The 70,366-nt window shown below is 42.7% G+C and overlaps 2 protein-coding genes, 1 long non-coding RNA gene and 1 pseudogene across 24 annotated transcripts; 3 read left to right on the top strand and 1 right to left on the bottom strand.

The window, feature by feature from the left end:
* Window positions 1–24,454: 24,454 nt before the first annotated feature.
* On the top strand, window positions 24,455–24,933 carry LOC123002026 (60S ribosomal protein L37a-like; annotated as a pseudogene).
* A 5,210-nt stretch (window positions 24,934–30,143) lies between these two features.
* LOC130544699 (uncharacterized) lies at window positions 30,144–34,358 on the bottom strand. Of its 3 annotated transcripts, none has more exons than XR_008961181.1 (2): window positions 33,685–34,358; window positions 30,144–32,881 (listed from the first exon to the last, which is right to left on the bottom strand). It is a non-coding gene; the product is annotated as an uncharacterized LOC130544699 (long non-coding RNA). The 3 variants fall into 3 exon arrangements; XR_008961182.1 differs by having other exon boundaries at window positions 33,600–33,701; XR_008961183.1 differs by lacking the exon at window positions 33,685–34,358 and adding an exon at window positions 33,580–33,673 and having other exon boundaries at window positions 31,691–32,881.
* On the top strand, window positions 33,905–52,721 carry SRSF1 (serine and arginine rich splicing factor 1). Of its 14 annotated transcripts, none has more exons than XM_048223822.2 (9): window positions 33,905–34,098; window positions 34,506–34,690; window positions 35,062–35,234; window positions 35,434–36,114; window positions 37,054–37,413; window positions 39,187–39,242; window positions 48,306–48,449; window positions 51,976–52,122; window positions 52,449–52,721. In XM_048223822.2, exons 1-4 carry the CDS (start codon window positions 33,905–33,907, stop codon window positions 35,626–35,628), a joined length of 747 nt encoding a protein of 248 aa, XP_048079779.1. In that variant the 3' UTR covers window positions 35,629–36,114; window positions 37,054–37,413; window positions 39,187–39,242; window positions 48,306–48,449; window positions 51,976–52,122; window positions 52,449–52,721. The 14 variants fall into 14 exon arrangements, with proteins under 14 accessions (XP_048079779.1, XP_048079776.1, XP_048079781.1 ...); XM_048223819.2 differs by having other exon boundaries at window positions 48,245–48,449; XM_048223824.2 differs by lacking the exon at window positions 48,306–48,449.
* A 704-nt stretch (window positions 52,722–53,425) lies between these two features.
* VEZF1 (vascular endothelial zinc finger 1) lies at window positions 53,426–68,926 on the top strand. Of its 7 annotated transcripts, none has more exons than XM_026517424.4 (6): window positions 53,426–53,713; window positions 58,408–59,102; window positions 59,879–59,942; window positions 61,023–61,206; window positions 62,479–62,622; window positions 65,546–68,926. In XM_026517424.4, exons 1-6 carry the CDS (start codon window positions 53,681–53,683, stop codon window positions 65,971–65,973), a joined length of 1,548 nt encoding a protein of 515 aa, XP_026373209.1. In that variant the 5' UTR covers window positions 53,426–53,680; the 3' UTR covers window positions 65,974–68,926. The 7 variants fall into 7 exon arrangements, with proteins under 7 accessions (XP_026373209.1, XP_026373206.1, XP_026373207.1 ...); XM_026517421.4 differs by having other exon boundaries at window positions 53,440–53,713; window positions 61,005–61,206; window positions 62,476–62,622; XM_026517422.4 differs by having other exon boundaries at window positions 53,444–53,713; window positions 61,005–61,206.
* The last annotated feature ends 1,440 nt before the right edge of the window (window positions 68,927–70,366 follow it).

Below are 70,366 nucleotides of genomic sequence, written 5' to 3'. Positions count from 1 at the left end.
ATGACCTAGACTTAGGTCACATTGCATTTCTTTTGCCACATTCTATTACTTAGAAGCAAGTCACCAAGTCCAGTCCATGTTCAAGGGGAGGGGAATTAGACTCCCCCTTTGAAGTCGGGGGTATTGTAATGGATTGAATGTTTGTGTCTCCCCAAGCTTTCGGAAATGAAGTCTCTAAGGAAGTTTTTAAGGTTATATGAGGTCATGGAAGTGGGGCCCTGATCTGATACGATTAGTGGTGTCTGTATAAGAGGAAACACAGAGAGGTCACTTGCTTGCTTGTGCACACGAGGAAAGACTATGTGAGGACATAGCAAGAAGGCGACCGTCTGCAAGTCAAAAAGAGAGCCTCTGCCAGAAACTGAACTGGTCAGAACTTTGACCGGAGACTTCTAGTCTCCAAAATGTCAAGAAAACAAATTTCTTTTGTAGAAGCAACCCAGTTTATGATATTTCGTTATGGCAGCCCCAGAAGACTAAACAATCATCAGAGAACTTGCAGACATATTTTAATATCATTACAAAGGACAAGGATATATGAAAGTGTGTTTATTGTGATGGACCATGGATTTTAAGCTGAGAAGGGAGGGAGGTGGTGGTCTAGAGGGATGAATGAATAGACTGGAGATCACCAAATGGAAGAAGTCCCTGAGTGGGTGGAGGAATATAGGAGTGGGAAGCAAATCGAACAGATATGTGGCCAGAGAGAACGACTCAAAATGGGGATTTTTTGGACATGGCACAATTGATGCTGGTGACAAGATCTCGGATGTGGGAGGAGGTGACTGAGATGGGAATGGAGGGAAAGATCATTGGTGGCAAGGAGATTAATTGACAGGCAGAGTGTTGGCAAAATCACTTAAGAGACATCGAAGGGACCAGGATGATGTTGAATACAGGGACGGAGAGAAAACAGGGAGCAAGGCATAAGGTCTTCAGTGAATGGGGACCGATGGGGAAGAGAGTAGTAGCAGGGGGCAGAGCTTGACAGCAGGTGGGACTCAAGGGTACATTCCAGCTTCTAGTCCGCGTCTGGGGGAAGGAAGCAGTGTTACTTCTGAAGTGGCCGTTAAGGAGCCGAGTGCGCAGCCAGGTTAGGAGGAAATCAAGGTTCTGAGAAAGCTTGATAGAAATGGAGAAGCAGAGGATTTGAGCACACACAAACACACACTCAGACACACAACCAGATAATAGTACGCATCTCAGAGGGTTGATAAAAGGACTAACTGAGCTAACACTTCATGCTTGGACAACGCCTGACAGTGTTTCCTGACACAAACCATTCTCTGACGGCAACTGGGTGTCCAACAACTCAATTCTGACACTATCTACACATAGTTAGCGTCAGGGCCCAGTCCCACAAGACTCCCCCTGCTTCAAATGCCAGCCATGAATGAGGTGCCCAGACTTCCTATATTTCTGCCCAGAAGACTACAAACTGGGGGGTTCCTACAACCCTCACTCAGAGTCAGGAGTTTGCTAGAATGACTCACAGAACTCAGGATAACACTTCACTTATATTTGTGGGTTCATTATAAAGAACACGAATGAACAGTCACATGAAGAGGTACATAGAGTGGGTCCAGAAGGGTCCCAATGCAGGTGCCTCCGTTCCTGTGGAGTTGGGGTGCACCACCCTTCCTGTACGTGATGTATTCACCAACCCAGAAGCTCTTCAAATCTTGCTGTTCAAGAGTTTTTATCTTGAGCAATCTTCAGCCCTCCTCCCCCTCTGGAGGTTGAGGGGTGAGGCTGAAAGTTCATACCTATTAGTCTTTCTGGTGGCCAGCCTCTATCCTGAAGCGATCGGGGGCCCCACCCTGAGTCATCTCATTAGCATAAACTCAGATGTGCTCCGAAAGGGCTCAGGAGTAACTTTAAGACCCTCCTATCAGGAAATCCCATGGTTTTTAGGAGCTCTGTGCCTGGACCAGGCAATCGCTTATTCTACCACAGCCTGCCGCATAGTAAATGCTGACAGGTGTCAGCATCCCTGGTTACAGTTGAAGCCACTGAGGAACAGACAGGCTAACCAACCTTACAGACAAAGGGCCAATAAGGGCCAGAGTTAGGGGCTCAAACTCAGAATTGTGTTAAGTGAGAGAAAGAGCCAGCTTACTGAGAGTGCAGCCCATCCAGAGGGTTTTAGGCGAACCCTCCTGCTACCATTCTTTCTCCTTCACCTCCTCCTCCTTCTCCTTCTTCTTTTTCTTCTTTTTGAGATAGTCTGAGTTGGTTTCTGTTATTTACAACCAAAACTTCTCTGACCAGAGTAACTACACTAAGGGGCAGAATAGCCTAGGTGAGTGGTACACGCTGTTAAGTGGCCGAAAAAAAAAAAGTATTGTACAGGCCAATGGCAAAATTCCTCTCAAAGAAAAAATGGTCTGAGTCTAAAATATGGGCTTTCAGGGGCGCCCAGGTGGCACAGCGGTTAAGCGTCTGCCTTCAGCTCAGGGCGTGATCCCGGCGTTATGGGATCAAGCCCCACATCAGGCTCCTCCACTAAGAGCCTGCTTCTTCCTCTCCCGCTCCCCCTGCTTGTGTTCCCTCTCTCGCTGGCTGTCTCTATCTCTGTCGAATAAATAAATAAAATCTTTTAAAAAATAATAATAAAATAAAATAAAATAAAATATGGGCTTTCAGACATGAACTGGAAGTTGAGGAAAGAACAAAAGGAGAGTTGAATTGCTTTGCTTAAAAATCAAGGGGATTTTTTTTTTTAATTTGGCTTCCTAAGAAGAAATTTTAGGTTGTCTCCACTTGACTTTATTATGAAGCCGTCATGAATAAATAAGCATCCTTGTACCCCAAACTTTGATCATATCTCTATTTCCTTCAGCCCGGATTTTAAGAAGTGGAATTATTTGGTCAAAGGGCATGGATCTCTCAAAGACATTCTTTTACCTCGTACCAAATTATCCTCCCCAAAGACCCAAACAGTTTAGGGGCGCCTGGCTGGCTCAGCCAGGGAAACACGTGACTCTTGATCTCGGGGTCGTGAGTTCAAGTGCTACACCGGATGTAGAGCTTACTTAAAAATCAAATCTAAAAAAAAAAATCAAAACAGTTTATACTTTGCCAATGATGAATGAGACACCCAGTTTCCCAATGTGTTCGTGTATTTTTAAATCTTTGAAAACAGGTGAAAATTGCTTTCGTTTGTATTTTGATATTACCGGTGAGACTGAACTTTATTTTAATGTGTTTATTGGCCTCATCTATTTCTTCTTTTAAGAATTGCCTTCCCACAGGCCTCTGTTTGGTGCTTCCCATCTTTCTGATGAACAAAATCAGCCAACTCCTGCTGCCTGCCTACTCTGTCCATATTGGCTTACTTATCACTTGTCACAGGGTGACCAATTTGTTGGGTTTTTTTTAAGATTTTATTTATTTATTTTCTTAGAGAGAGAGAGTGAGTACACGTGTAGGGGGAGGAACAGAGGGAGAGGGACAAGCAGACTCCCCACTGAGGGCAGAGCCCGATGTGGGGCTCGATCCCACGACCCCAAGATCATGACCTGAGCCGAATTTAAGAGTCGGACACCTAACCGACTGAGCCACCCAGGTGCCCCAACTTGTTGGGTTTTAAAAGTGAAAATCCCAGGTACACCAAGACAGTTGGTCACCCAGCTCTGGGCCTTAGGTCTTCACCTGGAAAATGAGGACCAGAGGTCCTCTCATGTCCCTCCAGATGTTCCTTCATTCACCCCGCAAATATATACCATGCTCCATTGCTCTGGGCAGGCATTCTGCCAGGGAGGCATTAGAGAGTCCTCAGGGAATGGGACCCAAGTGTCCCTAACGTCCATGATGGTTCCCCGGAGGGATAATATCTTGATGACTTTTCAGTTAAGACCTATGTGATTGGTTGACAGCCGACAAGGAAGCCCTAATGTGGGAGCAGGAACAGCGGTCCCCGGAGCACACTGGAGGGAAGTTAGATGCCAGGAAAGGTAAGAGGAGGATGAAGGGGCAAAGGAAAATATACTTTGAAGTTTGCCCAAGGATCCATCTGTCCACAATTCAGCCCAGGAAGGGTTAACAGCATAAATTTCCCCCAAACCAGAGGGAGCTGCTCCACCATCTGAGGCTGTCTATTCCCTCACACCCTTCCCAAAGTCCTGGACCCTCAAAATAGGCATTTGAGGAACTCCTCTGGGTTCCAAGGCCTCTAAGGACTTATTGACCCCGGTTTACACTTGCCGAAATTCTGAGAGTCCCTCTGCCTCGGACGTCCTGTAGAAACGAGCACCACTAGAGATCCTTTATACAGAACAAGCACTTTTGTGCTCCACATTATCGAACGGCAGAAAATAAATTTTCGCAGCGCCCAAGCAAGATAAAAGTAGCCAAGGACACAAAACTGACCCAAACCTTTCTCCTCTCTGCCAGGCTCACATGGGGGGATTGTTGATTCCAATCAAGAGACTGCTGGGGGGACAGTGAGCTCACTGAAGGCAAGGGCAAAATCCTGCCTCTGGTAGCCCTGCAGCACGGAGCACTGCCCTACACCCTGGCTGAATTGGGAGCCCAGGCTAGGAGGAGTGGAAGGAAGGGGCTGGAGCCCAGAGCTCTGCCACCGCCTTCAGGCGGCAGGGAAGTGCTAATGAAAAGCCTGCCAGACCTCTAACGAGAGCTAAACCGCCAGTGGGCTGTGATTGCTCATTGTTTGGTTATAATTAGCCGCGATTTCTGCGGTGGCAAAGCTGCAGCCTGCCGCCAGCGGGAGCCCGGCTGGGGGAGGGTTCTGCCACCCTCGCAGCCACCAGCCCCTGGCCCCGGGCTCCCAAGCCTGGGCTCCTTCACTCCCTGGCCCTGCCTGTCCTGCGCCCACAGGCAAGGCCCCTGGCTGGCCGAACTGGATCTCTGCTTCTGGTCAATACCAGACGCTCTCCTCAGGCCGGAGCTGCCTACTCTGATTGCATGAGCGCATGGGCTGAAAAATCGGGCACGCCTGGGTGTGAGACCCAGTTTTGTCTGCCAGGCACAAACTGTGTGTCCTCAGGCAATTTATTCAACCTCCTAGGCCGCAGTTTCCTCATCTCTAAAATGGGAGTGGTAGGGGCACGTGGCTGGCCCAGTCCGTAGAGCATGCGACTCTTGATGGCGGGGTCATGAGTTCGAGCCCCATGGTGGGTACAGAGATTACTTAAAAGAATTTAAAACAGAAAGAATAAATAAAGTGGGACGGTAAGGACAGTACTCATCTCCCTTGCGGGATGTGGTGAGACTCGAAAAGGTTAGCTCACCTACAGCACATGGGAGAGCGCCCGGGCGCTGTCGGGGCTCAGGGCATCCCGGGCGCTGTCGGGGCTCAGGGTATCCCGGGCGCTGTCGGGGCTCAGGGTATCCCGGGCGCTGTCGGGGCTCAGGGCATCCCGGCTGCTGTCGGGGCTCAGGGCATCCCGGGCGCTGTCGGGGCTCAGGGCATCCCGGGCGCTGTCGGGGCTCAGGGCATCCCAGCTGCTGTCGGAGCTCAGGGCATCCCGGGCGCTGTTGTGGAGTCACAGGGAGTGGGTTCGGCTCGGAACCCTCCCTTTCCTCTCTCCTTCCTGCATTCTGTCCTCCCGCCCTTGGCCAGGCTCCTCCCGCACCGCGCTACTCTTTCCCCCTTCCCAGGGGAACCAGCTCCCAGGGAATGGTCGGCCTCAGCAGATTCAGTCTCGAGGTGACCTCTCCTAGGAGAGTAGTTTCCACCATTTTTTATAAAGATTTTATGTATTTATTTGAGAGAGCAAGAGTGAGAGCATGGGCGGGGGCAGAGGGAGAGTGGGAAGCAGACTCCCCGCGGAGCAGGGGCTCAATCCAGGACCCATGAGATCATGGGTCAAAGGCAAATGCTTAACCGATTGAGCCACCCAGGCATCCCTCCAACTTTTTTACTGTGACCCGTGGGGGAAAAATACATTTTACGTAGTGACTTTCGTATAAGACACATACATACAGATAAAACAGAAACAAACGTTTCATGAAGCAGTACTTATCTGAATCCAGTATGATGTATATTCTCTCTTCTATTATGTGTCCATATCTATATGTATACCTACATCTATATCCATGTTTATATAGAGTTTTGAAGTTTTGCCAAAAGTCAGGACCCACTAAATTGATTTCATGACCCAACAGTGGGTTGAGAACTTCAGTGTGAAAAACAGTGCAAAACAGAAGGAAGAGGCCAGTTAACTCTCATCTCTCATTCTAGAGGAAGGAGCTCTTTTTTCTATTAAAGGGACTTTTATCGGGGAGCCAGGAGGAGAGAGAATTCTGAAAAGCTGAAAGCCACATAACCCCATCTGAGGCTTACAGGTGAAAACAAGTCTGAATCTTTGTCCATAATGAGGGAGTTTTTGCATACATTTTGGGGGTTTTGGAATCAAGCTTCAAAAAACAGGAGATCACCTGTCCTCTGCTCCTACACCAACCTGCAAGCTAACTTTTTCTTAGCTGGGATTCCAGCAAATCTTCCAAATGCCACTATGTCTAGGTGCCAGGGAAGGGCAAGATTTATGTAGCCTCAGCTGGACAGGAAATGCTCTGAGCTAGGACTGTACTTACAGTTTTTTTCCATAACAAAATCAGGGCATGTGGCCTCACAGGTACTTATGAGGACAATAGGGTACAATATTTTAAAACTAGAACTGTCCTGGAAAGCCCCCAGCTTGCGATTGCAAGGTTACCATGAGATTTGGAGAATTTGATGCCAAGAGTCAGAAGGAAGGAGAAGTCCTCTTTCCCATGCACCCCAGGTCTTGCCTTCTGATTTGAGGAAAGGAGCCCTGGACTTCCAGAACCTTCTGGAACACCAGAAACTTCTAATACCCTTGAGGATGTTCAGTTATTAAACACATTAGTGGATTTGTGGGAGGACTGGATCCTAAGTGGTCAGAGAAGACGTGGAGGAAAGGGAACTGGGAGGCCTCCGAGGTATTTCATAATATTGCTCACAGCTGCTTGGGCTCCCAGCTTCTTGCTCACCTTGCCTGGCTCCAGCCACCCATCCCCCTGCCCTCTGCCGTAGCCCTGCTGTGCCCTCAGCCAACTGCCGTTAACAACTTGACTTTGGGCAAAGGTGACTGCTGTTATTGAAGGATGAAGAGGGATTGGGCTGCGCTGAACTTGCACACTTGGTTCTTTTCTTCGTGGACCAATCCATGTTGAAGTGTGATATAATAGTTTCCTTGTCATTTGGGGACTCAGATTCTGGGGTTCCTCCTTTCTACAATGCAGTCCAGGTCCCTGAGGCTTGAGTAGGACAACAGTCCTATGGAAAGGTCTAAGGACACCCTCCTCAAATCTCCTCTGCCTCGCAATGCCCCCACTTCCAACCCTGGTTGCGTCCACCGCCCACATCCACACATCCGGAGGATGCGTAGCCAATGTGAATGGTATCTCCATGCCTCTGTGAGCCCCTCCAAAAGGAGGCTGATTTCAACAGATATTCAAGAGCTTGCTTTGGGCCCCAAGGAAAACCCTCTCTGAGGGTCCTCTCTGAGCACTTCCTCCCACAGATTCTAAGGAGAGAAGGTAAAGGGGACATGGGGTCACCTCTGAAGACCTCTTTCAATCCTTATTGCTATTAAACAAGCCCAGCCAGGCCCTGCCCATGAGATCAATGCTCAGCAGACTCCAACCCCAATACCAGGAAGTAAAACGCAAAGTTCCTTTCATCCTTTGCCCAGTTCCCTCAATCCGAGCTCTCCAACCTCCCTCTTCTTTGGCCCTGTTCCTTCTGAAAACAGTGTGTTTGATTAGAACCCCCGAATGCTGTTGCTTTCTGCTATCTGCCTCCTTTGCCCACTTGTTTCCTATGTCTATGTTTCTAGGAGTCTAATTGTGATTAAATTACAGGGTAATACTAATAGGGGGGTGAGAACCAGCTAATGGCTCACTGCTGCACGAGGCAACAATTGTAGTAATCACCAAACTAAAGGCTCCCGTGCATTATGGAGGCTGCTGGGTTTCCCGGCCTACGCTTCCTCCACACCCCTGTCGAGCGCATGAATACAGTTCACAGAGCACACTAAACACCGGGACGCAAGGGAAGATAAAAAGAACATTATTGAAAGAATAAGGTGGAAAGGAACAGAAGTCGCAACAGAAGTAGAAGCAAAGAGAACTGAGTTCGACATTTCAAAAAATATCTTGGAAAATGAAACAAAGTCATCAGATCAATCATTAAAGGGGCTTTGGCTTGGGTTTTCTGGGATGTGATGAAGTTAGGGTAGTACTGGTCCTTCACTCTCTTTCTGCAGGTTCGATGTACGGAGAGCGCGTGTGAAATAAACACGTGGCTCTGGAGAGCAAATCCATACCACGAGAATTCCCGATGGGCCAACAGCACCACAATTCCATCCAAGAAATTGCGCTCACATTGGGATAGAAGAAAAATAAACATGACATGGGTCCCGACCTCAAGGTCCACACAGTCTGAGATGGGAGACTAAGTAGAGTCTAAGTGTAGGTACCTCTTCTGGACACTTGTGACCCACTGCTCAATTTAGTATGCACTTCATAGGCTCTTGGCTATCAGGAACGTAGGGATTCTTATTCTCGTTCCACAGATATGGAAACCAAGGCTCAGAGAAGTAACACGCTCAAGGTCATGTATGCCCTAAGTTTCTGAATTCTGTTGGCTCTTTCCTCTTCCTGCAGGGTTCCTCTTCCTGCAATGTCTCAGTCTGCCGTTGAAGACATCTATGTTGGCCACTGCTGCACCGCCTCACACCACATCCCTGAGACACTAGAAATCTGAGGGGAGAGCAACTCTCCTCCAGAGTTAGAGGACCATCCAGGTGCCCCGAGGCCTTACAGAGTTCGATTGAAATGCTGCCTCTCAATCTTTCTCTTTTTTGCTGCCTCTCTCTCTCTCTTTTAAATTAGAGCCCCCCTTTCTCACTAGAGTCCAGATTTGGGTCTGTAAGATCCCAAGGGAGGGGCCTGGGACTTCAATCCAAATGGTAAACAGTATCCTATGCTTGAAAAATAGAAGTAAATGCATGAGCAAAGGTAAAAAGAGAGAGAGAGAGACCAAGAAACAGACTCTTAGTTATAGAGAACAAACCAATGGTGGCCAGAGGGGAGGTGGGTGGGGGCTGGGGGAAATAGGTGATAGGGACTAAAGAGTACACTTATCATGATGAAAAAAAATTTTTTAAGATTTATTTTATTTATTTGAGAGAGAGAGAGTGTGTGGGCCGAGGGGGAGAGGGAGAGAGAGAACCTCAAGCAGACTCCCTGCTGAGCACGAAGCCCTATGCAGGGCTTGATCTCATGACCCTGCGATCATGACCTGAGCCGAAATCAGCAGTCGGATGCTCAGCCTACTGAGCCACCCAGGAACCCCCCCAAATTTTTTTTTAAATGGAAGTAAATGTCATATTCATGCTCAGGAGTCAGAGAATAGAAGCATTTTGGTTCAAGATATGTCCTAAATGAAATGAAATCCAATGTTAAAACAGAAGCTTTAGCTGAATCACAATAGATACCAAATCCCAAAGTGAAGTTGCTGGACCAGGATTTGCAGACTACGTGGCAAAGAGTATTTAAGGTCCAAGCGAATTGAGAGTAAGACTGGAGATGAGCGTTTCTTTGGGGAAAGCTGTGCTATGAGTTCCATTCCATCCCGTCTTGAAGATGTCAAGCCTGAAAACCAAAATGTCAAGAGGCACAGTGGGGGTTACACTTGGCAAGTAGCTATGCTCACAGTTGTTGGGGCAGAGGGAGAGCTGTGAGGGAGAGCAAGGGTTGGCCTGGGATAGTCAAAGATGCCGTACAAGAGGGCAGCCCAGAGGGGCGAAGCGATTTCAGGGAGAACCTGGAGGTATGGCTGGATTCCCAAGGATGGAGGAAGGAGTGAGCAATGAGTCAAAGGAAAATGCATCACCACAAGTGAGAGATCCGGGGCGATGGTGGTGTTATGGACTGAACACGTCCCCTCCCTCCAATTCTTCTGTTGAAATGCCCTGGGAGGATATTCAGGAGGTGGGGCCTCGCAGAGGTAGTAGGGTCGTGAGGGTGGAGCCCTCATGAATGGGATTAACGTCCTCCTAGGAAGAGGCCGAAGAGCTAGCCCGCTGTCTTTCCGCCGGAGGATATAAGGAGCCTGGCCCTCGGTGTGTAACCCAGAAGGGCGCTCTCCCCAGAACCCACCGCTGCTGGCACCCCGATCTCAGACTTCCAGCCTGCAGAACCTCGCGAAATGAATTCCTGTCGTCTCTAAATCCCCCCGGTGGTAGTCTGCTACAGCAGCCCTAACTGATTAAGACAGGGAGGGATAGAAAGCACACAGAAGTGTCCACTTTAACCACCTGGCAAGTTCAGAGAACACCAATGCCAGATCCCCACGCCAGGACCAATCAAGTGGAAATTTTCCTACTTCTTCCCACTGAAACACTGTAAGCATCAGCAACCACCGCTGAAAAGATGGGAGGGGAGGGACAGGAGTGTTGCCGACTGCCTATGTCCCCCCTGAGCTGAAGGAGAGGGGGAAAGCCTTCATTCTACATCATATTTGGAATTTCAATGATTATCTAAACATTGTAATCACTGAATTGCATCTATATTCAGACTTAGGGTGAACACGGACTAAGAAAGAACACGGAAATCATGGGGATGGCCTCAAGTTTTACCCACGTGCAGCAAACCTACAGCTCCACTGAATTTAAAGGGTTAACGAGAGAGAGCGAGAACTTAAGTTTATAACTACATCTCAGGAGCTGTGCTTGTTTAACATGACAGTTGTTCCAAAAATGTACCGATTTGTTAAATTGCTTCCCTAAGAAAGCTAGAAACAGTTAACGCCCTTCACAAACAGACCCTCCTCCTCAGACCGGCAGAGGAGAGGAGATTAGCCAGTGGGAGACGGGCCTCGCTCTTGGGAAACACTTGCAGGAAGCGTCCAGTCTGGGACAGGCCTGCCTCTACGAGGTGGAGCTGGGAGAACTGGTACCTGAGGTCGGGATCGTGGTCACAGTCGGCAGCTGATGGAACACGGCCAACCATTCTGAGGACACGCTGGGTCCCGAGACCCGCCAGCTGTTCCTGGACGGGAGAGGTGGAAGGTGACACAGCTGAGCCCTGGTGCAGGAGGCGCCAAGAGCACAGAATCTGCCCCGTTTGTCCGGGTGGGAGGACTCCCACCCTGGGCTGGGCGAGGGGGGCATTGAGCGGTCACTGCCACCTGCTCCTTGGTTCACAATGTACCATCGACACGCCTCTTTGTCCATGAGAGTGCCTAGGGTAAAGCCGACTCGCTTCCTCTGGGGTGGGCAGGTGGGCAAAGGAGGACGGAAGAGGACTGTCTGGAAGCTACTCTAGGGGGTTAGAGGTCATGCTCCTGGAAGGCAGCCCAACCTGTTCGTCAGACATGTCCCGACAAGTCTGAACTCTAGCTGAGCACAAGCACGAGGCTGACACTTCTCTCTCTCTCTCCCGCTCTGTCTCTCTCATATGTTTAAGAAGTAAAAGGTCTTCTAGCACATGCTTTCCTCAAGAGTGTCCTCACTGGCCTCCTTGCCTTAAAATATCCCTCCTCAAATGCAGCCGGCACAACACCGCCAGATAGATAGCCTTCGTCCCCCTTTGACCTCACCCCTTCATCAAGCTTGACTCCCCCAGGTTCCCCTCGGTACCTTCTGGCTCTAGTCCAAGTCCTAGGAGGACTTCAAATCGCTCACCTTTTCAACCTCCTGTGGCAGGTCCCTTCCTCACAACCCTTCTCCTTCTGTGGCTCCTAATCTCCGTTTAGCGGCCCCCAGGGATGCTTTGCACTTTCCTCCTTGTTCTCACACTTCCCCTGGCTCAGCCGGGTGGGGCCGGAGCTGCTGGCAGTGAAGCCGGAAGGAGGCCTGGCCACTGCCTCTGGCTCGGCCACTGCCACTCTATAGGCCCGAGACCTTCCAGAAACCGCCTCACTTTCTAAGCCTCCTTTCTTCTGTCATAAAATCATTAGAGTGGGGGAGCCTGAGTGGCTCAGTGGGTTAAGCATCTGCCTTCGGCTCAGGTCATGATCCCAGGGTCCTGGGATCGAGTCCCGCATCGGGCTCCCTGCTCAGCCGGGAGTCTGCTTCTCCCTCTGCCCCTCCCCCAGCTCATGCTCTGTCTCTCTCTTTCTCTCTCCCTAATAAATAAATAAAATCTTTAAAAAAGTTATTAGAGTGAATGACTCTGAAGAGTTTTTTTTCCTACCTCCAATTTCAGTGATTTTCTCATTAACCTGCTTTTATACGAACGTCTGGCTCTCAGGCGATGAATCCCCAGGCCCGAGCGACCTAAATCTGATGGTACGTCACTACCTTTCTTCTGTGACCTTTATGTACGTTCGAACCTCCTTCGGCCCTGGCCAGAGACGAGCTTGCTTTGTTTGTAGGAGCACGTCTACAGCAAATGAAACTTAGTCTTTTTTCTCTTAGTGTCTTCTGGGTCCCAATAGTTGTGTTTTTATGGCAACAACTTGACTTGAGGCCCCGCTTCAAATGGTTCAAGTATTTGAAAGGTTCTGCTTTCCAAGCTTTAACTGGACACAAAAGACTCTGGGTTCATTTGGGGCCACCAGAACAAGATTCTAAAGGAGAGTATGTTAGTTGGTTGCAATGCTATTTTCAAAACCAAAACCAGACTGAAATTTCATCACTCAAGAAAGGCTGGAGACTCCCACTTTCCAAGACACTTGCCAGCAGATGTTAGGATTGCCTGCTTATCTGCCACCGGGTGACTATTTAGGTCCCACTCTGAGTATCAAGGGTCCTGGCGGCTATTCTTCTTCCCAATCATAAGCCCATTTGAGAACCCCATTCAGATGGACACTGGACCATCAGAATGGACATTAATCCTCAGATACGCAAACATTTGCCTTAAAGATTTAGCATCTCTGGATACCCTTCGTAGAGAACTACTTTACCAGCTGGTTGCCCTTGAGCTAGGGTCTTAATCTCTCTGTGCCTCAGTTTATTATCTATAAAATGAGAAGTAACAATAGGGTTATACAGAGGCTTAAATAAAATGCTGCATGTGAAGCTCTTAGCGCTGTGCTCGGCCCTGGTGGTTCGTATTACGGTAAGATGAATAGTGCACAGAGGGCCTGTGGTCACCCGGCTTTGGGCTCCGGGGAGGGTTGGGGAACAAGACACACACACAGAGAACACAGAGGCCCAGGTTATCATTACGAGTGGCTGTTAGAAAAGGCTTACAAGTAGGTGAAGATAAAACCTAAGAACCGGAGGAGCCTCGGAGAATCTGGCCTCCATTCACCCTCCACTCACCGTTCTTTACAGATGAGCAAACAAAGTCCAAAGTCTAACACCAAGCGAACAATAGAACGGATTCAGGGAGATCTTGGTAAATTAGTGACTCAGGGAAATATTGTTCAAATTTTAGGAAGTTGTGAAGAAAGGAATATTCACTGGTAGTTGCTGTATTAACTTGAAGTAAGTTTTTACTAATGGTAGACCTGATGCCCAGGCAGAGAGTTCTGTCATGAAGGGAGCTGGGGTGGGGTTGGGGGGGGATGGTCCGGCTTGCACCAGAGAAAGAGAGGGGGAGGTGAGGCAGGTATGAGTCATAGAAGATTCCAGCTCAAGCTGTGAAGTGACCCCTCGGGGAGAAGGGCCCACAGAAGCAACGGGTGGAGAGCCTGGGTGATAGCGCTGTTTCGAGCTGATCTGCGTCTCTGCTTCCTCAGCAATCAAATGAATGTTAGCAGAGCCTGTCCTATCCTAGGAAATTCCTTTGCTGGTGACCAGTGGGAAGCAAAAAAGAAAGGGCAAAGTCTAAAGGTGTGGCGTTTGTGTAGAGAGAGAAAACAGGGTCACCTAGATGGTGGTGGGTAAAAATCCTGTCAGAGGTGAAATAATCTAGCAAGTCTTTCAGGGGTGTCCCAGGTCAGGAGGTTTGGGGAAGAGGCATAGGCCAGGCACAGTGCTAGATGGCATATTTTTTTAAGTAAATTCTACTCCCAAAGTGGGGCTCGAACTCATGACCCTGAGACCAAGAGTCGCATGCTCTCCTGACTGAGCCAGCCAGGTGCCCTGTAGATCGCACTTTTTAAATAGCAGTTTTAGTAACATATAATTCACATGCCATACAATTCACCCATTTAAAATATACAATTCAGGGGCGCCTGGCTGGCTGAGTCGGAAGAGCATGTGACTCTTGATCTCGGGATTGTGAGTTCAAGACCCATGTTGGGTGTGGAGATAAACTTAAAAAATAAAATAATAAAATATACAATTCAGTGGTTTTTAGTATGTTCAGGGTTGTGCAACCATCACCACTATCTAATTCCAGAATATGTTCATCATCCTAAAAAGAAATCCCATATCCCTAGGCAGACACCCCCCCACCGACATTTTCTCCCAACGCCCACCCTAGGCAACCACTAATCTACTTTGTCTCATTCATCTATTCTAGACTGTTCATATAAGTGAAGTTTCATCCGTGTTGTAGCATGTTGCACTACATGTCTTTTTATTGCCAGGGAATAGTCTATTGTCTGGATATACATTTTGTTTATCTGTTCACCAGTTGATGGACGTTTGGGTTATTCAACCTTTTGGCTATTATGAGTAATGCTGTTATAAACATTCATGTACAGGTTTTTGTGTGGACATCTGTTTTCCTATGTCCTAGACTATATACAGAAGTGCTGGGTCTATGGTTACCTAGGTCGTAGCATATGGTGAAGTACCAGACTGTTTTCCAAAGCAGCTGCAGCATTCCTACCGGCAGTATAGGAGGGTTCTAATTCTCCACCTCCTTGCCAGCACTTGTTATTATCCGACTTTTTATTATAACCATCCTAGTAGGTATGGAGTGGTATCTCATTGTGGTTTTTTTTTCAAGATGGATTTATTTATTTGAGAGAGAGAGTGTGTTTGTGTGTGAGCAGGGAGAGAGGCAGAGGGAGAGGGAGAGAGAGAATCCCAAGCAGGCTCCCCACTAAGCGAAGAGCCCGACTAGGGGCTTGATCTCAGGACCCCAAGATCATGATCCGAGCTGAAACCAAGAGCCGGACACTCAACTGACTGAGCCACCCAGGCGCCCCTCGCGTTGTGGTTTTAATTTGCTTTCCCTGACGCTAATAATGTTGAGCATCTTTTGTAATGTGCTTATTGGCAATTTATGTATCTTCTCTGGGAAAATGTCTATTTGGATCCTTTGTCTAATTAAAAATTGGGCTGTCATTTTATTACTGAGTTGTAGCAGTTCTTTATATATTCTAGATACACGTTCTCTTATCAGAGATATGATTTGCGAACATTTTCTCCCATTCTGTAGGGTTTTGTCACCTTTCTGATGTTGTCCTTGGAAGCAAATGTTTTGACTTCCAATGAAGTCCAATTTAGTTAATTTTTTTTCTTTTTGTCCTTTGTGCTTTTGATGTCATATCTAAGAAATCATTGCCCAGCCAACGCGAAGCCATGAAGATGATTACTTGCTTCTCTGGGCATTCTGTTTATGTATGGTAACTTTGGGTAAATTATAAAATAGAGACATATTTAATTAATAAATCCTATCTTTATTCTATAAAATTATTTTTTTTGCAAAATCACAAGTTATACTGTTATAATCCATATTTTTCACTTAATCTGTATTCTGTTGATAGTAATGATCTAAAGCGAGGGTCAGCAAATTAGGCCCCCTGGGCAAATGCAGCCCACCATGTTTTGTAAGTAAATATTTACTGTCACTTGATCATACGCATTCATTTCCTTATCGTCCTTGGCAGCTTTCCCCCACAACAGCACCGTGGAATAGTTGCAACAGGGATCACAGGCCCCTATCCCTAAATATTTACTATCTGGCTTTTTACGGAAAAGACCTGCCAACCTCCAATTTAAAACATTAAGTTGCTCCTGGGTGGCTCAGTGGATTGAGCGGCCAACGCTTGATTCAGCTCAGGTCATGATCTCAGGGTCCTGGGATCAAGCCCCTATTTGGGCTCAATGCTCAATGGGGAGTCTGCTTGAGGATTCTCTCTCTCCCTCTCCCTCTGCCCCTCCCTTCGTTCACATGCTTACTTGCATGCTCTCTCTCTCTCTCTCAAATACTCTATCTCAAATAAATCTTTAAAAAAATTAAAAAACAAAATGTCATTTTATTCAAAATATATACAATTTAAATACGTTTCATCAAAAATGTTAAAGTACATGTCAAATATTTAAAATGTAAAGCCATATTCATGTCTTCACGTTTCCTCTAAAAATTGAAATTATCTATTAAAATTAAAAGAAAATTCAAATTATAATAAGCAAATACCAACATTTCAATTAAAATACTTTGAATAAAATGGATGTTTTAAGTTGGGGGAATTTTAATTAAATCTTAATATCTTTTTTTTTAAAGATTTTATTTATTTATTTATTCGACAGAGATAGAGACAGCCAGCGAGAGAGGGAACACAGCAGGGGGAGTGGGAGAGGAAGAAGCAGGCTCATAGCAGAAGAGCCTGATGTGGGGCTTGATCCCACAACGCCGGGATCACGCCCTGAGCCGAAGGCAGACGCTTAACCACTGTGCCACCCAGGTGCCCCAAATCTTATTATCTTTTTAAAACTAAAACTGTTCCCTATTCTAGCATTCAACGTCCATGTAGTGACTCATGTAAACGATGGGCATCATGCTTCACACATCATGCTACCTACATACATGCATAGTGAAGAGCAACAGTTGTTGTTCAATATTGCAATGCCTTTGTCAGTCCCTCTGTGTAACTTTTGCAAATACCACACTAGTTAGCGTGAACCACAAATGGCACATAAAGAGAAGCAAGAAAAATGGACCCTTGGCACTGTGGGCAAATACTACATTATGTAAGAATCTATTGCCTTTATGCTACCTGAGAGAAAGGATTTCACAAGTTAGCCTTTTCTCTTCCCTAAACCCTCTGCCACTCAAATCCATCGCATCCTGTCCCCAACACAGACAGCAGCACAACCCATTCTGTTTCGCAGGTACTGGGCACGAGCGGGGACAAGGATTGCCCTGGGGCGTCAAGAGAGTAGATGTCGAGGAGCAATTGTGCTGGGTCCACACTGAGCGTAGAATCCAGAATGACAGAGGAGACTGCGGTGGGGGGGAAGCGGGGGCCGGGGGGGGTCTGGGTTTTTTTTTCCTCTTCTACATGTAGCAAGTACTACCGTTCATGTGAAAAAAAAAAAAGTTACCACATTCAGAGGCCTATTTATGCCTAAGATTACCATTTTTTACTAAGGGGAAAAAGGATTTTTTAATATTTGGTAAAATATACATAACAAAATTAAGGCATCTCTGTGCTTTTTTTTTTTTTAAGAATTTTTTTTTTAAGGTAATCTCTACCATGGGCTCGAACCCACAACCCCAAGATCAAGAGTCACAGGCTCGACTGATTGAGTCAGCCAGGGGCCCGTGACAGTTTTTCAAATAAATGTGTAGTTGTGCTATGTGCTGAAACTGGAGCAGGAGACTGTCCCGCCTGCAGGTGGTATTTCTGGAACTGTAAGAAGAGATCGGCATGAAAACCTGGAGTTTAGGTAGACTCATCGTGGAATTAGTAACTAAGAACCAGGGTCTCAGTACAGAACATCTTACTGTAATTCCAATCTAGAACTATATCGTGGTCCCGAGTCTTTAAATAAGTCTATCTGGCTGGCTTCTCTTAGGTCAGAGCTTTTTACCGTCTGATGAAGGTATCGATGATGTAGATGTTTGAAATGTTTTAGAAAAGCCAACGTATTAGAGAATTTAACCTATCAAACGTGTGATTTTCATTTGAAATGTTTATTGTCATTAGACACAATATTTTAAAATTCTTATCCAAGTACTCCATGCTTTGCAATGTAAACTCGACTCTCTAACATAGTTTAAAAAGTAAAATAGTGACTTGAGACAACAAAAAACAATAGTTTCTAGTCAATTCCAGCGGTAAACACTTTTCTTTCTTCTAGTTCTTCTTGTAATAACCTCCACGTTTCTGCGATATACTGTTCTTTTGATTCATCAATTGCAGATAGTATCCAGTGACTTCTGAAGATATATGAGTGTGCTTAACTTTCTTACACCCCCCCCATCCAACTTTCAAATACAGTTATATCACAATTTTTTCTTGGATCCACATTTCACATTTTAGTTACCATGACTATGTAAATATCGGTCAAGGCCGATCCAACAGTATACTGCGGTTTTACTTCATCTCTTGTAAACCTATTTAGTTTCCCCTGAATTAATAATTAACTCAGTTTAAAAATAAACATTTCTATCTTAGAACAGTTTTAAACTTACAGAACCATTGCAAAGATACAGAGAGATTCCATAAGGCCTCCACCTGGTTTCCCTTATTATTAACAACTTACATTACTTACTCTGGGGTATAGTTGTCACAATTAGTGAATCAATAATGATGCATTATTAACTAAAGTCAATATTCTATTCAGATTTCCTCAGTTTTTCCCTAATGTTTTGTTTTGTTTTGTTTTTTCTGTTCCAGGATCCTGTCTCCTTGGACTCCTTCTGGATCTGAGAGTTTCCCAGACCCTCCTTGTGTTTATGACTTTGACAGTTTTGAGAATGCTAGTCAGGTATTTTGTAGAATAACTGTCAAGTAGGACTTGTCTTATGGGTATTTTTTTTTTTAAGATTTTATTTATTTATTTGACAGAGAGAGAGAGAGCCAGCGAGAGAGGGAACACAAGCAGGGGGAGTGGGAGAGGGAGAAGCAGGCTTCCTGCAGAGCAGGGAGCCCGATGCGGGGCTCGATCCCAGCACCCTGGGATCACGACCCGAGCCGAAGGCAGACGCTTATTGGCTGTGCCACGCAGGTGCCCCTTGTCTTATGTTTTTGTCACAATTAGACTGGGGTAATTTATTTGGGGGAGGAAGACCATTCTCATCAGATCACACCAAGAGGACCTATTATTGATATGACTTATCACTGTTGGCATTAACTTTGATCTTCTGGCTTACGGGAGTGTTAGCTCTCCCCCCTCCCCATTTCTATACTATACTCTGTGGAAGGAAGTCACTATGTTCGGCCTGCTTAATGAGTGGGGAGTTAGCTCCACATAAATTATTTGGAATTCTTCTATGTGGGAGATTTGTCTATTCTCCCCACTTATTCAATCATTTATTTATACAGTATGGACTCACGGATATCTATTTTTTTTAAAGATTTTATTTATTTATTTGACAGAGATAGAGACAGCCAGCGAGAGAGGGAACACAAGCAGGGGGAGTGGGAGAGGAAGAAGCAGGCTCATAGCGGAGGAGCCTGATGTGGGGCTCGATCCCATGATGCCGGGATCACGCCCTGAGCCGAAGGCAGACGCCCAACCGCTGTGCCACCCAGGCGCCCCACGGATATCTATTTTTTATACTTGGGTTATCATCCAATACAACTTTTTTTTTCATTATTTTTAAATTGTTCCAGCTTGGCCATTAGGAGTTCTGTCAGGTGGCTCCTGTGTCCTTTTGACATATTTCCATCATTGGAAATTTGGGAGTGAAGGGAAATCCCATCATTGGGATTTTTAAATTTTATTTTATTTTATTTTAAAAATACTTAAGAAAGAGCGGGGGAGGGAGGGCCCACAGAGGGAGAGAGAATCTCAAGCAGGCTTCCTGCTGAGCTCAGAGTCTGACGTAGGGCTCAACCCTACAACCCTGAGATCATGACCTGAGCTGAAATCAAGACTCAGACGCCAAATCGACTGAGCCACTCAGGCGCCCCCAATTTTTTTTTTAGGCGTTCTTTTACCTTCTGCTACTACAAAATGCTACAGGCCCATATTGTATTTTTCCTGATCCAGTTTTAGAGTCAGTCATTTCTCCAAGGAACCCTGGTTCCTCCTGTTGGAGAATGGTATTAGAAGCCAATATCTAGGTGCTAGTGTGCTCACTGCTACCAGGTTGTCTTGCTTCTAGGCCCTCCCGGCTGGCAGAGATAGGAGATACACACAGTGTACTAATCCGTGTATACCCGCAGATCTATAAATATTTCTTTTTTTTTTTTTTAAAGATTTTATTTATTTATTTGACAGAGAGAGAGACAGCCAGCGAGAGAGGGAACACAAGCAGGGGGAGTGGGAGAGGAAGAAGCAGGCTCATAGCAGAAGAGCCTGATGTGGGGCTCGATCCCAGATCGCCGGGATCACGCCCTGAGCCAAAGGCAGACGCTTAACCGCTGTGCCACCCAGGCGCCCCTAAATATTTCTATATGTAGCTGAGTCTCTCTATATAAACATGAGTTCATACCATCTCCAACTCTATTCCAATTACCACATGGATCATCCTTGCATCTGCCCCTTACTTATCTATAAGCTCCCACTCCAATGAGAACATAGCTCTCACCATCAGCCATCCACTTATTTACTGATTCGATTGCAATACACACACACAGATTTTTCAGAATTATTAACCCAGGAAGCACCTAGTTGTTTTTTTTTATCAGTCTGTATACAGTGCTTATGTACAGTGCCTTTTGTCTTTCATTTTACAGACTGCATTCATTTCCAAAGTTACCTAGTTCAGACCTTTAGTCTCCCACTCCGTCCAGAGAGGTTGCTTCATATATTTGCAATACATTTAGATTTGTTTGTCACACTATGCATTTTATACTGGGTTCCCTCAACCTCCTAGATCACATTTAAAATTTGCATGAATTGAACTTTGTGCTGTAAAGTTCCATGGGTTTTTGGAAAAGTTCTATAGGTTTTAATGTCTTATATTCACAATTAGAACATCACACAGAATAGTTTCACCACCCTAAGGAACCCATGTGTTTCACTCCCCTCCTCTTAAACCCCTGATGACCACTGATCTGTTCATCATTTCCATAGTTTTGTCTTTTCCAAAATGTCATATAATTGGAATCATACAGTATGTGTTTTTTTCAGACTGGTTTCTTTCCCTTATCAGTATGCATTTAAAATTCATCCATGTCTTTTCATAGCTCATTTAATTACAGAGTAATATCCCATTGTATGGATACACCAACCTCATTTTTCATGGACTTAAATTTCTTTGAACTTAGCATTAAATTTTGCAATACTCCTTGATACTGAAATGTTTCAATACAAGTTTTACATGGTCATTTTTGCCAGATGACCTATCCGTTACTTTTTTCCCTTTGCTAGAGACACGACACCTGCAGTTTTTCGGTGTCCTGCTCCAATCCAGACTAGCTGTCCTCAAAAGGAGCTGCAGAATTGTCCTCCTGGGTGTGCTCTCTGACATCATGCTGGAAATTCCTTTGTCTCTCTCTACGTAAACTTCTTGTTCTCTGCATCCAAGGTCTTCTTTTTCCTTGGTTTACTTCTTTCTTTTAGTGGAACATATCCTTCAGCACCTTCCCAAGAAATAATGACTGGAAGACACATCACTGAAAATTCTGGCTTCACTCAAGATCGAGAGTTTGGATGTGTATAGAATTGAACATTGAAAATAAATTTTTACCCAGAAATGTCAGGGCACTGTTCCATTGTTGTTATTGTTGTTTTAGTTGTTTAGTATTGTTGTTTATTGCTCCAGGGTTGTTACTGAGAAATCGAATGATATTCTGATTCAGGGCTGAGAGGGAGGGTGTGGTAGGTGATCTATTTTGTTTTCATTAAAAGATCTTAGGATATTTTACCTATGGTTTTCTAAAATTTCATAATGATAGAATTTGTTGAGAGTTTCATTTTTGTTCATGGTACTGGGCATTTGGTGATCTCTATCCATTGGAAGACTCATATCTTCTAGTTCTGGAAAGTATTTTTGTACTATCTCTTTGATAATATTCTCCCTACTATTCTGCCTTTTTTTTCTGGAACACTCATTAGTTTTTAAACTTCTTGAATTCTCTAATTTTCTTATCTTTTCTCTCCTTATTGTCATCTAGTTACTTTTCTAGTTTCTGAGAAGTCTCCTTGATTTTACTTTTTAATCCCTTAGTTTTATTTCTTGAATTCTTACTATCAAACTTTAAAGTTTCAGAGTGTTCCTTTCTTACTCCATGACTGTTTTGTACACACACCACGCACACGCAATGTCTGCTCTCCTTTTTTCCTGTTTACTTGTTTCAGTCTCCCTCTTTCTTACTGGACATTTTCCTTAAACGTCTGGCAGTCCTTGACCGGCCATTCACATTTATGAGTAGGTACTAAAAAGCTGATTGGAAGCAGCCTATAGAAGGGCAGTACTTGACTGTAGGGAGAATTGGCTACAGTTCTTTTGCTTTTGGTCAAATCAGAATTTTCCAGAGTCTATCTTCTGTGTCAGCCTCCACCACTCAGGTACCTGGTACCCTGTTTCGGAGTCTTTCATAGGTTGTGTGAGGGAATTCAGCTCGTTTTGGGTGCCCTGCTGGGACTCTGCCAGTCCGCCAAGTCACTCATTGACTTCTCACTTCTACTTTCCCTTTTCTACTTTTCCCAGTTTCTACTTCCCTGTATATGCCTCAGACGTCTCCTGAGTTTTATCAAAGATTGATTTTGTATCTGGTCTTTGTTCTTGTGTTTTCTGAGATGACAATGGGACAGAAATGTCTATATACTGCCATCCGAAAACCAGAAGTCTTCTAGAACCATGCTTGTTTGGAAAAGTTTGATGAATATTTGTGATTTTAATCTGAAAAGTTGAAGAGAAATTGGTTAATTTTCTAAATAAAATTTTATAATTATTAGGTTGCTAAGTAGTGTTACATCAGGAAATTTTGCTTTGTATTAAATTTGCATGACGGCCATAAGTGCCATGTATGGGTACCATTCCCAACACACTTACACAGTGAGGGTTCAGGGTATAAATGAACTTATACCAATTAGATGTACTGCTGCCCTAATACAACAAACTATAAAACTTCCTGCTATAGACAGCCACTCCTAAACATCTATTATCAGTAGCAAAATAGCTACATAGTAAGGTCCACAGTGAATGTCTCTGACAATTGCCAATGGAAACGATCCAGTTCTTTCCAATGTCAATAATACTTACTGTGCATGCTCAGTTGCTTATGGTTGACACACTAGAAATTAAACTGAAGGAGATGGAAGATTAAGATAATCAAAACCAGGACATCAAAACAACAGTATCGAATGTCAATATATTGACTACCCAAGCATCAGTGTGCATTTATGGAGCAACCACTGTGTGCCTGTGCTACAGGCTGAAAAAAAGAAAACATGACACCTTTTCTCCTGGAGATTTCTTTCTTTCTTTCTTTCTTTCTTTCTTTCTTTCTTTCTTTTTTTAAGATTTAATTTAGAGGCGCCTGGGTGGCTCAGTCGGTTGAGTGTCTGCCTTCAGCTCAGGTCATGATCCCAGGGTCCTGGGATCAAGCTCCACATCGGGCTCCCTGCTCGGCTGGGAGCCTGCTTCTCCCTCTGCCTGCCGCTCCCCCTGCTTATGTTCTCTCTCTGTCAAATAAATAAAAAGAGACACAAGCGGGGGGAGCGGCAGGCAGAGGGAGAGGGAGACGCAGGTTTGACACTGAGCAGGGAGCCCAAGGCGGGCTCGATCCCATGGATCATGACCGGAGCCGAAGGCAAATGCCCAAACGACCGAGCCACTCAGGCGCCCCTCCTGGAGGTTTCAATTCACTTAGAAGGAGCGCAACATACACATGAGCAACAATGACCCAATAAGACCGAAGACAGAAGTGTGGCGAAGTCCGCCTTCCGGACACTTTGCGGTGTGTAGCGCTGCTTTAATTTGGGGTTGCCAGTATCCAGTCTCTAGCTTCTTGAGTGTTGACAGACAAGCGCGGCAGTGGCAGCCCCAGAGCGCCATTCAGTGACAAGGCAATTGTAATTGTGGTGGTGGCTGCTATGACTTCCTCGTCCCAGTTCTACGACCCCTGAATGGCGTCTTAGGCAGTATGCAGGATTTTTTTGTCTCAGTAGTTCAGGTTCTGGCCTCTGATCTCCAGTTTCCTGATGGTGACAGAGGAGCCACATCCTTGATAGATCAGTTCTGCAGTGCTGTGGAAGTCACCCAAGAGGTATGCCTTGAGTCCGTTCCTCCACTGCTCCCAACAATTTGACAATTATCTAATGTCCTATATTTAACCCCTTTCTGCTTAAGACACCTAGAGTATGTTCGCTTCCTACATTGAACCCTAATATCGGACTAATGTTAGGAATTTGAAAAAGGTTTGAGAGAATCAGTTATACTAAATATGTAATTACTTTAAATGTTTCGTGAAACTCGATGAACTACTTACTCAGCATGCTAAATGTTGAGGACTTAATCTTTTCAATGTAAGTATTGAGCATTAATCATAGAATAAGTAAAAGTAATGGAACTTATCTTTATACAACCTATGACAGGATTAATAATTACCAAGATGTTGAAGTTGATCTTAAAGACTTAAGAAAAACTAGATAAGAATTTTAATATATTGAATATCAATTAAAACATAAGTATAAATAGGAACCCCCTCCAACAGAAATCTCCCCTCAGACATTAAAAAGTACAACTGACATTTATCGCTCCCTCCAGTCCCTCAGACAGAATCTAATATTGGAGAGTGCTCAATGCAAGTTGTTGAGTGAATAAATGAGCAACGATACCATGAGAAAGATCTCATCATCACAATTTTAAAGATGAAGAAAGTGAAGTTTAACTGCCTCTCTTCGTCTCTGGGCTCAGACCTAGTTTGCGGGGACACGGCTACACGCACCAAGAAGGCTGGAATCGTTGGTAAATATGGGACCCGTTCTGGTGCCTTCCTCAGAAAAAGAAGATTGAAATAAGCCAGTACACCAAGTACACCTGCTCCTTCTGTGGCAAAACCAAGAGGAGGAGATGAGCTGTGGGGATCTGGCTTTGCGGTGCCCTCAGGAAAACGTAGCTGGAGGGACCTGGACCAGCAGCGCCGCTTCTGCCCTCACAGCAAAGTCGGCCAGCAGAGGACTAAAGGAGTTGAAAGACCAGGAGAAGCCCGCCATCGGAAACACCGCTAGCCTAGAGCAAACGCGTTAAGTCGCGGAACAACAAAAGCAGCAAAACAGAAAGAAAGTGAAGTTCAGAGAAGCTTACCACTAGACCAGTGGCCTTTAAAATTGGGTTTATACACCCAGGTAGTACGCGATAAAATACTTTTTTTTTTTTTAGAGGAAGAGAGAGTGGGAGGGGCAGAGGGAGAGAGAGAGAGAATCTTCAAGAGGCTCCATGCCCAGCGGAGAGCCCAACGGGGGGCTTAATCCCCCAACCCCAAGATACGACCTGAGCCGAAATCAAGAGACACTCAACGGACTAAGCCACCCGGTCACCCCTAAAATACCATGTTTTGTAATCACGTCTTATTATGTACACAATACAATAGTGCAGAAGTCATTACATAATATCTAAAAATGTACGTACGTGAGTGGCCTGTGCTCAAAACTGTTTTCGTGATGGTATGAGCGGCCAGGAAACTTTGTAGGCTGCCGTGGTAGACGGACGGCAAACTGTCCTGGGCTGGTGTCATGTTTCCTTATGCTTGTACCCCTCAAGTCCAGCCTGGGGCCTGGCGTAGCAAGAGAGCTCGATAAATGTTCAGAATGAGAATGAATACACGAATAGATGAATTGATGAATAAAAGGACATTCATTTAGATGCCCCGGATCACAGAACAAGCATGTGAAGGTGTCAGGATTCAAATTCAGACCTGCTCACTTCCGGAGGCCGTACTGTTATAATAAGAATAGGTCGTGGCACAGCCCACGCAACAGATCAGCGAGGAGGAACCTGAGATGTTTTTCCAACTAGTTTTTAAACACACACACACACACACACACACACACACACACACACACAAGCTCTGAGCAACAGAGGAAAGCATTACATTAATCAGGAGGTTTTTATCATCCTGTCAGCTTTTCCACAAGGGAGACATTCTTCAGGAACATAGAAAGGTAAAAGAGCTATATCATATTTCCTCCAATTATGTATTTGGGTAGCACTTGACGATGCGCCCTGCATCCTCCCAGAGGCCAGGGACACTCTTCTTTCTCTATGTGATACATGGAGGGAATTTCTCACCTTTTTTTTTTTTTTTTTTCCGGCATAGGCCACATCTCTGCCCTGAGAACAAACAAACTTAATTAAGACAAGAACTTCAACCTCCTTTCTACCAAGCTATATCCCCACAATATCAAGTTAGTCACAAGACAAAGTTGAGTTTTATTTATTCCTCCCTCCAAAGAATAGTAAAGCGGACCAACATCTGAAGCACAAATGTTGATAATCCAAGGGCACAGGTGTTCAGAGCCTGAACGAAAAGCAATGGGAGATCAGTGAGAGCTTCTGTGTGCAAGGCACTCTACTACTAGTTGATTTCTACATGTTATCACATTTTTATCTTTACAACAACCCTAAAAGTACCATTATTATCCCCATTTTATAGATGAAGAAAGAGGCGTAAGCAAGTTAAGGAACTTATGCAAAATCACACAGCTCGTCGATGGTATAAGGGGTTTAAACAAAAGCCCATCACACCAGACCAGACTGCTGGATTCCAGAAGCAGAAATGGAGGGGAGCGCCTCTGCTCGCCCTTGGTTGCCATTAGATAACAAGTAAGAACTAAACCTTTTGGGAAGCCACTGAAATTTCTGGGGGTTGTTTTATAATTGAAGGCTTACCTAACAGAAGTTGGTTGATATAGGGAGGTTTTGTTTTTTTACTGTTCATAGCGGTGTAAACTTTGGAAACCACTTTAAGAACTTGGTACAATGCAAATCATGTTTGGTGAGAGCCTCTATTGCTTTATCCCTCTGACTTAGGACAAAGGCTCAAAAATGATAGGCGCTCTGCAGGCAAGACTGAATCTGTGGGGGCGTGGCTTTGGCATTCAGATGGTTGAATACAAATTGCTGCATCAACAACGAGAGAGAGATTTTCTTAAGGGGCAATCAGAGTATTTGAAGAGTACATTGTCAGATGGAATTTTAACTACAGCCCCAAATATTCATATGTGTACTTGCAAACTAAGAATTTATAAGAAACACTCTGGAACAGTGACTTGATATTATTGGAAGACATGCCTATAATTTCTTTTTAATCTGTATTTAGTTGAAACTAAAAAAAAAAGGTAGAGTGATGAGCAGTTATTCTATTCATAAAGGTGAAAGATCTGAATAATCCTTTAAACTGTTTCTTTTGTGCTAAGAAGCCTACCTAATGGGGCTTTCTAGTTGCACAAATTTAAAGCAACACCCACTTGCTCATTTTGAGAAAAACTATAAAGAAAGCTTTTTTTAAAATGCAGATTATTTTAGATAGAGAAGCTGAATATATTACTTGGGCATATAAATTGTGCTTGGCGAATATATGCTATGCCACTGTAAAAAAAAAATCTGGTTTAAGATTTTATTTGAGAGAGAGAGAGGGAGAGAGGGAGCACAAGGGGAGGGGCAGAGGAAGAAGCCGATTCCCAGGAGCCTGAAGGGAGGCTCGTGTGAGGCTCTGATTCCAGGTCCCTGGGATCATGACCTGAGAGGAAGGCAGACGCATAACCGACTGAGCCACCCAGGCGCCCCACCACTGTAAAATTATTATGGGGGCTTAGGAATGTACAGATAGAAATATTTCTTACCTTGTCACTGATGTAGATGTTTTTGTGGGGATGAGTATGTGATTTAAGATGTGGCTTGCACTGCATCAGAACCTGAGATCCAAAAGGCCACATAAAGGAAATCCAGACTTGTTTTTCAACTCTCATTAGAGGAACTGGAACTGGAAAAGGAAAAATGTACTGGACTATGTTTCGCTGGCAAGGTTCATCCTTGACTATGTACTGAGATTGTCCTACATGTGGCGCTAATTGTGAACAATCCAGACTTCAGAAAATCCATGTTGGCTCATTAAGACCTGATGAATGAGATGGAGGGAGAGGTATATTCCTGCAGGAGAGAGGAAGTTCCTCTAAAGGCAAGCATTCTCACTCTCATCTCATATAAAGATAGATCCTAAGACAGGAAATGGAGACTCTGAGCCAAAGGAAAGAATTTTTTTCTCCCTTGGAGGCTGGATTCCACAAAGAGTAGAAAATAACTTGGAAGGAATTACAGCTGGAGAGGCAGAATGGCTCCTGCCCACATGGAAGCAGGTGCAAGCCAGACAAGGAAGAGCCCCATGGGCATGGGTATAGATTGTAGACTACACAGGTATCACCTCTGGGGCCAGCAGGGCGCTGCCAGTACCAGCCTGAAAGCTGATGGGATCCCAGAACTGTAGAATATAATCTGCAAATTTTGGAAATTTCATCTGCAAATTCCACAATGAGTGGACAGTAATATTTACTTAGAACAAAACCTGTTATGAACTCTGCATGCCACATTACTTTAATGCAAGAATGGTTACACAGGGGCGCCTGGGTGGCTTAGTTGTTAAGCGTCTGCCTTTGGCTCAGGGCATAATCCCAGCGTTCTGGGATCAAGCCCCACATCGGGCTCCTCTGCTGGGAGCCTGCTTCTTCCTCTCCCACTCCCACTGCTTGTGTTCCCTCTCTCACTGGCTGTCTCTCTGTTAAATAAATATCTTTAAAAAAAAAAAAAAAAGGAAGGTGCTGTGACCACCACCCTCCTTAAAAAAAAAAAAAAAAGAATGGTTACACAAACCTGCACTCTTGCACTGGCAATTTTGAGTCAACTAGACTACAAAAGAATGCAAACCAATGGAGCAGAACACCTCCTCTTCAAAGCTGTTCCCACTGGCAGGGCAGTTGGTTTCCACCAGTTCTTGGTACCCTATTGCTAAATTATAGTAATGGCTGATGAAGCATGTGTAAAAAAAATGTATTAATTTTAAAAAGTGTATTAGTTATGGTGACAAATGTTAACAATGTAAAATATTACCCATGACAAAAACAACGGGGGGGGGGAGGCCATGACAAAACTGAATTTTTGGATTCAGTTTAAGTAAAAATCACAAAAGCAAGTCATTTCCTTCTTGGTTAGAGATTGGTGAACTTTTTCCATAAAGAGCCAGACAGTAAATATTTTAGGCTTGTGGGCCATGTAGTCTAGTTGCAATGACTCCACTCTGCAAGTAAATCTAGAAAAGTTAATTCTGAGACTTTTCAGCTAATCTGGGATACCTTTTAGAATAAAGAAAAAACCAAAACCTCATATAAATAAATTTTATTGAAATCATTTCCAGCATACTTGGTAGCATTACTAACCTCTAATACCAGTGCTACTAATAATCATAGCTAACACTTACATTGGACTCAGGCTGTAAGATTTGTCAAAAAAAGGTAGCATTTTTGGCAAAAAAAGCATATCTGCCACGTTTTTTATAAAATTCCTTAAAGAGCCATTTACTCCAATTAGGAAATGTACAACAGGAATTGCAGTTTTAATTTTTAAGGGGAAGAACTGAGCAAAAAGAGGGAGTCATAATATTAATAGGAAGAGGAAGATGTGGTGAAAATACATCTCTTTATAACAGATCATCTTAAAAGCTGGTTTCTGGCAAAATCATATCTTATTGTTATTAATGATGGGAAGAATTAGCCAAGAACAAAACAAAAGGACCCAAAGAATAAGGGAAGCCAGTCCTCAAAAAAGATTACCAAGACTACATTATTAGAGGACCTATTTGGGCCTATAAAGCGGCCATCATTTTTACACTGTGAAATGAAAACAATCCTTGTACCCATTGTGTCTATCCACTTGTAGCAACATGACGAGGTTTCCATAGAAACAACATTCTGCTCATCTAATGGCCCACCTCTTTCAAAAAGCAGTCAGTAAATTGTCAGTAATATCATTTTAACAGAGATTTTACCGGTAATAAAGAAGTTAAAGCAGAAATCTGTCCTCAAAAATATAGTTTACTAGAGATGAGACAAATACAAATGAAATAAAAAGATATATACTGTTTCTTCCTTTTTCAAAGAATATTGAGCACTAAAACAAGTGGAACAAGGGAACAGAGTCATGCAAATCAACAGTTCCTGGAGGAAACTCCTGTACCCAGGAGAATCAAGTACTCCTAATCTTTTGTCTCTTTACCCAGTAAAAGTAACAGTTATCTCCAAGGAAGACGGTAAGGATTGACACATGAATATGGAAAACAGAATTTCCAGATTCGGAAAGCCACATTTCAGCGCAAATTACTCTACAATACTCCCTATCTCCTACAATACCTTTAGAGAAATGGTACTGGAGAGTGATTTTGCTGATTTTGTAAATAATTTTCCCCAGTCATGTTGAAAAACAATTTTATTGAGTTATAATTTACATACTATATAATTCACTCGCTTTGTGTACAATTCAATGATTTTTAGTATATTTACAGAGTTGCGTAACTGTCACCACAGGTTTAGAGAATTTAAGTGTTCGGCAACTAACTGAAAAAATGGGTTCTGTGACTTCAACCCTATTTTTTCCTCAAGTAAATATTTCCAGGGTAAAATACAGTGCTGACACTAGTATATAGTTTACCAGATTGAATCGAAAACATTTAAAAGTTGAGGAAGTAACTTTTTATAAACAGCAACAACAGTGTTGAAAATATGGCAACTTCTGAGATTAAGCTGGTACAATGCAGACTCCATAAATCAGCTAGCTGTGGGAACAATCCCTAAAACTGCCAGTGAATGAGTAACCGAGGAAGGAGTTGACAAACACTCTGAACCCCTAATTCAGATGAGGATGTAATCTCGGGAGGCAAATGGGAAGTGGTTGGAAATCAGAAATCTAATCGATTGTCCAGTATGCTGCTTAGACAAGGTTTATGTGAAGATCAGCCTACGGAAAGAGAATTGCCAGGGCTCATTCGGTTGAGCGTCTGACTCTTGATCTTATCTCAGCTCCTGATCTCAGGGTCCTGAGTTCGGGCCCTGTATTGGGGTCCGTGCTGGATGTCGAGCCTACTTTGAAAAAGAAAAAAAAAAAAAAAGAATTGCCAATCTTTACACAGTATCATTATCCTGGAAACAGACACACAAAATCCAGGGCAGTATGAATTTTCCTGTCTTGGAAGAGGTATACTCAGGTCTCACCATTGTCTGAACGAGATCTCTCAAAACAATTTGCCTCATTTTGCTTGAATTCCTCATTTACTAAGCAACTGCCTGATTTGTTTTCCAGACCTGCGAAGAGTTATCCTGGTGTGTACAATCGGAGCATCCTGTCACCAAAAATGAATCTGCTCCCCCTACTCCCCACCACCCAACAAATAAACAAATGGTTTGGTTTACCTGCTGTCTTGTTTTTTTTTATTCTTGTGGACTAAAATATGTTAATCAACTCTGGGATACTGATATTAAGACCACACCCTCAGGGCACCTGGGTGGCTCAATCTGATTAAGCTTCTGACTCTTGGTTTCGGCTCAGGTCGTGATCTCAGGATCCTGAGATCAAGCCCTGCGGTGGGCTCCGTGCTCAGCCGGGATTCTGCTTGAGATTCTTTCTCTCCTCCCTCTGCCCCTCACCCCTGCGCTCATGCTCTTTCTCTCAAATAAATAAATCTTAAAAAAAAATAAAAATCACACCCTTAACTCTAATAGTCACCAAACTAATGTTATCCTGGGAGACCTTGATAAACAGCCATTCAGATTTTTCCTGCTACATCCTGACTTCATCATGGACCCCAGAATCTATAATTTGGTTACATTCAAATACAGTAAGTCAACAGAGGAACAAGAATGTCTTATTCACTCCATATTAAATTCTACTTGTATTCCTCTGAACTGAACATCAGAAGTGACTGCATGAAATTAGACAAGAATAAATCAAAGCAAATTCACAATTTTCTTATTTTTCTGGAACAAAAATGCCTTGAAATTAAAAGCACTTATGTTTAAATCACTTCAGTTATCATTACTTAACATTAATCAACAGATGAGCCTAAATAATTCTAAGTGGATGGATAAAATAACAGAAAATGTGCTCACTAAATAACTATTCAATACATGATATGCATGCAATTTTTAAAAAACTATCTTTTCTGCTACTAACTGAACAGGACAGTGCTAGAAACTGAATAAATTTGTTGAAATGTGTCTTTTTTGGCCAGCTTCTCATTTTAAAAATTATCAGGTTCTTTTTTTTATTAAAAGCTCAGTTTCAAAAATATTGAAGGATAATCAATGAAGGATGGTCTAAAAGACAGTCTGTCCTTCCCTCTAAAATTTTCAGAGGTTCTCTTCCCTTTGGGAATCTACAGACCCCTTTAAGAATCTGATTAAAATTTCAAATCCTCTTTGCAGAAAAAGAACATGCACATATATGCATAATTTTGGAAACCATCACAGAAAGTTCAAGGACTACCAAAGATCCTCTATGAATCTGTTCAGGATCAAATTGAATTTGTATTTTGGGATCACTCAGAGACATTTGTAAAATGCACTCAATCAACTTTTAGAACTAAGAAGACATGGCCTTCTCCTAAATAAGCTATTTATTTTTCAATCTCAAAGGCACTTAGGATTTTGAAGATACTTGTGTTCCCTTCTTTTCTACGACTTCTGGGATGACTGGAGTCAAATTTGCAGTCCGTCTTTAGTAACTGACCAGGCAATTACTGCAGGCATTTTGTATAGTAACCTTACCCATGACTTCATCTTAATTCCTCCCCCCTTATTTTCCCATTTCCCCTGAGTTCTTAGTCCAGTTTTAATAATGTTTTAGAGTATCTCTGCCTCACATCCTTGGGGACTGTTATAAACAAACACATAATCTGAAAAAAATCCTCACACTCAGGGTGCAGATGTTTTAGCATATTTATGACTGCAGCGTTTTCTTAAAAATTGAATCCATTACTAATATTTTAAAATCCCAACATCTCACATAAAAATCCAGATTTCAGATGTCGCTGGAAAAAATGTAACAAATTCTTATCTCCCTGGACCAGCGTGCAAGTGGGATCAGTCCTAAGCAGCAGCTGTAGTCTCCAGGGGTCACAGTTCTCACACATCCATTTTGCTCGTCTACATATTACCTGAAAGGGCAGGGAATGAGTTCAGAAAGAGGAACAGACTTCAGGATTCTGCAAACACACACGCTTTTTCTTGATCGTTGAAAGGGTTGGATACATAACAGGCGCAATAAGCTCTTCAAACCTTCACTGGACCTCTCCTCTGCACTAGGCCTAGCGGTAGGCGATTAAAGAGAAGCTGAGGTCTGAGTCCTGGTTGACTGGTCAGGGCTCAAACCACCGCACTCGATCAAGGTGTGCTTAACTGAGCTAAACAAAGTTAAGTTTTGAACCGACGGTGGAACGGTACTTAGTGTAGAGTATTTACTAAGGATTCTAAACTGGGTTGCTCTAAATCAGACACTTGTCTAAGCAAACCACGGCCTGTGCTGAGGAGAAAGGGCAGGAAGACAAAGTTACGCCTTGGCTCGGCATTGAAGCACCAGAAGCGGAGCTCCCAAACCAGCCGCACTCTCCAAGGATGTTCGCGTTTCCGGAGCAACCGCCAGGTCCCTCCCCCCTTAGCTCCGCCCCCAGCAGTCTTTCCCGCCAAAGGCCGTTAACGCCGCAGAGCATTGTGGGACAAGGCTCAAGGCTAGGTTTCACCCAATGCTTTCAAGGCGCAGACTCGTTTTAAGAGACTCATTCTTGGAAAAACTATCTTTTAAGACTCGTCAGGGACTAGTAACCCCTTTAACGAGGAATCTGTGATTAATTTTTACCAAACGGCCGGTCACTTCACCTGCAAACCACTCCGCAAATAGGGGACGCGAGGAACTTTTTTCTCCCTTCGCGCGGAGGGTGACGTCGCGCATGCGTGAGCGTACCTTTCGCAGCTCCCGTTACGCTCTTGCGCGTGCGTACTGAGGTCGAATAGCTGCTTCCTCCCGCTTCTCTTCCTCCCTCCCCCCATATCCGTGCGCCGAGCTGATAAAGGCGCCATTTTGGAGGGGCCGCGGGAGACGTGGTGTCGCTGCGGGCTCGCTCTGCCGTGCGCTAGGCTTGGTGGGAAGGCCTGTTCTCGAGTCCGCGCTTTTCGTCGCCGCCATGTCGGGAGGTGGTGTGATTCGTGGCCCGGCAGGGAACAACGATTGCCGCATCTACGTGGGTAACTTACCTCCAGACATCCGAACCAAGGACATTGAGGACGTGTTCTACAAATACGGTGCTATCCGCGACATCGATCTCAAGAATCGCCGCGGAGGACCGCCCTTCGCCTTCGTTGAGTTCGAGGACCCTCGGTGAGGCGGTCCGGGGCTTGCCGCCTTGAGGCAATAAGTTGGAGTAGTTGGGGAAGGCCTTGATACAGAGAATGGGGAGGTGGGCTGTTAGGTTGGGGGTAAGACGATATCGCCCATGCAGGAGCCGAGTAAGGAGCCGAGTCGCTATGGCTTCTCTGGTGGCTGGGCCCACGGACGTCGCCAGAGCGGACTCTCCGTCTCGGAGCGGGAAACTGAGGCGCCGAGGGCTGGTGTAGTGGTCGGGAGGCTGGCGTGCTTCTGGGTGGGGGAGGGGCCATTCCTATTATGCAGCGCATGTGGGCTCTTCCACGCTGGGTGCGCATGTGCGGGGGCCGCTAGTTCCTGACTGAGTTAGCTGCCCCTCCCGGGTCTTATTCTTACACCTTTTGCTTTCTATGATCACGCAGAGACGCGGAAGACGCGGTGTATGGTCGCGACGGCTATGATTACGATGGATATCGTCTGCGGGTGGAGTTTCCTCGAAGCGGCCGTGGTACAGGCCGAGGCGGCGGCGGGGGTGGAGGTGGCGGGGCTCCCCGAGGCCGCTATGGTCCTCCATCCAGGCGTTCTGAAAACAGAGTGGTTGTCTCCGGTGAGTTTCTTTTTCGTGAGGGTTGTTGAGAAGGGACAGGAACCACTTTTAAGTTTTTCCTTGAGTGACAAGTTTTGACAAATGCAAGTTTTTGTGGTAGGTCTTAAGTTTCTTGGGTGAATTTAGTAAACAAGGATTACTGTAGTGGAGGTGTACCAATATACTACTTATTTAACTTACCATTAGGTTGGATATGAAAATCTTTACTTTACAGATAATTTTGGACTTTGGATTCCAGAATTTTAATAAACGACCGTCTACCTAGAATTTTGAATCTAATCATTTATTTTAAAGTAGTCTTTGTTCTAGTGTAAATTTTAAGTTTAATGTGAAATTTAGATTGATTGGTATTGAAAAAAATACTTTTTTAGGACTGCCTCCAAGTGGAAGCTGGCAGGATTTAAAGGATCACATGCGTGAAGCAGGTGATGTATGTTATGCTGATGTTTACCGAGATGGCACTGGTGTCGTGGAGTTTGTACGGAAAGAAGATATGACCTATGCAGTTCGAAAACTGGATAACACTAAGTTTAGATCTCATGAGGTAGGTTTTACACTTATTCTTTTCTTTGGCCAGAATTGGATACAGTGGTCTTAACAGTGGAATTTGAAGGTAAGATTCAGGCAAGGGTGTCCAAGTAAAGTACCAGATTCCTGGTTTTAGTTACATTGTATTCGTTCAGCATGCCTGAAGACAGATGAAAGCTTAGATCTTTCAATCGAAAGTTCTGTCTATTCAATAGGGAGAAACTGCCTACATCCGGGTTAAAGTTGATGGGCCCAGAAGTCCAAGTTATGGAAGATCCCGATCTCGAAGCCGTAGTCGTAGCAGAAGCCGTAGCAGAAGCAACAGCAGGAGTCGCAGTTACTCCCCAAGGAGAAGCAGAGGATCACCACGCTATTCTCCCCGTCATAGCAGATCTCGCTCTCGTACATAAGATGATTGGTGACACTTTTTGTAGAACCCATGTTGTATACAGTTTTCCTTTACTCAGTACAATCTTTTCATTTTTTAATTCAAACTGTTTTGTTCAGAATGGGCTAAAGTGTTGAATTGCATTCTTGTGTAATATCCCCCTGCTCCTAACATCTACATTCCCCTCATGTCTGATAAATTGTATTTTAAGTGATGTCATAGACAGGATTGTTTAAATTTAGTTAACTCTCCATGCTCTTCAGACTGTGATATTGTGTAAATGTCTATTCTGCTCTGGTTTGTGTGAACTGGGATGTTGGGGGTGTTTGTGGTTATCTTACCTGGGGAAGTTCTTATGTTTATCTTGCTTTTCATGTGTCTTTCTGTAGACATATCTGAAGAGATGGATTAAGAATGCTTTGGATTAAGGATTGTGGAGCACATTTCAATCATTTTAGGATTGTCAAAAGGAGGATTGAGGAGGATCAGATCAATAATGGAGGCAATGGTATGACTCCAAGTGCTATTGTCACAGATGAAATTGGCAGTATTGACCTTATACTAAAAGGCAAGGGTTAAAAGTGATTATGTATATATATATATATATATACACGTCTACCTTAAAACACTTGCAAACATCTTATGCAGTTATCTTTAGCTACAATTGCTTTGCTCTTTAAACCTTGGCAATTGTGGCAAAATTACATTGCCCATTTTGTAACAATTTATTTGCTCCCTTCCCCCCTTTTTTGTTTTAATAGGGACTAATGTGGGAAGAACTGGCTAATTTGTCACAGTGCTTAGTTACAACTGTTAATGTGTGACCTGCTGTTGGTGTACATGTTGGGTACAGGGTGTCTTTAATTCCAACCAGATAGAGTATAATATCAATACTGCTAAATCTGCATGTCCTCTGTGTGACTGATATAGCGTTGCTATTTCATTTTTTTAAGACAAAATGAAAGCAAAATAGAGAATTCCAATGTATTGGTGTAGATAATCTAGTTGGGAATACTTTTAAGTCTCACCTTTCCCTTTAAACTAATATTCATAATTGACTCATGTTTAAAACTTTAATTTACAAATTAAATTGCAGATGGGAGCATTAGGTTTAGTTTAGACTTAGGGTGGGTAGCAGTACCAGTAAACTTCTCAACTACATAACTTTTTGCAACCACAAAACCTGTAATACGCTGTACAGTAACAAGTGTTGGCATTATCAGTTGAACTGTAAATATAAAATGCTTCTTCCAATTAGTCTCTATGATGATTAAGTTTCTAAAATTTATCTGAACACCATTCAGAAACTTGTTTTGGGGAATTTGATAGTTATTGATGTACATCTGTTAAACTGATGACAGACATAACTCATCATTCCCCAGAAACCTTTTTTGATTACAGTATCTAACATTTTGCCTCCTCTTTTTTGGTTTTGCTGGTTATAAAGGTTTGGATTGGAGAGGGCTCACTGGATCCCAATCCTTGGAGCTGGATCATTGGATTCAAATCATAATGTGGATAGGATAGGGAGGATGAATTACAAGGATTCATGGAGCGGGATCAGATTACCAGGAACATAGGAGTGGATTCCTGCCCCAACCAAACCGCATTCGTGTGGATTTTTTTTTTTTTTATTCAACTTAATTGGCTATTCCAAAGATTTTTTTTTTTCCTATTTTTGACGATTGGAGCCCTTAAGATGCACGATGGAATTGTGTTTTGCATTTTTTGGTAAAAGGAGCAAAGCGAGGACCTGGAGATAATACGCTGGAGCAATCTCCTTGGAAGGATTCAGCACGAGTAGATGGTAAACATTTAAAGGGGAAAGGGGGGGTTTGTTTAAAATAGTAAATCAGTAAGTCACTTCTAAATTTAAAGAACAAAATTGGAGTTGAAGAATAAGTAGGTTTCCAATTGGCTATTGCCGTTTTTCTTTGAAAAAAATAAACATTTTTTAAAAAAACTATGCATGGTTGTCCTTTTTCCTCTTCATGTAAAATTTTAACTGGGTGACTATAGTTTATCAGTTAATACTTGGATAAGATTCTGTTATGTGTTAGTAAATTGAAGGTTCTTGAAAGGTAATTTTTAATAAATGGAATTAGCCATCTCTTACTGTTAATTATGAAAGTCTTTTGGGGGAGATAAGAATAAGGCAGTTGTGTATATAATACAGTAAATGGGGGATGATCTAGTTTCTGAAAGAAAGTTTTCCCATAGTTTGGTAAAAATGATTAAATTTATAGATGTGTATTTTTTGGTGATCATTTAGACAACAGGCTTTTGTGCAGAATTGGGTAGTGACTAGTTAATGTTAACTTGGGGATAGCCTTTGAGATTTTCAAGCTTTTCTCAAAAATTGGTAAGTATTGAATGTTAAATTCAGCACAGATTAGAATTCTTAACACAAATTACATTTTTTTCTGAAATGTGAGTAATACACTAGAATTTCAACTGCTTATTTATTGTTATGGACTTTCTTTAGAATTTTGCCTTGCAAACCCTTCTCGACCATAAGATTATTCTGTATCTAAAACATCCCAAAGCAGTGATTTATATCTTAGTCTCCTAGTTCTTGTATCTTTTTATTTGATAGCCCCTTGGTGCTAAATTTTCAATGAGTTGGGGGAGGAGATTTTTACGTAAAATCCCTAATCTTTTTCTTTTGATTTCCTCATAGCTAGTCAAAACCATCAAAACATTTTTTTCTGCACCCAAAAGAAATAACTAAATCTTAACATTTCCCTTGGATGCTAATCAGAGTTGGAAGGTGAATTTAAGGCCACTATGCAGGTGACATAATTTGAAACCTAGGAAAAACTAGACATAATCTTGGTAATAGAAGAAATGGGCCCCAATAGATTTGCATAAGGGCACCCAACCAGAACATTTAGATGAACCTTGTGGAATATAAGGAGGAAGAGAAGGGACATTAAGTTCAAAACTAAGATTCCACTTGTAAGTAAAGAGCTTGGTTTAGATTAAGGAAGTTACTAGTTTTTATTCAAGAATTCAAAATACAACGTTAAAGATTTTTACTATTCAAAGCTGTTAAATGTATAGAATATAAGTATTTTTAAACAACTAATTTTGGAAAGGTTAATATGAGCTAGACTTAACGCCTTTGTTCATTGAATGTGTTGGCAACCAGACCAAGATGAAAATTGCCTTCACTGAAGATTGAACGCATTTAAATTAAGTTGAAAGCTGTGTTTTATTAAAAACTTAAGTAGTCCCAGTCTCAGAATTGAAGTGAGATAGAAAATACTGTCTGATAACAGGCTGGCTGAGGACTTGGCTGCATATTTATAGAAGGTAGGTGGTCCCTGGACCAGACAGCTAAAAGCTGTGAGGGCAGATAAGAGACTTTGTTTTTCAGTCTTAGAAAATGAACCCTAAACTTCTACCCATTTTGGCAACTGTTAAAGTTGCACTGCTTTGGAACTAAAAAAGTAGCCCTGAATTGTTCCCCTTTGCTCTCCCTATTTATGTCCCTTTAGAATAATAGTGTAGGGAGCCTATAATTAGTTTGTTATTTTCTAACCAAGGAAAAACTTTAAGAAGCAATTATTTTTCATAGCGTCAGATTGAATAACCCACCTTGCTGTTCAGCCCACATCCTTCTGGAAAAAAAAGGTAAGAAACCCATTTTCTGATTCCTAATTGTTTGGGATCTGAATTTTATTTTAAAAAATTTGTTTAATAATTTTTTTAAATACTGTATGAACAGATTTTCTTTGTTAAAAATGTTTCCCCCCTAAGTTTTATACCTTCATAAATTGAGTGCTCCTGTGTCCACTTTAGTGTTTAAGTTCAGTATGATTCTAGAATTTCAGCTTTCTCAGTTTTACCTTTGAAACCTCTTGCTCATTAGGACTGATGTGTGGTTTTTTTTTTCAAGTTTTCTGTGTAGATGAATTTCTTACGTGTCTTTTCACTTTGTATATGAAGTTGTACTGAAATTACAAATTAAGTTTTATGTATGTATTTACCATAAATAGTATTAAAAAGAAAGAGGCTATTAGGCTGAAGTTCTGTTGTAACATAACCAGTCTTCGGTTTCATTTAGTTCATTTAGTTTCATCCCAGTATAAAGAGTGCAAAGGCAGAAAACCGGTTCACAATCTCTTATCCAAAAAATTCTGAAAACAGAATTTGTTGTTGAATGTGAAACCTGACCAGAATTGATGCCTTCATTTTACACTTAACTGGGACTACACGGTCTTCTGCAGAAATACTGAGCTTTTATTACGCAGTTGCCATAGGCTTTGCTGGGGGTGTTACATGATACAGAGTCTATATATATACACGCCATACTTCATTACATAAAGTGTGAATGGCTCTGAATTGCAAATACACCTGCCGCCTTGAGTTTGGATAAGAGATTAGAGAACTCGAGTAGAATAGAGGGCTAAAGCTTCATGTTAAGTGTGGATCCTTTCTTAATGGAGATCTAAGTTTGCCGTCTTTTCAGGCTGAAGCAGCCGCGAGAAAAAAGGTATGACCCACATTTTTTTATATTCTGTTGCTATAGTGGACTCATAATTGTATTCCACTGAAGGAAATATTCTGCCATCCTAGTATATGCAGTGGTATATTCTTTGGGGATAATTTGTTTTCAGTATGGGAATATTGATCAATATCCTATAGGAGAAGCTAGAATTGGCATGAAGTGATGAGATTATAAGGGAACATATGTTCATTTTGATCGTCTCTTGAATAAATAGGAATCCTGGCAAAAATTTGGTTTAAATAGAGGCCCAAGAAGTTGCAGTATACTTAAACCAGCACTCCTGTGATTGAGGACTTTGGGGATGCATCTTGATAACTTCAAAAGCTGTATGTAAAGGTGGTTGTGATTTTGTAGGAATCAAGGAACTTTTCTATTAAAAAAAAATCACTTGGTGCTTCTGTAGTACCCCCCCCCCAAAATAAATTGAATACATTAGTCTTCTCATGTAGAAGTTAATTTAGGCAGAAATAACCTCATAGTAAACATTTTAAGTTCCTTTTGCTGGGTTATTTGGGAGAGAAAACTTAACGCATGCCTTTGCATAAGGAGTTGCTGTTTTAGGTAGGTGTACAGAACAACAGATAGATGAAACAATACTTAAGATCTTGAGTTAAGCAGATTCTGGGTGTTTGTCTTTATCTCTTAAGTACAAAGGAGTTAACATTGAACCAAGTCAAAAAATTTCTTAACTCCTGTTACCTTGTGACTGAGAACTATTATCAGCTATTGATAGAACTATCAGTATGAAAGTAGTAGAAATTGAGAGCCTCTCTAGAATGCTAGCCTCTTCACCAAATACGAGCAAAACAACTTAAAGAGATGCCAAATGTCTAGTAAAAGTTTTGGGTTTTTTTGGTTTTTTTTTTTTTACAATTCTGTTCTACTCCCCCTATTGGAGTAAATGCTAGGGAAAACCATGTAGCCACTAGAGGGAGCTATTATACAGAATGAACCAGGAAAGTATCCCTACTGCGAAGAATCCCTAAAGCAAGGTGGAAACCGACTATCTTAATGCTATCAACTCCAAAGTTAGGTGGGGTTTTGGGGGTGGGTAAGTTTTCTCCCTGTAACTTGACCTCTGCCTTCTCATCTGTTGAGTAAGGATCCTTTTGGGTCTTGAACAGAGCTTTATTAGTACTAAACCTCTAAAGAAGAAAAGTAGATTCAGGGACTTAAGAGAGAATGCTGTAAACGTGAATCTGTTTGTTTTTCTGCCTCCCCGCTACACCTAGAGGTACAGATAAGTAAGGCCAGAAGTGTAAGAATTGGGTACAGGAGTAGATGTGCTGAAAATAGCAATCTAGGCACAAAATTGATCTCAGGAAAAACGAATATGTTTTCAGAGATCTTTGTCTTTTTTTTTTTTTTAATGGTATGAAACATTTCTGGAATCTTCTCAGCATTACGGAAATAATGAGTGTTTGTGTCTTAAAACCCTGCTTATTCATAAAGTTGACTTTATATTTTTATTTTCTAGGCCTGGCTTAACTAGGCAGAGTATCTTGTGATCAGAAGGTCCATACACATATTTCTCTTGCCATGTTTACTTAATGCCATTTTATATTAAGACAGCTGAAAATTTCGGGGAATTAACACTTTAACATTCGTCATTCCCATCATCCCCTTCCCTATAACCTTAAATTGCAAAAAATGTAAAGGACCCAAACTTAACCTCCTATTTAAATTCACTGAAAATACTATTCAAATTTCTTAGGCCCACTTGATCTTAGTCAAGAAAATGGTATGGGAGCACTCTCCTTAAAACAATGCTAGAAACTTGTCTGCTTTGAAGAATAAGATGCTAAAAGCAAAAGTATTTTTCCAGGAGAGAAGAAAATCAAGTTTACACAGTAGAGCTTTTGTCTGCCTGCTTGACATTTTCTGTGGCAAATGAGCCACAGAAGGTGGTTGCTGACTAGTAGGCTTGGTGCAAGTTGGATTGAGAATGCTCTAGATTGGTTATTTCCTATCCTTAATCCTAGGAATGTTAGCTATGAGGTCTCCTTAATTTAACTTGTGAAGAGACACTCTAAAACCAAAATTCTACGTTTGAAAATCCAGCATTCCCTTTGTAAAAGAAAAGGCTAAACTTGGAGATTGTAAAGTGCCAGAGGCATGGCAGAATTGTGTCCTGGGGTGCTGAGTATTAGGGGAGCCTTAACACACAAAGTTTGGGATAAGCTTTCAAATTGCAGCAATGATTAAGGTTTAAAACAGGAACAGACTGCTGCATCCGTTAAGCAAAAGATAACCTACAGCCTTTAAATACGACTTCAAAGTCCTGGGCTGAATCTCTTCTGCCCCCAAAGTGGTTGGCTTAGAAATGTGACTTAATACCATCTACTGTATGGTCCATGAATGCCAAGTGTGGTTAGAAATTCATTAGTATCTTGACCCCAAACCCCAACTGTCCACCAGCTACTGTTTCTAGGGTAATTTTTTTTTTTTTTATGAAAAATGTGTCCTCTCACTTTCTACTATAGTTATTTGAAACCTCAATGCTTGGAGGTTATTCTTAGAAATACGGCAGCTGAGCCCTTTGGTAACTTAGCCCCTAGCCTATACCTCTGTAGTCTCATCTCTAGCCCTCCCCGATATACTCCATATCCCAGGACTGGGCCTTCTCCAGCATTTCTTGTATTTGGTCCTACTGTTTCTTCCTCCTGCAGTGCTTGCTTTCTGCTCATTTAGAGAGGTGTAACTTTGGGTAGTACCTCAGAAATTACCTCCTGGAAACTTAATACCCATCATATGGGCAGAATCATTCCCTTGTGTGTGGACACAGACTTGTGTATTTTACTCTAGTGTCGCTATGTCACCTAGCTTGCTTGCACTATCCAGCCATCTACTTAAACTTTCTTGCATCATGGATTTTTATTTTCTGAGGAACCAAGACGGTGTCTGGCACAATAGTCACTTAAGTCGCTTAAAAGAAAATGCATTATTGGTTCTTCCTCTGTTTCCACAGAGTATTGCTACTGTATTTTAAAACTGCCATTCTGCCTTGATTATCAGTGATCTGTTTATGTATCTGTCTTTTCTAACAGGTCGTAACCTTTCTTCCTCCCCCTTCCAGGTACATAGCACAAAATAGCTATGCACTGAATAGACACTCAAGATAATTACTCAATTGCTTTGGAAGAGAAATCTAGAAATTTGAATTATTTCCCGTTCTGAGTATCTTGAATAAGTAACCAGTAAATATAGGTCTAAATCTCTTTTGTGTCTAAGTTGGGTATAAATCTTTAATATTTATTGTGTAGTAGTAGAAGCTAAATATTTGTATGTAACATTAAAATATCATTTTCCATTCTGTGACCTCCTGGAGTGTTTCTAGTTATTTTTGGAGACTTTTTTTTTTTAAGAAATTTAAATTATAAATCAAGAGTGACATCCACATTTTAAGATGTGAAATGTTTAATTACCAGTACAGCAAGCACACTACAACAAAGAAAACTAAAAATGGGTCCTTTGTCCTCTAAAACTAGGCACTAAACTTACACCAAGGTCATAGTTCAGTTCTATGACTTTCTTTGTAACCAGTTCTTAGCCACACTACCATTGTATCTACGACTTGAACTATAGTTTTGTTTAATTGCCACATTAAATTGCTGTTTAGTTTTGTGTTCCATCTGCATTTGCCACACCAGCATACTTAATCTGTGCACCCAGATTCATTACTAAAGTGTTTTAGCTGGTTTCATGGACTCCAGTCTCTATCCTGGCCATCAAGTCTGATCTTCCTAAAACATCATGTCAACTCCCCTAATACAAATCAACAGTGGGTTATAGTCTACCTTTCCAATTTATCACTATTCTCAATTACATCTTCCCTTGGTCTACTAAATACTGACCAATGCTTGTTCTTGCTTTTGTGTGTAGACATTTTTCTTTCCCTCCTCCCACTTAGCAGTCACCCTGAAGCTTCAAATCCTGGTCATCCTCAGGATGAGGATGTAACTTCTAAGCCCATATAATAGCTCTCTTTGTGATGCATTTAATTTCACAATCTTTTATTACTGTTGAAAGTTTTCTGTAAATTTTTCCTACCCAATGAGGTTTCTGTAGTATTTGTATCTCCCATTCAGCCAAATGCAGCGCTGTCAGTTAATAAATGTTAAGAGATGGAAAGAACTTTTACTCCTTAAAAGCAACTCAGTAGAACCCGGTTTCCCAAACTTGGGTAACTGGCTGGATTATTGGAGAAAACAATTCTAATCTTATTACTCCATCAAATAATTCCTCCTCAGATGTGATGCTAGGAAATTCAAATTTAAATGCTAGTCTAAGGGCGCCTGAGTGGCTCAGTGTGGTTGAGTGGTTGGGCATCCTTGGTTTCAGCTCAGGTAATGATTTCTGGGTTGTGAGGTCGGGCTCTGTGCTCAGCCCAGAATCTGCTTGGGATTCTTTCCCCCTCCCTCCCCCCCCCCCTCCTTTCAAATAAATAAATGCTAGCATAAGCCAATTATGGGAGAGGTAAATGTCCCAAAGATCAGTCTTGCAAAGTCAAGAAGAAAGTTGGTCTTTTGCAAGCTGTGCACACTTTTGAGTATTGATCAAGAGTTGGTGCTATTGTCTTTCTAAGAGTAGAGTGGTCCCTCTTGCAGCTTCCTCTTGGGTCTCCTTTTTACATCATTCTTAAGCATGATTCTTAACAGAAGAAGCCTCAATTACTTCCAAACCTAGTGGTCATACCTCAATAAGAATTCCTGCAGATTTGGGGATTGGATTGTTCTGGTTCTTCATTAGTTATCCATAAAGGCATTCATAGGTGAAGATTATATAGAGTTTAGAAAAGGGGTAGTGTATATCCTTGGTTTGGGAGTCAACGTGACTCCAGGACTCTAACCCTGCTTACTTAAATAATTACTCAAAGCCAAGAGACTCAACAAACCCCCCACATACATATTCTACGAGCATCCTCATTTCTTTTGCCTCTAATTCTTCCACCCCTTCATGATCAGCTAAAGACTTAAAACATTCTTGGACTAATTGCACTATATTTCTGCTTTGCTTTTCTTCATGGTTATATAATGTCATGTATAGTGTATGCACTTGCATGTTGTATAGTTGTTCCGTGTATATGTGTTTTGCTTCCCCTGGGTACATGGTAAACTCTGAGAGCAAGCACTGTGTTAACGTTTTGACACTTATTCCAAGATGCCTGGTATGCTAATGCACACCTTAATGTTTATGAATATGTTCATGAAGTCCTGGGCAGGTGCATTGCAAAGCTGAGATAAAGTAGCATGGTCCTCCAAACACAGTGGGCTTATTTCCAAAGTAGTGGCTTCAAGGGTTCATGCCCTTGCTACCTTTTTTAATGGAAACTTTTAAGGGAAAACTGCAAGGGCATAAGACAGCCTTATTCTCAAGGAAAGTAATAGCTAACTGTTCTTGAGGTTCTTTGTTTCATTTTAATGCTCAACTGGTATTAGCCTCATTTTGCAGTTTGAGGAAATAGGTTCAAAGATGTGGAAGCGACAGGCCCAGAACTTGAATCCTTGTGACAAATTTATTTTACTACCACTTTTTTAGAAAGCCAGTCTGCCTTTTCCAGTGGGGTTGCCTTTTCCAGTGGGGTGGTTCTATAGCAAGTTAAGTCTTTGACTCTAAAGTGACCATCACCTGTAATATCCACCTGATGCCACCAGGGTGTCCCATGGTGCTATCTTTGATTGTGTTCTTACCTGGGTTGCTGGGGGCTGTTCTGAAGCAGGAGTTAATTTAGCCTCAATGCCTAAGGCCCAGAGCTCAGCAGCAAGAAATTGGGGTGCTTAGCTCCTTGACTTTCTAGTATGGAGTGCCGAGCCAGCATCAGAGATGCCCTTGCCCTTTTTTAACCCCTGCTAGTCAGTCTGCCCTCACAGGACAGCATAGAAAAGACCCCACGGATGGGTCAGTGTCTACAAACGTGCATTTGTGCTGGTAGCTGAGTATACACTTATACAAATGTATACTAGTAGATCCATGACAGAAAGTTGAATTGCTTTATTTACCACTCTAGGTAGAGGAATTTTAAAAGACAATGTGTGGTGACTTCCCACTTTACAGTTTGCAGTAAAAATCTGCATTACACTTAGTCCCAAGTATACAACCTCTTAGGCATGCGTTTTGATACTCGGTCATCCTACATGATAATCTGTGGTGTCAAAACTGTCAAGGTGGGAACTAATGAATACTAAATAATACTATTTAGTATTAAAGGGTGCAAATACCCTCTTAAAAATTTTTTTCTTCCAGTGCTCTTTAAGCACTTAGTACAAATGTCTAGTCTTACAATTCTCAAGTTTTGATTTCTTTACTGGAAGAGATCCCTAGAGTATCCCCAGTGATGAGTACAGTTCTAGGCATTTAATGTATGTACTTAATAAATGCTTGTATACTGAAATAGCAAAGCCTCCGTAATAGTTATGGGATAGTTATACACATGAGCCATTTCTCTAAGGAAGAGAGTCTACATTAGGGATAGGGAGGTCTTTGATTTGTCTTTAAAATGATTAGAATCCATTGTGAACTGGGAAAGTAGTCCCTGGGGTGTCCTGGCTGGCCTTTCAAAATCTGAAATATGTTATTCTGGGTTGGAATTAGCACTGCCTGAATTTTACTTTACCCATGCAATATCTAAGACTGGGTGTTCACCAGGGCTCTAAGAGCCACCAGGATAGACTTGCCAAATTAGAGTGTATGTTACTGATGGGAGATGTTGGATTGGTGGTGCCATTTTCCCTTTCTGCTTCCTGCCTACCCAGGTGTGTTTCCCTTCCTAAATGCCTGTGGTTTTCAGGAAATTGTTGGAATAAATCCTAAACCTACCTTTGGTAGCTCAGCATCCTTTTCAGTTTCCTCATCTCTTCAGTGAGGGCTAATCACAGATTATAGTGCCAACTTAGACCCTTCCATGTGCTTTGCTTGAGAGATTAGAGTAACTGAGCTCAATTAAACTATGAAACATACAGGTGCTTCCTCAGCCTTCGTGAGTTTTGCTGAGTGTACTGCATAGGGGACTGGATGAATTACTGTAGGAATAAAGGTTATCAGTTCCAATGTCCCTGCGAAGCATCACTAAGGGATTTTTTTCATCCCATACTATGAATCTAGTTCTAATAGTTTGGTCTGAAGATGCTCTTCCGTATATGAAGAGTACGTGTATTCTGCCTTTGCTATCTAAAGTGCAAACTACTGAAAGGCAGAAATAATGTGTATCCTAACCCTCAGAATACCTGTTTCTGGGATTACCTTATACTTGAAGCTCAGGAAGCATTTTCACTGGTTTGGATTGACTACCTGCCATCTGCTCTCCTGAGTATTCACTGCTGAATGACAGGGGAAAGAAAGTGAAAGGAAAGGTGCAGTGGGGAGAGGAAGCTGGAAAAATAAGAGGAAACAGCTGGCAGCTGAGGGGGGCTACTTATGTAAGGTCAGTAAAACAAAAAGCAGAGGACAGGGTCAGGCTTTGGGGATAGAGGGCTAATTTACTTCTGTTAACTCGTTGAGGAGAGCCTCGTATGCTTTGTTTAAAAGACTACAGTTAACTTCAGAAGAAAAATCTAGATTCTCTGAATCTGACCCATCTACCCTGTTGACCATAGTAAATCGTTCAACAAGTCAAAATTGACACTGTCCTCTAGGAATTCTGGTCTTTGTTCTTCTAACAAAAAGCCTCCTGCCGCTGCTCAAGCAGTCAAGGGTGCGATGTTTCCAGTAGTGTTTGTGGATAGCTGGTAAGCTTGATGTTTTATTCACAGCTTAAGGGGTAAATACTGAGTACAGCTGTTGTCCCTATGTTGAGCTTTAACAAACAGCTTGCCAGGTTCCTGCACCTGCTTTGATACCTGCATCCTGTGACTGAACTTTAGGCAGCATCTAGTTCAGAGACTTCTCAGGGTCAACAAACATTCCCTCCTCTGAAGCCTTAGCCAGATTTTATGTGGTTCTGGCCTTGTGTTGCCGTCTTTTGGCATTGCTTTCTAGAACAGAGCAGCCTTCCTAAAACTTGGTCTAGCTAGTCTTATGATGTCTTATCTGTGTCTTCAGTCATCACTGCTCACTTCCCTCACAAAGGGAATATAATGCATCAGTTCCTCAACACCTGTTTCATTATTCCCTGTTCCTTTCTTACCAGGAATGGAGGTATCCTCAGCAGAACATCAGACTGACCCGATGAGGCTTTTTCTTAATTCTAGGCCCATGAAAGGGAGAGAAGGACTAATGAAAGAAGGAACCATAAAATCCGCATGTACTAATATGCTAACTCTTCAGAGATTTTGAGAAAATCCTTCCTGAACTCTGGACTACCCCAAATCCAGTGTGAAGAAATTACTAAAGAGGTATATCGGGTTTGGGTAAAGAATATTCACTTGATTGATGTTTTTGCTCTGCGCCTACTCTTAACAACATTTGGATGGGCACGAATAAGTAGCAAAGTTGCAAATGAATACTTTCTCTGACAATGCAGATGGGTAGCACAGTGCTGTTCAGTGTCATTACATCATCCTTTCAACCAGAGGAATGCGCTTGGGGTGGAGGCTAAAGCCACTGAAAAGAGGTTTATCTCTGTACCGGAATAACTGTTCATGTAAGGATTTAATTTATGTTTTTGAATTTAGCATGATGTTGTAACTGAGCGAAACTTAGTCTGGTTCAGACCCACCAAGTTTGTGTGACTTGTTAGGTATCAACTTTTTTTTTCAAGCTTGGCCATACCCTGAGCTCGGGGCATCTGAGGGCAGGGAGGAACAGGTGGCCAAAGGAGAAATGTTGGTGCCTGAGAGTATGTTTTCCAGTTGTATTGAATTTCTTACTTGGTGTATTTTTGACCTGTCTTAGTTTCTTTCCTTCTTCTGTCCTGTGCTGTTTTGCTTGCTATTTGTTAGATGTCCTCCGTAAGCCATTCGGGAGTTGTAAAATGGAAGTGAGCATTTCCACTCAAATGCTTTGTGGATGGAACTGATAGGTTTAGCATTGATTTCTGGTAGCTTCTTTCTGGAAGAGTTAAAGTGATAAATGTGTTTCCATGGCTTTGGACTCCCGTTTTTGACACCTTGGGTATGTGACCCTTCTTAGAAACAGTGTTTTAGGGGTGCCTGGGTGGCTCAGTTGGTTGGTTAAAAGAGGGAGAGAGAAAGAAAAGAAGGAAAAAAGTAAAAAAAAAAAACAGAAAAAAGGAAGAATAGTGTTTTAGAACCCTCAACTATCAGTTGAACTAAATGCCTACCAGGAAAATGGGTAGATTTGCTTCCTGTACTTCTGTTCTCTGTGACTGTCCAGCTGTCAAGGAACTTAAATAGTTATTCAGAAAAAAAATTCTCCATTGTTTCCCCTTCCTCACCTTACCAGTTAAAGCAGAAATAACTAGTGATGACACTTTAGGTGGTAGAATTGAAACACAAACCCAACATCTGACCACATGGGCCACAGGCGATTGGTTTAAGCCCTTAGTGTGGTTATGAAGTTGGGGTGGACTGCAGGGGGGTGGGGAGATGACTTCTGCTTTCCTCTCAGAAGCTTTGCTGGGTGGTGGTGTTTTTGTTTTGATTGGGGGGGTTGGGAGGTGTTCCTTTTGGTAAAATGTGCTTTCTTTCCTCCTCGATTGCATTGAGGCTGGTAATGAAGGGTAACATTTCTCTCTTGTCAGTTTTGGGTTTTTTTCTTTGTTTGGTGGGGTTTTTTTGTTTTTTGTTTTTTTTGGTACTTGCAAATATTGCATTCTTGGTTTTTACTAGTAGATTTGTTCATTGTCAGTTCTAGCTTTTTTGCATGAAGAATTAGTCCATTAACTTGCCAGATATGAAGCCTCTTCTAACTTTGAAGTAGATCTTCCCTGCTGAAATTTTTGGATTTGATTTGTTTTCAATTTGTTGAGGAGTCTTAACTTGGGGACAGGTAATTGACAACAGCAGAGATGTTTTCTATCCCTAGGATTCTAAATCTAATTATAATCCTTAATGTACTCAGATTTTAAAATCCTCTCCAAAATAGGAAGGAAATATCCTGTTACTTTCTAACATTTGCTAAAACTTGCCTTTGAAGAGCTGATCTTTTTTTTTTTTTAAGTATTTATTTAAGTAATCTCTACACACAACGTGGGGCTTGAACTCACGACCCCAAGATTAAGAGTTGCATGCTCCTCGACTGAGTCTGCGAGACACACATAGAAAAGCTGATCTCAACAGGCATTGTCCTTTGTCTTCTGTTATTAGCCTTTTGGCCACTTACCTTAGGGCTCTTTGGAGGGGGGGGTGGCCTTGGTGGCTCAGACGGTTGTTTGATTCTTGGTGTCTGCTTGGGTCATGGTCTTCAGGTCTTGGGATAGAGCCCCACTGGCTCCCTGCTCAGGGGGGAGTGTGCTCAGGATTCTCCCTCTCCCATCCTTCTCCCCACACTGGGTGGGGCCCCTGTGCACGGTCACTTTCTAAATATTAAAAAAAAAAGGGGGGGTGAGGTATAGTAAAAGCCTGTTACTTTGAGAGAGAGGAGTAATTAACTGGCTCAGTTATGTACCATTTCCAGCCCCAACGTTAATCTAGAACCACTAAATAGCACCAATAAAAATACTTATTTAGCACTGTTATATTACAGGAAATGTTCTAAGCATTTTATATATATTACTCATTTAGTTCGCAAGTCACCTCTGAGATAGGTACTTATTTTGTCTTCATTTTCCAGATGAAGAAATGAGACCCTGAAATGTTAAGTGACAGGTTATACAAGCTGGGGCAGAGGAGATGGGAAAGAGGAACCTGAACAAGATGGGGAGGGGATCTGAGTTTTATTTGGGTGGATATAGGCACACTTTTCTTTTTTCTTAGGCAACAAATTTTCAGTTATTATATCTGAAGGTAACACCATTGATTCAACCACTGAAAGTTGTTTACAATAATCAGGATGAATTTACTGTCTTTAGACATCCCTAGTCTTTTGACTGGGCCCCAGTATGGTCTATGGAAGCTGGCTTGAAGAGGGGCTCATTTGTTTGTAGTTAAGGATATTGTCTGTCCTAAGGGTAGAAATGCCCCTTCTAAGGATGGAGTCTTTGATCTTACTAGTTTCATTATATTCCTCAAAACATTTGGAGCTGATTGTTTTTGAGTAGTTGGTCCAAACTTTTGGATATTTTCCCAGTGGAAAGTATCCTAAGGTTTAAATTTTCATCTGAATTTAAAAAGTTAATAAATTTTCTTTTTAAGGGAGAGTTTGGGGAACAATCAGGAATTCTGTTTTCCTCTCATGGCTAGAGATAAAATTAGCCGTTTTCCTCAAGAAAAGTGATACTTCTGAATCCCATTTCTTCAGTAATGAGAACTGAACTGTTTTCACTTGACCTCTACTTCCTGTTAGTGGGAAAACCCCTCTCCAGAGGTGCTGGGAGAAAGATTGCTGGAGAAGGTTTTCTAGATCCCAGAGTAAGAAGTTCAAGAGAGTCCAGCAATATTGTCAGTAGAATAATGGTCTTCATGAGTACTAGTTTTCATTATCCTTAAGCTACATTTTCTACACAATATGAAAGGCTGCAAAGTAGGAGAGGCTAAACTGGGGAGGAAGAAAACTTCGTGGATGAATTATATAGACCTTGAAGTGAATGTGCAAGAAGCAGAAACTTGGATTCACTGAATGAAAATGAAAGAATAGGCAGTGTCCAAGGTCAGAACAGAAATGCTTTAGTTTATGTAGTTAATTCCCTTAGATTTACATCTTAGTTCACTCCTTATCTTGCATGTGCATGTAAACCTGAAACATTTTTTCTCCCCAAAAGAGGAATGGACATTTTTATAGGAGACCTAGGGGCCACTTTAGCAGCTTAGCTGAGGGATGTGTGAGAAACTGTTCATCATTTTCTGTCCCCTCCTGTCTTAGGCTGACCTGTTCCGTGATGTGCTACCTGCTTCTGCTACTGATCCATCCTGCAGAACTTCTCATTCATCCCCAAGGCCTCCAAGCAATGTCCAATAGGGAATCGACTCTAAAAGGAACCAGACCAACGTTTCCAGCCCTTTCATTCTGGTGACTGAGGGAAGGAAACAGTGGGAGGGGTTATACATGTGTAGTGGATGGACGGAAGGGAAACAGACTGTCATTACTCTATCTCTTTAGTTTCTTTTACGAATAGAATTCTGCAACCGTATTATTTCTGTTGTGTAAGTACAGGGGAAGTTCAAGATGGTCACCTTGATTAGAATGTGTCTGGAGAGGAATAAATGGAGTGTATGAGATAAGAGACAGTTGGTTATGAAAGATGTTGAAGTCTTGAAATAATCTGAGGAATTTTTTTAAACCAGAGTTTATAAAAATATCACTGATACAGCCTGCCCCCTCATTTCCCGCCACAGGAGACTTCTTGGACTGGAGACACTTGTTTAATAATAGCTTGTCTTTGATATACCCAGTAGCTACCTCTCTGTGAGGAAAGGCTAGCAAACGTTCAGGACATCATCATACAAAGTTCCAGTAGCAGTGACGCCTACACGGAAGACTTGGAACTGCAAACAGAGGCTGGGGTCACCTCAGTGACATCTGACGCCGTCCAACCACAAGTTCGATTTTTGTTTTGTGGGGTGAGGAAACAGACTGTACTAAAGGACTAAAATGATTTCTTGTCTATACTTTCTCGCTTGTTTTTATTTTTTAATTTTAATTTTTTTTTTTTTTTTTTTTTTTGGCGGGAGAGAGGGATGTTCGGGTAAAATTTCATATCCTATCTGAAGTTAAGGAGAGGATGGGAAAGCTCAGCCCTTCACCCAAGAATAAGCCAGTAATGACATCTCGACGCGTGGGAAGTGTTTCCCTCAGCTGGGAGGATCTGAGGCTGCACCCCAGTGGGATTCCTTGCTCGAGTTGGAAGGCCACTCAGAGGTAGACGCATATTGTAGCAGGAGTGCGGAGGGTTTAGCTGGCTGGGGATGAAATACCAGAGGGGAGAGACATTCGAAGTCCTAGGGGCTTCCCCCAATTTGGAGGCGCGGGCTGTGCTGTGCATATGGGACTGAGGAGCCGGGTGACCGCCGTGGCCTGTGCCTTCCGCTGAGGGTCTGAAAGGGACGCGACGCTGCTGGGCACGGCATTTGAGTCCCGGGAGACGGCCCAGCAGTGCCCAACGAGCCCGCGCCAGACCCTGGCGTCCTCCATCTTCTCTCCTGCGCTCCCCCTGCTCCAGCTGCCTGAGCCGCGGACCGCAGCACCACACACCCCCGCGGGGGGGGACGCCGCGCCCCATCCCCGCCCCCGGCCCCACCCCAGCCCCCCCGCGGGGGCCCTGACCCCACCGCCGGCGGGCACTGGCTGAGCTCCGAGGCGGCGAGCCTGCGGCGGGGACGCCCAGAAGGGGTCCGGGCGGCTGGGGGCGGCGGCGGCCGGGTCGGGGCTCCCCCCCCGCCCGCGCTCGCCGCGGCGGTGGTGCGTCCCGGAGGTTACCGGAAGTGGCCGCGCTCGGCGCTGCCATGTTGAGGAGCCGCCGCTGCCGCTGCCGCCGCCGCCGCCGCCGCCGCTTTGTTGTCGCCTCCTCCGGCTGAGGAGGCTCCCCGAGCGGGGGGAGTGGGGAGGAGGGGGGTCGGCCGCCGCAGCCATGGAGGCCAACTGGACCGCGTTCCTGTTCCAGGTACTGGGGGCCCCCCCGGGGGGGCACGGGGGGGACAGGGGGGCCGGGCCCGGGGCTGGCGGGCGGGCGGGCGCTCCTCCTCCCCTCCCTCCCGGCTCCGCTCTCCGGCCCGGCCTTAATCCCCCTTTGTTTTTCCGCCCGCCCGCCCCGGCGGAGCGGGGCTGCTGAGGTGAAAGGAGGCGGCCTCACGGGGTGCGGGGGAGAGAGCAGGCCTCGGGGTGAACCCCGGGCCCCCCCTAGCACACTCACGCACACGCACACACCCTTCCCTCCCGCCCTGAAGGGGAAGGGAGGAGGCCGGTCGCTGTCACCACCCGCGGCCCAGAGAAAGGAGGGCGCCGGGCCGCTGGATAGCGCGGGCCGCTTGGCCACAGTGCGCCCGGCCCGGGCCCTCATCGGGGGCTGGGGGGGTCCCCAGGTCCTACTCTGAGACCCCCCCACACACACAACAGACGCACTTCATCCATCTTCCGCTCGCTCTTTCCTTTTCACCTCCGTCTCCTCTTTTTGTGTGTGTGTGTGTGTGTGTTGACTTTCTGACCCCCCCATCCCTGCGAATAGCGGGTATCCCTGGGTTCCCCGCCACTCCCCCTTCCCGCCGCCCCTCTCTTGTGTTTACCCTGTTGGGGGGTGTTGTGAGTGAGTATCCCCTCCCCAAACTTTTTCACTGGATTTACATTTTTTCTCTCGCAAGCCTTTGCCGAGCCTTGGCAGCTGACACCCTGTCCCTCTGTCCAGCTCTCCCGCCGTCTCATTCAGCCCGGGGAATCCCCCAGCCGGGCCGGGGAGGGGGGAGCTGTGGGGGCCGGGACTCCAGGAGGCCCGACCTTCTCCCGGAGCGCTTTTCCCTCTCGTCCCACCTCGAACGTTTCCTCCAACCAAGTGGGGGAGACGGAAAGTGAAGAGAGCAAACAAAGTCGGCTTACAAAGCCCCCAGATGAGTCATTCGTTGGGGTGTTGGTCTACACTTTTTGCAAGAAACTTGAAAGTGACTGTAGCCGATACGTTGGCAGTCCTCTTGCCCGCTCATTTTAGGTGGGGGACCCCTGTTGGGAAGACCTAGGCTGGAACTTATTTTTTCCCTGCTTCATTTCTATTTGCAAACGAAGCACTTAGTGGGCAGTAGTGATGAGCTCACCGGGAAACTTCGGAACCAGAGGAGGTTAGGAAGCTTGTCACTTTAAATGCGTTCTTCCCGCCTCTCTGGGTTATTTTCCTTCTTTGAATAACTTCGTCAAATCCCAGACGCGTTGCTTGGGCGCTTGAGACCTTTTGAAACTAACCAGGAATGGATGCAGAATTTTCAGAAAATCCTCCCAGCCACTGGACCCATCCCAGTGGAGTTAATACAGGGAATTGGATAATTCAAACATTACCTATTATGTAGAGCTGGTTTATTGTTTTAAGACCTATTTTCTCTCAAATGTGAGTAATTTGATTTTTAAGTAGTTAATTGGAATATATTCTGGCTTCTTAAAATTGAAGATATGCAAAATTACGGAACTCACAAACTTCTTTTTCTCATTCTGATCTGGTATTGTTTTATCATGCTTTAAGTCAACTTAAAAATGCATGGGGAAAGATATGATACATAACTAGTTGGCATCCAGATTGATGTAAAAGTGGCAAATGCCCTCTCTAAAAAAAATTTTCAAATGGTCATTTAAATATGGAATTAATGGGCCACCTAAGTGATTTTCCTGTGAGGAATGATTTAGATTTACCATATTAAACCTGCTGCCCGTAAACTTCATGGAGATTGAAAAAAAAGGGAGAGTTCTATATTATGTAAAGGAAAAACCTATAACTACTTTTTGGAAAGCTAGTCGAACAATCTTTTGGAATACTTTTATTCTTTTTCTGGATAAGACAAATGCCAAGCATTTATTGATCAACTTGTTAATTAGATTTTATATTATTTAATTTTTTTTCAGCAATTAAAATCTTTTTTTCCACCTGATGGAGAAGTGTGAAAGCTAATATTTGATCCTGGGCTTGGCAATGTGTGCAGTGAAAACTGTTGGAAAATAATTTAGAGCCAAGGACAGTTGAATGGGTAAAGAGAATATTTCAGTCTTTTCTATGGAAAGGTATGAATAGACTTACTCAGTTTCAGTTTTAAGTAATTTTTACTGGGGAAATGGGAGAGTTAAACTCTCTTGTTTGTTTCCTAGAGCATACTATTGAATTTATATTTTAAAACAATTTAATACCTGCTTGCTTTCCAGATAACCTGGTGGAAAGTGAAAGCCATAACTGTTAAGATGTTTGATGGATGATTCTCCTAACAGGACATTCAAGATATGACTCACTGATGCTAATTTGTTTCAGTACAAAATTTTTTGCCCTCTGGCACTGGAGATTTCATGGTGCTATATCCTACTACCCTGGGTGATGAAATAACATTTCTGTTTTGTTTTTTTGCCAACCCCAGAAAAAGGAAAGCTTGGGCAGGGTTAAAAAGCCTTAAAGTTGAAAGAGATAGGAGATAAAATAAAAGCTTTGGTTTGATACTCGTCAAATAAAAGTCTACCCAAAAGTTTTTTTTTTTTTTTTTTAATCACTTAACTGAAGGCAGGCCATGGTTGTTATTTTACTCTGTCTCTCCCTCAGAGAACAAGTTGGGGAAACCCAGTTCCCCTCTTAGAAGGCTTCATGTAGAAGTGTGGGGATCCTAGGAATCCTCAGAGAGTGATTCCTGTAGTGGTCGAGGCATTCTACAGCATTTCACCCAAGAAGCAGGGACCTGGTGTGACCCTCGTGTGAGAGTGAGCTTCAGCAATGCTGTAAAAATACTTTATGTTGCCACAGACATCTGAATTGGTAAAATGGCAGTAAGTGCTTTTAGTACTCCATCGAACTAATGGTTGTTTAGAATTGAAAAATGCCTCTAAACACTATAAGTCTGAACTTTGTCCAGAAGATTTGCATTCCCTATTATCTGATCCGTTAGCCTTTGAAATTGTATATCTTGAGCTATCTTCAGCTATTAACTGTTTGTATACTGTATGGAAACTCGGGTATCCGACAGCCAGGTTGGAAAGGGGGTAAGATTTGCATCCAAATTCTGTTAAGTTTCCACTGATGTCTTGTGGGCAGACACTGACATTTATAGGAGCTCCATTAACTAAATTAAAAGTGGACTATAATTCAGTATAATCCCTAAGTCCAGAAAGCTACTCCTAGGTAAGCACACAATTTCTGTGAGTACTTCCAGGACTCAAAGGGGCATTCAACCAAAATTATTAAATGGGAACTGGTAACTTCGACTACCACACCTCTTAATGATTTGGGGGAGACTTGGTTCCAGGCTTAGCTGTTGTGCTGCCATCAAGTAAATGTGGAGCTATGTGTAGATATTCTTACCCATTAAGGGAGAAGAAGCTCTGTGTGAATGTGTGTGTCTGTCTCCTTGTTTTCTTCTTCTTAATCAAGTTAACTGTAGGACTTGTGATTATAGAGTGAGAAGGCTAAATAAATGACTGGAGTGTCTAAGATGATGGGATGGGCCCCTCCTAGGATGTTGTATGCTTAAAATATTTGGAACTCTTACCTCTGGGTGCATGTATCCTTTTAGGATTACAAAACTCAAGCATAGGGGCTTGGGCTCACTGTCAAAATTTAAAAAATAACGTTGGTAAAGTACAACGTATCAGGAAGAACTATTTCAGGAATTTTTTCCATCATTTCCTAAATGTTTATCAGTATGGAGAATTTTGAAAGAATCAAAACCAAGAGAGTAACTGTTCATAAATACCAAGAACCTGATCCCCGGTGAAATTTTGGTTTCAGTGCAACTAAAGAAAATTTCCAGACGGTGTCCAGTTCTGGAGTGGAGAAGCACATTTTAACAGCAAATGTCTAATACTTTAATGAAACATAAAAGTGCTGGAAGAAGATGAAAATGAAAGGAATTTTAATTATTTATAGCTTGTTTTTTCTTGCTAGTCTATCTTTGAGAGTTTAGGGTTTGAACAACTAGTGTTAAAGGGTGCAGATTTCTAGTTTAAGATCAAATGAACCGAGAAACAACTGACAGGTGTTTTGCTGTAGGCTACCTTCACAGATGCCTTCTAGGCTGATTAATAGCAGGTTTCATTTCAATCAGATCTTTTAGTAGGAAAGTTAAGTGAAAACTTGAAAAGTAAACTTAAATAGTGCATGTTTTCAGAGAGCTAACTTAGCAACAGCCTCCTTCCTCAGTCACTAAGTTTTCTGATGGAAAGGGAAAGACTGCCTTTCTTTTCCTAGGTAAAATAGACCAATGGATGATACTTATATGTGTGTGAGTGTGTAGTGTGTGCATTACTGCAGTAAGGTACTGGTAAATACTGAAGTCTGGAGCGTAATTTTTTTGACAAGTTATTTAAACCTGGTTTCAGCACTGACAGACTAATGCAAACTGATTTCATCAGCTGGTATGTCCCTTATGAACCAGGATGGTGTGTAGTCAGCTGTTTGAAAGCAAGATCACTGTCAGCTGCTTAGTCGTAAAAGTTTTGTGTCTGCACAGTGATTTTAATGCTTTGTATTGGGAGCTCTGAGGGTAACTAGGTGGTTGCTGGATTTCTGCTGCAGGGAGTAGCTTATGGGCTCTTGGATTGTTTCTTCTGGTCTCTGTTGTGTGGAGCATGTTGAATTTTGAAGGCCGTTGTGCGAGGCTGAGTTTCTGAAGTGTAAATGTTTGGTTTTAGGCCCACGAAGCCTCCCATCACCAACAGCAGGCAGCGCAGAACAGCTTGCTGCCCCTCCTGAGCTCTGCTGTGGAGCCCCCTGATCAGAAACCATTGCTTCCAATACCAATAACTCAGAAACCTCAAGCAGCGCCAGAAACATTAAAGGATGCCATTGGGATTAAAAAAGAAAAACCCAAAACTTCATTTGTGTGCACTTACTGCAGTAAAGCTTTCAGGGACAGCTATCACCTGAGGCGCCACGAGTCCTGCCACACAGGGATTAAGTTGGTGTCCCGGTCAAAGAAAACCCCCACCACGGTGGTCCCCCTTATCTCCACCATCGCTGGGGACAGCAGCAGAACTTCGTTGGTCTCGACCATTGCTGGCATCTTATCAACAGTCACTACATCTTCCTCGGGCACCAACCCCAGCAGCAGTGCCAGCACCACAGCTATGCCCGTGACCCAGTCTGTCAAGAAACCCAGTAAGCCCGTCAAGAAGAACCATGCTTGTGAGATGTGTGGGAAGGCCTTCCGAGATGTGTACCACCTCAATCGGCACAAGCTCTCCCATTCGGACGAAAAGCCCTTCGAGTGTCCTGTTTGTAATCAGCGCTTCAAGAGGAAGGACCGGATGACTTACCATGTGAGGTCTCATGAAGGAGGCATCACCAAACCCTATACTTGCAGTGTTTGTGGGAAAGGCTTCTCGAGGTACTGCATTTTGCTTTGCTTTTTTTTTTTTTCATTAGGTATCAGTGCACTTCACTTTTGTCTCTTGTGACCTAGAAGGTTTATGTGAGAATAGCTGTGGGCAGGCCTGTGTTATTAGAGGAGATTGATGATAGATAAAGTATTACACTTCCAGGTCTAATTCCAGTTTGGTGTGGTTGACAAGTGGTGACATAGTGATTAGCTTAATATTTCAGTGGAGAAGTGCCTTGGTGGATTCAGGCCTTCATTTGGCACATCTATAATTCTTACCACTGCAAAACCGCCAGTTTCCAATTCAGTCGGGTGACTAGACATGAGGTTCACTGTGCAAATCAATGCAACTTATTTCCTGGAAGTTGGGATGACCTTGGATACTCTTAGTATAACGTTTAGGAGGACGTTTTTCCATTTTTCTGTGGTTACTAACATTTCACTAATTTTCATTTTTAAAGGCTTTTAAATAAAAGTTAATATAGTAGTAGCTGTCTCTGGCAAGTGTTAGGACTAAAACTTTGGGTATTTTATAATTTAAAGAACCAAGGCCTAACATTTGATGTTGACTAGGAGAGAAAAATTAACAGGTAAAGGACTAAGACTTTTGTTAATGGTAAGAGAGGTAGGGAGGCTTGCACTGGGGGGAGGGGGAGTTGGAAATTCCGCTAGCTTTCTTTAAAATGCTCTCCACCCAAAGCTGCCAAGCATGTAAACATCACCGTGAGTAGCATTTCTCAATGTGTGTTCCATTACATCTTCTGTTGAAACTCTCTCTTTCACAGGCCTGACCACTTAAGCTGTCACGTAAAACATGTCCATTCAACAGAAAGACCCTTCAAATGCCAAGTAAGAGTTAAAATGACTTATCCTTAGTGTAGCACTTAATGCACATTATCCAGAAGGTCTGAGCCAATCAAATCTCACCGTTCTTGAATAGTCTTAGAATCACTGACTTGAGTAAATGTGGTCCATTTGAATTCTTGTTTTATACAATATAAATGACAGCTTCTATTTCTGTGAGGCAAGAGCATTTAAAAATGTAAATGTGTTGTTTTTGTTAAGCTACATTTCCCTTTCCTTAGGCAACAGTATTTATCGTTACAAGAAAAAAATTTGTAGTCTTGCAAAAGTCATTATGTATTTGAAATGAATAAATGAATGAAATGCTTTAAATTATTTTCTGCGTTGATGATTTTAACTGTAATAGAAGAAAATAGGAATTTTCTCCCAAATGTTATCATTTATTGGATGTTTGTCTGCCAAATTGGAGCGTTTTCTAGTTGTTTGAAAATCTGTTGATTCTATTTGACCTAAGTTGTAATAATGAAAAGGTTAAGAATCTTGCTAAATCAAATGACTTTTGTAGACATCAGTAATTTTAGTTTATGGCTGGAAGTCTTTCTCTGCTCCTTTCAGTTAAATGTGTTAATGACTGACTTTATTAAGTAAGTGATTTGAATCCTAAGAAAAATCCAATCTGAGGAAGGAAGCTAGTGTCATTTGAGCGAGTGCCTGCTATGTGCGAGGCCTTGGGCCAGACTCTTAATCCCACCAATAATTTTGGGAGGTAGGTATTTTTACCCTCATTTTACAGATGAAGAAACAAATTCAGATAGGTTAATTTGCTCAGTGTTACACTGTTTCATGAATCAAGGAGCTGGATTTAAATCCAGGTTTAACTGATGCTACAGCTCACATCTTCTCAGTACTCTGTGTTGATATTTTTTTCTTCCCCCAAAATGTAAGGGTCTAAAAGTCACCAAATGTTCTGTTATGATTACGATTCTAGGTAACACATGCAATTAAAATTCAGCTAACTCCGTCTGCTTGCGGACATGGATAGGATAATGCCTAGAATATAACGTACTTTAAAATGAGTAGAACAGGATAGTCTATATTTAAAAAAAGTTTTCCTCCCTCATGCAGACGTGCACTGCTGCCTTTGCCACCAAAGACAGACTGCGGACACACATGGTGCGCCACGAAGGCAAGGTATCGTGTAACATCTGTGGGAAGCTTCTGAGTGCAGCGTACATCACCAGCCACTTAAAGACACACGGGCAGAGCCAAAGTATCAACTGTAATACATGTAAACAAGGCATCAGTAAAAGTAGGTGACACTTCAGATTGTATTTCTGTTGCATTTCAGATTGATGAAATCTGGATGTTTGTATAATGTACTGAAGGTATTTTCCCTGTGCCCTCAGCACTGCATTCATGTTCATCTTACATGTTTTCTCCTGTCACTGAAGTGTGTAAACACCCATCTGTGGAGAGTATATACTGGTGTGGGAAATAGGCCTCACCTGTGTGGATACAAACAGCATCGACAAGCCCTCCACTAATTTTGCTTTCAGTCCTGTGCTTGTCTACTAATAACACCCAAGATAAAAAAGCAGAATTTCCCTGTAACTGTTTTTCAACGTGTCCCTCTTCGGTGGAGTTTAAATAAAGAGCTCGAGTGTTTTAGGATTGTGGCAGCAGAAGCCATGCTAGAAAGTTGCACCTGCTGCAAGGCAGTTTTCGTTGGTTTTATTTAATGTTAGGAAGGTTCTTAAGCATTGGTATCTCCTAACTCCTGTTTGAGTTAGTAACATGCCTTTAATAAAATAACCTTGAAGATGAAAGCGGCATCATTAAATTTGCTTTTCAAACCCAAATCTGTAGAGTTGGGATACCATATCCATTCGAAGGTGTAGTACTCTGCGTACCCTAAATTCAGAATTGAAGATAGACTATTGCAGGGACTCGCGGATAAAATTCAGTACTCACGTTCACGCAGGCTTTGTGTTTGAGATTGCCCTAACCACCAGAGAAAGTCTGTGTTCCGTGTTCCGTTATCTATGTACTACATGCAGCAGAAACATCAAGTGCTCAGAATAGGTGACCAGAAGTGAGTGAGAAAGAGCGACGTTTGGTTTTGTTTTTGGAAAGAACGTTTCATGTGTTTTAATCTCATCCTTTTTTGCTTTTTTGTAAGTACATTGGGTTTATTATCTAGCATGTCATACTTTATTAACTTTGCAAAGATTTACTTTTAGTGACCAACTTTATTAGATATTTTGATGAGCGTTAATTAGTCCATGCTGATATTGCCCAAGTTCCATTCTCAAACACACTTGCTTTTTAATACAGCAAAGAATTCTTTTCTCTTTTATATTGGTTTTCCCCAGCTCTCTCTATTTTTCTTTTATTGATTTATCTATTTTGACCAGTATAGACAGAAGCAGCAAAAGAAGATGCTCTATAGTAAAAACTGTCAAGACAAGTGATAAAGGTCAGAGAAACATGAGGAGCCAAAGTATCTAAGTTTCAGATTTTGAAAAAAATGGCAGCACTTTTTCAAGGTAAATGTCGCGTTTGTGGTTTCTCTTTGGAGTAGCGTGCATGAGCGAGGAGACCAGCAGCCAGAAGCAGCAGCAGCAGCAGCAGCCGCCGCCGCAGCCGCAGCACGTGACGAGCTGGCCAGGGAAGCAGGTGGAGACACTGAGACTGTGGGAAGAAGCTGTCAAGGCGAGAAAGAAAGGTAAGATGAGGTGGCCAGTGCTCACGGTGCTGCTAGAGCAGTGGGCTCGGTGTGCCCCCGGGGTCCCGAGGGAGGCAGCCACAGCTATGGGGAATCTGGCTTCATGGAAACCTGGAAACACTATGTTAGCAACAAAGCTACCAAGCTTCCAGATAAGTCTTTTTACTTTAACAAATAAAAATCCTTAGTACTTCTTTTCGTGTTCTTTTGATTTTCTTTTTTTACAAATTTGAAGCCAGGTTTGGTCCTTTGCTATGTATGTTCAGAGTTCCATTTTTATGTCAACCTCCATGCATTATGGGCTCCTCTTTTTCCTTTCTAAAACATTCCCACTTTTGGCGGTGGATGAAATATTCTTATGGTACATAAGTTTATTTTCTTACAGCTTTGCTACTTTCTGCTCTTTAATGTTCTTTCTGCATTGTATTATTTATTACATGTTTCTAGCTTTATGATGCTGATATCTCTTCTCTTGGTCTTACCCTTAATCTCATTCAGTCTGTCACTGGAGCTGGCATTAGCTTAACATGTATGTACTTACGTGGTTAGGGACTTTACTGTAATTGTTACTGAAACCGAGAATGGTTTGCTTTTCTCTCATATGTCTTATTAAAAAAATCCGTTGGAGTATCTGTTCTCCACACAGCTCTTTAACGTAAAACTTAGAGCTTTGGCTTCTGGACTATCGTGTGGGCATTTCAAGTCAATCATTTTGTCAGTGTACCATCAGCCACGGGAGAGATTCCTAAATTCCTTCTTTCCTTCCTGACCTCTGCCATGTCTTACTGTTTTATTTTATATTCATAAGGAATCCTCTGCCTGTAGGCTCCTCTATAATTCCTTTGCTGTGTAGTTTCTTCCCTCCTTTGCTTTCATGTAGTACGGCTGTTCCCTTCCACAGATCCCTTCTAAACACCCTGTACTTGGATAAAGATAAAAGGAATAGCTTCCTTTTTCATACATCTACTGGCATTGCAGCCAGATAGGCCTTCTACCCTTCCTCAGCGGCTGCTTGCTCCTGTCTTCCAAATGTCATTATTTAATAAAATGTTTTATTGTTAGGAGAAGGGGGGGAATGTATATATGCTGACAGTTGCACGGTGGGTGGAAGCATGTTACGAAGGATGTTTTACTTGAGAAGGAGTAAGAGTAAAATTATTTAAGTCCTAGAAAAGGATGCTGTTAGACTGAAAGGAAAAGGTGCCGGTGGGGGAGGGGGTGGTGATGGCACACGTGAGAGCGAAAGCCCCTTTGGTGTAAACAAGAATACCCTTAGCAGTGCTGCCATCACCTCAGAAGTGAGTTAGTTTTCTCTTTCTTTCTGCATGCTTCTATTTGGTGTTGTATTTCATTTTGCTTGTACAATAAGACTCAGTTGTTTAGCTCATCTTCTGACCTCCATGAAACAAAATGCTATTGTATTCCCGTTTGTAGCATGAATCTCTCTGGAAACGACCACTGCTGTTAGAAACTTCTGTATTCATGTTAGCAAAATGTCACATTTGGGAGGAGAGGACACTTCTGCCCTGAAAACCTAAACTTGAATCAGCAGGTCTCTTTTTTTAAATAAGGTAATATAAGTTCCCAACCCTGAGTGACAATTGGATCGCCATCTCAGGAACTTTTTAAAAATACACATTTCCAAAGTTCCATCTAAATCTCACTATTGAATTTCCTGGGAAGCCATTTTTTTTAAAAAGCTCCCTAGATAAATGATTTTGACCGTCAGCCAGGTTTGGGAATTCCTGACATAGAGTATGGAGTTTGCCAGAGTTTCATCACACTGATCAAGGGAGAGCTGCTTATCGACTCCAGGGTCGGCGTGAGGTGATTTGAGCCATTTGTGTGGGATGTGTGCAGACCTTTATCTTTAGTCTCAAATGTATTTCTCCATTTTGACAGCCGAGTTACACACAAGTAGCCCACTCATCTGTCTTCTTACTGCTGTTTCCTGACACACCAGCAGGTGGTGCTGAATTTTGTTGAGGGGTGCGGTGGGGGTGTCACTTCTGAGGGAAGTTTTAAGCAGTGCCCAGCCTTTGCTTGGTAACAGGGACCAGGGTCCCCCAAATCACTGCAGGGTCTTCTTGCTTAATTAGTCCTCCTCGGTATGGTTGGTGACGTGTATAACAGTGCAGTTAGATGACACGACATAAAGTGGGTGATTTTGTCAGCAGCAGAAAGTGAAGGAGAAATGGGAGTGGGAAGGAGAATGTAAACCCACTGAGAGATATTTTATCTTTCTTAACATAGTTAAGAAACCTAACCAGAAACAACAGGATTGTTTAAACAGTTTTTCTAAGACTGAAGTAAGCGGATAAGAAAATAGCTTGTTTGTCAGTCCCTACTTACGGATTTTTAAAACCTTAACAGAATGTAGCCTCACCTCTGAGGCTTTAGAGTACATAGCATTGAGGACACACAACTCTCTCTGCTAGTTACAGTGTGCCTTACCAGAAGATTTTTCTGATAATCTGTTCTTGTGTGACCATCGGCCCAGCTCTGTGTAAACAAGCTTTCTCCTGGCCTGCCGATGGTTGGCTCTGCCTGCATGATGGTAGTGAGAATACTAAGCCCTGCTTGCTATCTCTGTCCCCACCCCCCGAGTGCCTTACAGAAATTAACTGGTCTTCCCAGCATCACTGTGAGGTAGGTAAGTAAATCTAAATTTGAAGCCCAAAGTGCCAGGCTAAACAAGTCGCCCAAGGCCTTGTGGGAGGTATAGCATCAGAAAAGAGATTCAGGCACCCCCAGTCCTGTGCTCGGAAAGAGCCTCCCTTCTTGTTGACCGCTTGGTAGAGAACTATAATTTCGTTCATTAAAGGTTTGTCCTTTTTAATTAAAAAAAGTTGATTCAGAAGCTGTTTGTAAATTTTGTTCATTGTTTGGGGAGTCTAAAGGCCATTTTGTCTTCTTATTTTAGAAGCTGCTAACCTGTGCCAAACCTCCACGGCTGCTACGACACCCGTGACTCTCACTACTCCATTCAATATCACGTCCTCTGTGTCGTCTGGGACGATGTCAAACCCAGTCACGGTGGCAGCTGCAATGAGCATGAGAAGTCCAGTCAATGTTTCAAGTGCAGTTAACATAACCAGCCCAATGAACATAGGGCACCCTGTAACTATAACCAGTCCATTGTCCATGACCTCTCCTTTAACACTCACTACCCCAGTCAACCTTCCCACCCCTGTCACTGCTCCAGTGAATATAGCACACCCTGTCACCATCACGTCTCCCATGAACCTGCCCACACCTATGACGTTAGCCGCCCCTCTCAATATAGCAATGAGGCCTGTAGAGAGCATGCCTTTCTTACCCCAAGCTTTGCCTACATCACCACCTTGGTGAACAGTATTATAAAATCAAAATATGGGTTAAAGTAAATATTTACCAGCAACTTACTTTTAGTTTATTAAAGCAAAAAGTAAACCATGAAATTGGGAGATTTTATTACATTAGTTAATAATAGTGTAGTAGCATTTTTCTCCAATTTGGCTGGGATTGTTCAAAGTAGGGTGTGTATGTAACTTATCACTGGACCACTTTAGTTTAATCAGAAATTCCTTTTAGCTGACAGCATTGCTTAAACAAGGTAGTAGTTGGCAAGGTAAAATGCCAGAATTAAAACCAATCATAAAAAAGCAAAATCCATTTCAAAATAAAAAAACAGCATTACTGTTTCTAATCCCAAGAAATCATTTTATTCTAAACACTAGCAGAACTCTTCTCCCTATACAAGGCGGATGGCTCATTTTAACCTGAAGTTCTAAATCCACAGAGAGCTAGTGTAGAATTGTCTGTGTTTATTGTTTTTATGAGTAAATACATGCATTGTCATAATAAAATGCATTTCAGAGAATATGCATTTTACCTTTGGGAATATGTTAATTTCAGGCAGCATTCCCTATGGGAAAGGTGATACCAGCTCTGATATGCAAAGCATATGATAATTTATCATTCTAACTTCAACATATAATAGGGATTGTGACCTGATATTTGGAGATGTAAATATTGCTCAGCATATTAATCCTGATGGAATATAGCATTGTAGTTGACTTTTTAAAAAAAATGAAAAAAAAAAAAAAAAACAACCAAAATATACAAACTGTGTTTTGGTAAGAAAAGGCCTCAACTGACAGAGGAGAAGTCAAGCGTGTGGACAGGCAGACTCCTGACAACAGAGGCCAGTGGGACTCCTGTTCAGGAGCCAAGGAGTACTTGGGACAGTTAAAATATATTGCTTTAAATTGGAAGATGCTGGAGGCACTGGGATGTGATATGCCCCTCTCTCTCCCAATCAGAGCCTGTTGATGTTACAACAGGGAAAGATGTGTTAGTTGCTCACTAGAGTTTATGTCTTATATTAAATTGTATACAGTTTTTATTCTAACCACTAACTAGGTAGTATGCCCCTTCAGAACAAGCAGAGTGTATCTTTTTTTTTTTTAATTTCTCCTTCCGTTTCTTAATCAAGTATTGTGCAGATTTGTTCAACTTTGTAAATATGGACATCACTTTTTTTTTCTTTGAGAAAACACTTGTATCAGCTTTGTGGTGTTTTCAGGGAGACAGCTATCTGTACTCCCTGTAGAAACCCAGCAATGATTGTGCACGTCAAGACATGTGCTTTTTATTTCTTAGCAGAATGTTTTATCTCTGTACATAAGGTAGAAACCAAAAGTTAGGGAAACAGATACTCTTTACACCATCATGCCACACATTAATGTTTTTAAAGCATTGTGTTTTTAAAAAAAGTTACTAAAACCAAGACGCTGTGATTTTTTTTAAGTTGCAATATGTTTTTGGTTTTTTTTTTTTCTTTTTTAATCTTACAGTTAAGACAAATGGAATTTAGTTGTATTAATCTTGCAGAATGTTTGCAGGACTGACTATCAAACTGGATGACTTCCATTTATACCCCACTGTGTCAGTTCAAGCATCAAACACCTTACATCTGAGGCGGACTTCCTACATCAGGGACAGGTATCTGGGTGTCATTATACAAAACAGTTCGAGGGGGTTGAACTACATAGTAAAAAATAAAATAGTACTTAGTGTAAAATAATTTTATAAATGATCTTTTGTACTTTAGGACATTAAATTGTACAACTTTTGTATATATAAAAGCTTAGGAACTTTCTGTTTAGCAGGAAGGCAACACATTCCTACACTTTTAATGTATATGTTTGTTATAATGTCCATGTAAACATGCCCTATGTTTGTGCCTTTTAATTAGTTTGTCTCAATAAACAAAATGTAGAGAAAAATATGTAGCTATGACTTTGTTACAACTGTTCCTATCCACAGTACAAAGATGGTTTGTTTTTAATCTGTAGAGCATTATGTGTGGACTACTGGAAGGACTTGTGTAGGGAAGGCCCATACATGGCCCTGCTGAGGCCTGGATTGGGCAGGTAGTGGCCACATTTGGAGGAAGCCCACATTTCCTGGCATGCAGCCCCAGGACCGGGTTCTGGCTCTGCCTGCTGGGACCTGTCATCTCTCTGGCTGGGCTGGCAGTCACCCTCCACCATGATTCAGACAGCCCAGGCTTCTCCACAGTGGCTTAAGGAGCAGTCCTCAGTGGGGGCAGGTGTGGGCCCTACCCCCAGGCTAGAGTGTGGTCGTCAGAACCCTGAAAGTATTAGTTCTTTAAAAAAAAAAAAAAAAAAAAGATATATACTAGAAATGATTGTTTTATCAATTCATTGTATAATAAACAGGAGTGAGACTTCATTGTATGACTTCAGTTAAAATGCTATTTTGTATGCATTCTTTATTCACTTAAGAAGCTTGTCTGCAATAATAAAGCCACGTCGTGTCTTCTTTTGGGAGGGAGAGAGTTGGCAGGAAGGGGGTGGCGGCGGGCCACTGAAAGGGGGGCCGAATAGTTTGTGTGGTGAGATTCTCCTGTGTCTTGGAACTGGAATTGAGTTTTGATGCTGATGAACTGATTCAACCAAGTGTTGAAGGCACGACGGCCACCACGCTACGAAAAAGCAGAGTTTGTTTTTCCCTTCTGGTTGTAACCTGGTTGAGAGCTTCCCTTTATCAGATTGGCAGCTAAACAGTTGTATTAGATAATCCTCAAATCTGACATCCAGCCTGTTACGCTCTAGGGCTCGCTGCTTGGCCTACATTTGCCTTTTATTGTATATCCATTTCCCTCCTAAGGTGTGCTCCTAAATGAAGGTTTCTATGTAAGCAGATGATGATTTTTCCTGTCAATACCAGCACTGTATTACTAACATGCAAAATACTGCAGATTTATTTTGACAAATTAAAGTTAACCGGTCACAAATGTTATGATGGATTGCTTAATATCTTAGAAGCTTCACCAGTTCACTGTGATGGTAGAGACATTTTTAAAGCACTGCTTCTCCAGGTGTACCCATCTTGGTATGCGGCTGGAGGAAGGGGGAGGGAGTGCTGTCAGGCTGGTTGGTATTAAGCTCCTGCGGAGAAGGGAGGGTGGACACACACCGGATTGACTGAGGACACATTCTCCTGCCGGTCAGCGTGAGGAAAAACCAGGAAGCCAGGCCTTGGGGCAGTGGCAACAGATGTCGGCTCCTGTTCTACCCAAAAGAGAAAATGGGTTTAGACTATTTCTCATGCCTAGAACCCAGTTTCTTTACTTGTAAAGGGTTTTAGGCTGGGGCTCCTACCCATTTGTGTTCAGCTAGGTTCATCACGTGTCCTTCGGGTACCAACAATGTGCCAGGCACTGTTGGGCACTAGGGGCCTGTAAAGGCGATTCCAGTGGGTCGCTCCCTCCAAGGAGGCTGTTAAGAGAAACATGGTGAGTACTCAAGTGACAGATCAAGATGAATCGGACACCTCATTTAGTGAGAAAGTTTTGGATACCTACATCTGTTTTATATAGAATTGAGGCTTCCCAGACTTTTTCTGGTAATTGCTGTAGTTTCTATTGACTCAGTGAAAACAGCTGGAGGAAAAGTGTTTCTAGTGTTGCTTTTGTCTGGAAACGGGAAGTGTTATTTCACTGGGTTGCTAGTTAATCTTTACAGCCCTGGCTGTCCAGGTCTCTGCTCTTTTCAAGGGGCCCTACAGTTTGGTCCTCTCTAAAGAGACCTGGTTTGGGATGTAGAGGGAATAGTGAAGGTTTTCCCTGAAGTGTCTTCGAGGCTTCCTGGACGAAAAGTCCAGTGTATTCGTGGGATGTAATCACTTTCCCCCTCCCTGCTCTCATAAATCTGGCCCTCAGTCCTACACTCTTTCCATTTCCTCCTTAAAGAGTCATAGCCTGAATGAATGCCATTTGTCCCCATTTGAGCCTATAAATCTCCCCCACAGCTGGTCTGACCCTAACAGATTACTGGATAATCTCCCCCTGGTCTTGTAAAAATGGGGGTGGGGGCAGGTCAGTGTGGGATGGCTCAGGACTCAATACTGATTGACTTTGTGCATTGACAAAACCAGCTTCTCCTGGTTGCCCACTTTCAGGCAGACAGACCCATTTAGTTCCCAAGGAGGGAATGGCGAGCCGGTCAAAGGCTTTGTTGTGGATTTTTGTGTAATCTAGCCATCTCCTTGGGGCAACCTGTCAGGGGCTGGCTAGTTCGCTTTTCCTGTCCCCAAACAGGCACTTGACCCAGATCTTGGCCCTGGACCCTGAGGGTCAAGTATACTTCGCTTTACAAAAACTGCCGTGTCATGGTAAGAGAAGGGCTTTTCACGCTTCCGATTCTGTATCACCACAGACTCGCATCATCATTTC

This window comes from Ursus arctos, unplaced genomic scaffold (assembly GCF_023065955.2).
Source record: "Ursus arctos isolate Adak ecotype North America unplaced genomic scaffold, UrsArc2.0 scaffold_24, whole genome shotgun sequence".
NCBI lineage: Eukaryota > Metazoa > Chordata > Mammalia > Carnivora > Ursidae > Ursus > Ursus arctos.
The sequence above is the reverse complement of the archived record's forward strand: the minus strand, read 5'-3'. Positions and strand labels throughout refer to the sequence as shown.

What these genes read in the sequence shown, in the direction of transcription:
- VEZF1 (XM_026517421.4), top strand. Translation starts at nt 53,681, where the DNA reads ATGGAGGCCAACTGGACCGCGTTCCTGTTCCAG. An exon ending in AAAGACCCTTCAAATGCCAA is followed by an intron (nt 59,943 to 61,004) that starts GTAAGAGTTAAA and finishes ATTTAAAAAAAG; the next exon opens with TTTTCCTCCCTCATGCAGAC. An exon ending in TGTCAAGGCGAGAAAGAAAG is followed by an intron (nt 62,623 to 65,545) that starts GTAAGATGAGGT and finishes TTCTTATTTTAG; the next exon opens with AAGCTGCTAACCTGTGCCAA.
- SRSF1 (XM_048223824.2), top strand. Translation starts at nt 33,905, where the DNA reads ATGTCGGGAGGTGGTGTGATTCGTGGCCCGGCAGGGAACAACGATTGC. An exon ending in AAACAGAGTGGTTGTCTCCG is followed by an intron (nt 34,691 to 35,061) that starts GTGAGTTTCTTT and finishes ATACTTTTTTAG; the next exon opens with GACTGCCTCCAAGTGGAAGC. An exon ending in CTAAGTTTAGATCTCATGAG is followed by an intron (nt 35,235 to 35,433) that starts GTAGGTTTTACA and finishes TCTATTCAATAG; the next exon opens with GGAGAAACTGCCTACATCCG.